The sequence below is a fragment of the Pleurodeles waltl genome, chromosome 4_2 (assembly GCF_031143425.1).
Source record: "Pleurodeles waltl isolate 20211129_DDA chromosome 4_2, aPleWal1.hap1.20221129, whole genome shotgun sequence".
Lineage (NCBI taxonomy): Eukaryota > Metazoa > Chordata > Amphibia > Caudata > Salamandridae > Pleurodeles > Pleurodeles waltl.
Window position 1 is genome coordinate 616,954,913 of NC_090443.1, and position 72,089 is coordinate 617,027,001.

Consider the following 72,089-nt stretch of genomic DNA (forward strand, 5'->3'; position numbering starts at 1 on the left):
TGCATTTGACACTCCCAGGTAAGGTCAAAACATAGATTGGAGTTACTGTCACTCCAAAGGTTACACTTGATACATGGATTGGAGTCAGGGACACTCCAAATCCATACTGGAAAGAAGATTGCTCTCTGTACATAGGTTGGAACTTAAACAAACTCTCAGGTTATGCTAGAAACAAGGTTACACTCAGAAGTAGGTACAGTCAGTACATAGATTAGAGTTACTAACACTCCTAAGGTTACAATCAGTACATAGGTTACTCTCAGAACGAGGTAGAGCTCGGAACAAGATTATAATCAAAGCAAGATTGCTCTTAGAACGAGGTTATGCACAGAACAAAGTTAATCTCAAAACAGGGTTGTACTCTGCACAAGGTTGGAGATATTAGGCACTCTTAAGGTTGTTCCTGAAACATGGGTTTGGAGTCGGGGACACTCCCAAGATATACTAAAAACAAGTTTACACTCAATACATAGGTTGTAGTCGGGAAGACTCCCAAGGTGTGTTGGAAAACAAGGTTACAATCGGTACATGAGTTTAAGTTAAATTCAGTCTCTTGTCAAGACAGTCTGAACATCAAGGTTCTTGAGTTTAAGTGACACGGTTTATTTGGAATTAAGACTCTAGTCCATGAGCAGCACAGTTCGAACACCAAGGTTTGGCGAGGTAGTCTGATGCAAGGACAAGCAACAAATGTTGAAATAAAAGTATGTAGAAGGAACCGGAGCAAAGTCTATAGTCTAGAAAAGGAAGGTAGACCTGCCTGCTACTACTATAATGAATTATTGTGCACTAACCTGAGGGGAAAGGACTTAGCCTTGTGTAGTACTTTAACTGTAATGTGAAGACAGAAGGATGCTCATTGCAAGAAGCTCAAGAGGAGGCAAAATTGTAGCTCAAGGAAGGGAGACACTGGAAGTGTCATAGATACAGGATACCAGGCGCATCAGGAAGGCTTTGAAGAGTGGAGTACTGGGAGTTCTAGGTGACTCAGATTGTCAATGAAGGGACAAAGTTTGCATCGGGCTGGAACACTGAGAATCTGGGTGACTCCGAAGATGAGTACAGAGATATAGTTTGCACATGGCTGGACTGCTGAATATCTAGGTGACTCAGGAGCTGAGTGCAGGGACACTGCTTATGCAGGATGGGTAAGAGGCCAAGTGCTGATGCTGGTTCAGAGGGGGTATTTATTCAGAAAGCAGAGAGTGTTTCGGAAGAACATGTGCCCTATGTTGAAGTGTGTATGCTTCCAATGAACCTGGGGAAAATCATGTGTTACACACAATGGATATGAGGACTAGCAGGCAAAAGATGCAAACGGCAAATGACAACAAACAAGTACAATGGAACCCAAATTCATGATGGTACAATGAAAGGGTTCACAGTGGAAAAGTGATTATCTTACACATGTGATATATGCAGGTGGAAACTAGACTAAACTTGCATAGCAACAGAACAGGAAGGTTATTGACTCAGGTTTTCTGGGAGGGGGAGCCATTGAGTTCTAGTGACAGAACAGCACCACAGGGGAAGGAATGGCATGAGGCCGGCAAGTAATACTCAACACACATAGGGCAGTAGATAGAATTGTGACACCATGGGTGTTTAAACTCACATTGTGTTTTTTGATGTAGATGACATCTTGGTATATTTTAAAGGCACCCACAAGGATGTTTTGGTGGTGAATCTAATTCTTAGCACATTTAAGCCAGCCTCTGGCCTGGTGTAAACCAGATAAAATGTTGGCCTTTCCTATTGAGTCCTGACCTGGCTACTCCTTTCAGATCAGGATCTACCACTCAAACTGTATATGAGGGGAGCCCTAATACTATCCTATGAAAGGAGCAGGCCTCACAACAGTGTAAAAATGAACTTAGGGGTTTTACACTGCCAGGACATATAGAACACACATGTTAATTTCCTGCCTTTTACCTACATAGCATCCTGCCCTATGGGCTACCTAGGGCCTACCTTAAGGGTAACTCATATGTAGAAAAAGGGGAGTTTAAGGCTTGGCAAGTAATTTTAAATGTCAAGGCAAAGTGGTAGTGAAACCTCACACACAGGCACTGCAGATGCAGGCCTGAGACAATGGTTAGGGGGCTACTTATGTGGGTGGCACAACCAGTGCTGCAGCCCACTAGTAGCATTTAATTTACAGGCCCTGGGCACATGTAGTTCACTTGACTAGGGACTTACAAATAAATGAAATAAGCCAATTGGGTATGAGCCAATGTCACCATGTTTTAAGGAAAGATCATATGCCCTTTAACACTGATTAGCAGTGGTAAAGTGTGCAGAGGTCAAAGGCCAGCAAAAATGAGGTCAGAAAAAGAGAAGGAGGAAAGCAAAAAAGTTGAGGGGTTACCCTGCAGAAAGGCGATTTCCAAGAAGAGCTATGGGAAAAATAATTGATTATATTCTGTATCCAAACAGAAATGAAGTTCAGTATCTAGCAAATAAATGTGATGACCTTGAAGGTGTAAAACAGATAGCAAGATCTGTTGTATGTTTCTTGTTTGTGAAAACTTATATGTACGTAGAAACAAATTTCCAATATCTCTAGCGTATGGTGTAACAATACATAAATGTCGATTCATCATTTGTTATATTGGTAGCACTGTGTTTAAGGAAGGTATGTCTTATGTAGCATTGATCACGCATTAGAACTTTGGTTTGTATCTGATAGAGTCTGATGACAGTAAAGTAAATGTTGATTCCAGTTGTGTACAGGAGTATAACCATTTGGGGAAGCCTGTATGCTCCACATTTAAAATAATATTTAGTTTACCAAAAGCCCACTATCTTAACAAAATGAAAAATTTCAAAGGATCTGACTGATGTTCCTGAGAAAAAGATGAAAAAAGGAAGACATATCAGAGAAAAAGAATAGAAAAACTCATGGTGAAATTGCAGTGTTACCAGTTATCAGATATATCTGGAGTCACCTGCTACGCTAATGTAGTTCTTAATGCACTGTTCTGTTTACCTTCTGTGGTCCATGAACTTAAGCAGAGAAACGATTATGCTCTGCAATGTTGAGCTTGTTATAATGGTTGTGCAGTGATAGAACAAAAACATACTCTGCATCTTCTTTTAAAGATCTTGCATATATGAGCACTGGATCTGTACACTTCTCACAAAATACTCAAGAAGATGCACAAGAATTTTTGATGGTTCTACTAACGCAGTGTTAATGAGGAACTGTAAAAATCACAAACACCTATCATCACCAAGGAAAAATGGTGCTAACTCTGATTTGCATCAACATTTTAAAATGACGCACAGCCATAAGTATAGAAGGAAAACTCAGCAAAGGAACTTTGGCAAACAACAAGGCAATATCAGCCTGTTACTGCCACAGCTCGGTGCCCAGAGACAACAACAGAGATGACATCAAGAGCCAACAGCACCACTGCAGTACCCTCAACCACCACCACAGCAGCCACAAAGGCAGCGCAGAAGGAGAGAATATTTTGCCAATGGTCATTCATCCTTGGCCTCAGGAAACAAGAGGTCATCAGAAACTACATTCCCAAGTGGAAATCCATAGTAAGCCTGCTACAACACATTGCTCTCGAGATCAAGACAAGAGTGGAAAGCACAACAACCATACCACCCATGACTATGCTCCTGGCTGTGCTCCTCATGCTGGCCTTAGGCTAATTTCAGACCACTGCAGCACAAGTGAGTGGTTTTTTTCAACCATCCTTTTCTGCCTTCCTCCCTATCGTACTGAATGCCATCATCCACCTCACTCCCAACTGCATCCTTTTCTAGAACACCCGGCAAAAACACCCATACTACCAGATCGCTGGGTTCCTGCATGTACTGGGTGCAATGGAATGCACACATGTCCAACTTGTCCCTCCTGCTGCAATTGAACACCTTTTTAGAAACAGGAAATATTCACACTCCATAAATTAGCAGGCCATTGTGGACCATTGCAGGATATTCACCAACATCCTTGCAAAATATTCTGGCAGTGTGCTTGATGCCTACATATTCAGGCACTCAATAATAAACCAACACTTCCAGCATGGTCATTGTGGCAATGGCCTACTCATAGGTAAGCAAACAGATGCTACATAACACATAAAACACACAAAACATGTGGGGCAAGCAACAGACACCACACTCCATACACATGGGCAGAGAAGCATGGATGACTGCAGAGCAACACGTGTACAATGTGCATCACTCCACACATGCAATGTACATCACCCTCACATACAGCCACATGTACAAGCCCCTAGCACCACTGGACTGTCGCTATTAATGATGCTCCAGTGGGAATGCCCGCTCTGTTTTAAAAAGGTGATGTTAAGCTGCTACTTGTGTCTTAACACTGCCTTGAAAATACAACCCCTTCACACCCATCACTTAGTGTGGAAGTGGTCTGCAATTGGTCTTGCAGTGGGCATGCCACCATAGCACACCTTGCATATTGGCACTGCCCTAAATTTTCAAAAACCTGTAAACCTGAGGTAGTACCAACAAATAATGGCACCCTACAGGTAGCATTAACATTGTCCAATGAGGAAAAATACTTGATACTTCCACTGTGTAGACTTCTCCCATGTGTGGTGCATACTGCAGCAAACAGAGGGCCAGATGTATAAAGATAATTAAGAGGTCGCAAATTACGAGTTGCAAACCAAATGCACAAGGCAGTCGCAAATTTCTACTAGTCGCAAAAAGCCCGTTTTGCACACACGGATTAGCACTGATTCCAAACAGGTGGTAACAAGAACCAAAGTATAAAAGGAGACCCAGAAGTTATCTGGGTTTCTCAAAATGGCTACACTATACGTGATACCATGGAGGAGGAGAGTCCAGGCTGCCCAGCAGAGGAGGAGGAAGCAGAGACGGGAGAGGATATACCGAACTAGGCAGACACAATTTCAACAAACTGAGGACGAGATTTATGATAAATACAGACTGAGCAACACAGTTATCCTAGAGATCATTGAACTGCTGAAACTTCAGCTAGAATGCCAGACAATGCGCAGCTGCTCCATCCCCACACATGTGCAAGTGCTCTGCTCACTGCACCTCTTGGCCTAGGGTAGATATCAGGGGGTGATTGCTGTGTGGCAGGTGGGTTATCTCAAAATGCCTTCTCACAATTCTTCAGACGTTTCCTAGATGCCATACTGGTACACATGTCCAGATATATATACCTTCCCAGGAATGAGGCGGAAATTAACAGCACCAAGTTGGACTTCTACAGAATTGCCAACTTCCCCCATGTAATAGGGTGTGTGGACGGGACACATATGCCAATTTGCCCACCATCAAATCTGGAATATGTGTTCCGCAATAGGAAATAAACCCACTCACTAAACATCCAGGTGGTATGTGATGCCCATAATGTCATTACTTACATTGTGGTTAAATATCCAGGGAGTACACATGATGCATACATATTCAGGCACAGTGGGATATACCAATGCCTAGAAAGTGGAGAGTTTGGCAAAGGATATTTATTAGGTACTGTCTAGTACACTGTGATGTCTTAAATACATGTCACTGCGTAACCCTGTAATGCCCTGCTAATTTTTTCTCTTTTGTCACACAGGTGACAGTGCATATGCCCTGAGACCATGGATACGCACCCCATACCTAACACCTGGCAATCAGAATGAGAGGCGATACAACATAGGACATCAGCAGACCAGAGCTGTCATTGAGAGGACATTCGGCTTGTTGAAGTCACATTTCCGATGCCTGCACAAAAGTGGAGGGGCACTCCAGTATGCCCCCGAAACTGCATGCAAGATCGTTGTAACTTGTGCCATCCTCCACAACATTGCTACCAGACGTGGGCTATATCTCACCCTCGACGACACAGATTTGGAGGATGATGAGCAAGAGCTACCACACCAACAGCCTGGGGATGGTAGCATCGCAATGGAGGGCAGACAGAGACGGAACCACATTGCAACCCACTACTTTGGCAGGTACGGGGCAACCGTGACAACACTCACAAATGTAAGACACACATAGCCAGGTTGTGTAGTACAACAAATAATCCCTTTAATGTCAGGAATATGATGAAGAATTTTTTTCAACTCAACTGCAAGAAAAAAGCAAAACGTAATGTCTGACACATTAAGGGGCATATTTATACTCTGTTTGCGCCGAATGTGTGTCAAAATTTTTGACGCACATTCGGCGCAAACCCTGCCCCATATTTATACTTTGACGTCCGATGCAGCGGGCGTCAAAGTTCCACCATGTGCGCCATTTTTTGGAAGGGGGAACCAGCCTTGCGTTAATTATATGCAAGGTAGGCGTTCCCTTAAAAAAAATGACTTTAAGGCCTGTGCTCCATATTTATACTGTGACGTCATTTTGATGCACAGGAGGGGGCAGGCCTTAAAAAACGGCGCCCAGCCTGATGGGCGTCGTTTTTTAACGCCTGGGTCAGGGCAGGCGTTAAGGGACCTGTGGGCTCAGAAGGAGCCCAGAGGTGCCCTCCCATGCCCCCAGGGACACCCCCTGCCACCCTTGCCCACCCCAGGAGGACACCCAAGGATGGAGGGACCCATCCCAGAGAAGTTGAGGTAAGTTCAGGTAAGTATTTATTTTTTTTTTTTTGTGGCATAGGGGGGCCTGATTTGTGCCCCCCTACATGCCACTATGCCCAATGACCATGCCCAGGGGACATAGGTCCCCTGGGCATGGCCATTGGACAAGGGGGCATGACTCCTGTCTTTGCTAAGACAGGAGTCATTTCAATGGGGGTTGGGCGTAAAAAAAAATGGCGCAAATCGGGTTGAGGCCAAAATTTTGCCTCAGACCTGACTTGCCCCATTTTTTGACGCCCAAGCTCCATTTTCCCCTACGCCGGCGCTGCCTGGTGTGAGTCATTTTTTTTGACGCACACCAGTCCACAGCGCCGGCTAACGTCATTCAATAAATAAGGCGCCCGCATGGCACTTTGGAATGGCGTTAACCGGCGTTAAACTTTTTGACGCACAACTGCGTTGGCGCAGTTGTGGGTCAAAAAGTATAAATATGGGCTTAAGTTCGTATCCTTCAGTCAAAACACAGATTAGGTAGCTCACAGCCTCCTGCGACTAAGGCCACCATGGCCCAATCCAGGTTGGTCCCCTGATCATTGTCGGGCACTGCTTCTCCGCAGGATCCGTGCATCTGAGGCAGATACACTGCTGACGCTGGAGATCTCCTAGCTATCCTGAGGGATATCGCCAATGCTCCTTGCTGCCTGGCTGGTCTCTATTAGGTCCACTGCATGGCTGATGTGCCCTAGTCCCCTTGACACATCACCAGCAAAATGGCCAAGTTCTACCTGCAGCTTTACGGTGAGCTTTGACAGGCAGGTAGTTGTGGTTGCAAGGCGCCCAATTGATTGACTCAGTCGGTCCAAACGTGCAGCAGTGTTGCGCTCTCTGCGCCTTGCATGGGCCCTATCTGCCACCATTTCCCTGACCAAGTCGTTGATGGAGCTTGTGAGGTTTGCCATGTTGTTGTTCATGGCAGTGAATTGGTTGTCCACATTGGCAAAACCCCGGGAGAGGGTCTGTTGCAGTCTGTGCAGGTTCCTATTCATAACCTGCATGTGTTTATTTTGCAGCCGGTGACTTCGCAGTAAGGATGCCTCCAGTCCTACAAATTGTTCACCGGTCACATCCTCCTCACTGGCTGACTGTATTGACGTTGCCGTCTCCGCACAGACCCAGCTGACCTATGTGGCCGACTCCCACTCATCAGTGGCCCCGGTGTCATGTTGCCTGCCTCAAGATCCAGATCAGTCTTGGCGGTGGTCTCTCGTGCATGTTGGACGAATGGTGTAGTCATGCACTCCCCTGCAGTTACCATGCCTGCCTCTTCTGCTGTGCTATGCTGTGCTTTGTTGGTGGCCGGTTCTTCTCCCTGCACAGTAGGGTTGTTGGTGGGTCCTTTTGGGAGACCTGTGGGACACAAGAGATACAATGTCAGTGCCTCACATATGTTTGGTCTCTCAGAATAAATATTTCTCAAAAGTTGGACTTCTGTACTACATTGCCCATAATGCATTGTTCTGTAGGTTGCAATGTAGGCCTGGAGCAAATCTGGAGGATGCATGCTTATGTGTACTGTGGTTGTGTGCATGGTGCATTGAGTGGTGTAAATAAGTGATTTTTGGTACTTACTTTTGGATGTTCCCGGAGCAGAACTGTCCAGGTCTCCAATTCCTAATACAGCCTCCAGCTCGAGAGTGGTCTCCACCATGGTCTCTATGGCTGTAGGGGGTGATACTGTTGATGGTCCTCCTCCAGGTCTGTGCATCTCCCTCATCTGCTCGGCCACCCTTTCCTTGGTCCTGGACCGGAGGTCGTACCACCTTTAGTGGACCTCATCAATGGTGCGATGGCTGACTCCGATAGCATTTATCTTAGTAAGGATGTCCTGCCAGATTTTCGTTTTTTTGGGTGTCAGGAACACTCATTGATGCCTTACCAAACAAGACATCATGGTGCAGGCAGCACTCCTCTGTTAGGACCTCCAGAAAACTTCAGTTTCCTCTTCCCCCCAGCAGTGGGTGTCTCTTGTCCTGAGCTGGCATGGCTGTAGTTGCTCCTCTCTGCTGGGTGTGCCTCTGCTGTTTGTGCTGGGTAGGCTCCTCCCTGTTCCATGGGGGTACTTCCTGGTTCTGATGTCATCACTCAGAACCAGGAAGTGTGTTTTTACCTATTTTTTGACACCTGCATGTGATTTGCGAGCCAGTCGCAATTTACGACTCCGGACCACACCCTTGTGCAATTTGCGACCTCACAAATTGCGACCTCACAAATAGCGATTTCGCAAATTGCGAGTTCGCACATTGCGGTGCAACTCCGCACCGAATCGCAATTTGGTTTTGCGATTTATGTCTGCATCTCGTTTTGCAAGTCGGAAATAGCGATTCGCAAGGAGTCGCTATTTCGACTCGCAATTCTTTTGCTTCATACATCTGGCCCATAGAAAGAGAAATTGCCATCATTAATTGTAATGTGCAGGAAGGGACACCTTCCTGCACATAAACAACCAACCTCACAAAGCTGTCATCTTTATACCATTCTAGGGGGGCCTACATCGGAGTTTGGCAGATGGTCTTCTGCTAGTGCACTGGTAGAGGTAAAAAATGCACCATATCTATGAAATATGGTACATTGCTGGCTTTTACTGATGGTGCAGGGTAGTACTGAAAAATACCTCATGTCCTGTGCCACAGGGGTCTGTAAAGTAGTCACATACATGGCAATACATCTCAAGCTACTATGCCACTCTTTGCATTATCTCTACATACACACATGCATGGTAGCAAGGAAATATCAATAAGAGCTCTGTGTGCAAGGGAGGTGTAGCTTTGTCCATGGAGGGGGTTCCACATGCAGCACACAGGGCACAAAACCAGTCTCATGGCACACACCACACAACATAGGTACAATCTCACACAACATGGCTCTTTTGCAGGTGAAAAGTTATTGGACAAATGTACAATGATTTGCAACATCACACATATCCAGCATGAGTGAACTGTCATGCCAGACAATTCCTACAATCATCATGCCCCCAAGGCTCAACCCTTGACTGGAAAGTGCACTACTCATAAATACAATCATGCATGCAAACAGAAACCCACACAGAGGCAGATGCTAGTCAGATTCTCCACTCCAATTATATAAAGTGCCAGGCCAGTTAGAAAGAAACACAAATGCAAGTCTGACACTGTTTCTCACCTTCTATTGAAGCAGACCAAGGTTAGGCATCACTGTGTCATGCATGTCACAGTTATGTACCAAACCATGATGGCACAACTGAGGCCTACTCCACACACTGCCGGAAAAGGTGTAGGGCACATTTATTTTGCAGCATCAAGGCATGATATGTGCATAAAATGCCAGCTGCCTGTCCTGCATCACTAGACAGGTGGAAGTTACCTAAGTCTACCGGCGTATGTCATCATGGCGGTAGGCAGTCACAACTACCGTGCAACTTCTCATTGGGTAGCATTGCTGCCTATAGGGGTCTGGGGCCAACGGCGATCACCGGCCGCCCGCGGTAATGGTGCTGTATGCGCCAGCCATGACTGCCATTTTCTACAGCCTTGCTCACTTGACTCCTGACACTCGAGCAAGCAAGACCTTCACAAGCTGAGCTGCTGAAGATAGGGCCCCTGCCTTCACCCAAGAAGAGCTGGAGAAGCTGGAAGAAGGGGTCTAACTCCTGTATGGAGCTGTATTGGGCACCAGAGGAGCAGGTGAGTCCAATGCCATAGTCATGTGTGATAGGGGTGTGTGTGATGGGAAATGGCGTATGTGTACTGGTCAGGGAGTACTTGCATGCATGGGCATGGAGTTTAGGCATGTGAACTGTGAGATGGGTATGTGTGGGCATTTGATGGTATGCTGCCAGTAGGGTGCGAGTGTAAATGATTTTCTCCTTCTGTCTGTGTCACCCATGCAGGTCATCGCCCATCAGATGAAGGGGATCTAGCATGCCATCACCAAACAAGTGCGGACCCCGGGGTTCCATGCCTGGCAGAGCACCCATTGTCGCAAGCAGTGGGAGGATCTAGGGTGCAGGGCCCAGAAGACTGCAGAAAGCCAGCTCGGATGTCCTCCCAATGACAGAGGGGTGCCCGTCACACCCTGACCCCCCTAAAGGCCCATCGTGTTGGTGGTGGCCTACCCTAAGGTGGATGGGCATTTCAGGGCAGCACAGCAGCCACAAGGGGGTGAGTACTGACTGTATCCTGGGACTTGGCTACCCTTAATTGGGATTGGGTGCCACATTGCTGGCAAAGTGCAATTGTACTTACTGCTACTTGTGCATCAACATTTTGAAATTGGCAATAGGCACCCTTGCAGAGTTTATTTTGTAGATGTGTCCCTATGCTTTACTTTCAGTGGATTTTCATCTCACTGTTCCATACTTCTACAAATCAGTAATGTGGAGGTGCACTAATGACATAAGCACATGTCTGACTCCATCCTCGCCATACGATGGATGTGAGTGTCAGTAGCACCCTAAGCTTTGTGTATGAGCAGCTCCATCCATCTGCGTTGGTGGCTCTGAGGTGTCAGTCCACTGCTTTCTGTGTAACCTACCTGTATATGCGACTGTGACTCTCCTTTCATTACTGGGACTATGTAAATCATGTACTGTGTCTGGTATAGACAGATTGTGGGGCTGGCATTACAGTTCCACCACAGAACAGTCCTTCATGGGACAGGACTACTGGCCTGAGGACTGACTAGGCATATATAAGTGATCTTCTGACTATAGGGTAGGTGTAGGTAGGCCGCCTGAAATACTGATACATGTATATTTGATGAGGTCTGATTGCACCCATGTGGACTATGGATTGGTACTGGTGGTGGCAAGTGCCCTAGGAGATCCCTGATGTGTCACCATGGTACGTATATGGCATGTATTACAAAGCCCTAGTGTGTCCTCTGCTGCATTGCTGACTGACTGCCTACATCATGTCAACATGGATAGTTGGGGGCACTTCTGATGGCCTGCGACTCTTACAGCTTGACCTGGCTATTAGGTTGTGGCAGATTAGGAGTGGTTCGGATATTGCATCACACATGGTGCATTGATGTGATGGAAATGTTGCAATCAGTCTCCTCGGGCTGCTTATATGGGAGTGGGATGTTTCTTAGGTGTACTGGCAGTGATGTTTGTCCATGTGTGCCTAATGTATGCAAATATTTACCACTTGAGATGTGTGTCCTCTGGCCACAGTGACAGGTTTAGCCAATTGTTGTATGGTGTGTGTGAGGGTGGAGTTGTCATGGTGCATAGGCCAACTGGTGTAACAGCATGTGTGGTGGCATGGGAACTGGTCCATGATGTGGCATGTCTGTTTCAGAGGCACATCTGTTGTGACACTGCACTCAGTGGATGTTGTAGTATTTTTAACATGTGGGGCATGGCCCATTGCAGATGTACTTAGCAGTATGCTGAGTAGTGATACATGCATTTTGTGTCAGTAGCTCTAGCTCTGTGATGGGGTCTGACTACTCACATGGTTAAACCACACATTCACATAATACACAACTGATGTGAAGTGTTTGGGTGTCTGACTGGCATTGGCTAAATCTGAGTTGTCCTCCAAAATGGCATCATTGAACTGAGTGGCCAGCCATGTGTAAAGACAAGTAGACCTCAGTGAGTGGAGTTGTCTTCACTGTAATGGACATATTTCAGAGGACTTGGACTAACCGGGTGTTGTCACCGTAGAGGCATGCAGTGTTTTGTTGTGTCAGCTGCACATCCAATGGGTGAGAGGGGAATGGAGTGGTAAGATGTGTATTCAGGCATACTATAGATAGTGTGTGAAAGAACTGGGCTGATTGCAGAGGCCCCCTAACCTTTTGCCCCCATTTTCCACTTTTTGCTGGTGTTTTCCTGGCTCTGATTGTGCCCTGGGTACTGCTAACAAGACCCAGGGCCTGTGTTCTGTGTAAAATCAGTATGCAGATTAGGCTAATTATAATTGGCTAAGTCAACCTACCTATAAGTCCCTAGTATATGGTAGGGTATGGAGGTTTGGTGACCCCAGCATGGGTAGTTCCCCCATAGGTGCACTGCTGAGTTGCCCAGTGTCATTTTAAAGGCATGCCTGCCTTGCTGGCTGCTTTTAAACTAAAGTTATATGCAAATTCAACTTTGGAATTAAAAGTGGTTCCAAAGTCTTAAACTACCTTATTTTTACATGTAAGTCACCCCTAAGGTGTGCCCTATGTGCCGCTAAGGCTGGTTGCCATGTAACTATAAGCAGGGACCTTATAAAAATAGTTTTATAAGCCCTGGTGAGGTAAAAACAGCCACATTTGTTTTTCCCTCATTGTAGTGAATGGCCTCTGTCTTATCTAGTTGACTGATTGACACTTGATCCGTACAATATAAGTCAATAAGGACGCTCAATGGAGAACCACACGCCAATTATAAACACAATTTAGTTTTACTAGAATTTCAGGTAGATGTATGCATTTGGCACATCAACGTGGTAGAATAAAAATAGCAATAAAGAGCATCTACTTATATATTAGTACACTACAAAAAGCATCTATGTATATATGAGCAAAGAGTTCATTAACAGATATAAGCTTTGATACTAAGATGTGTCATACTACGATGTTCAGGAAGCAAAATATAAACACGCTGAGTGCTTCAGATAAGCTTTGATTAACTGCATACCAAAATGCATGTTTCAATTACTGCAGCAAGCTCACACTACGATGTTCAGTAAGCAAAATATAAACAAGCTGAATACTTCAGATTAGAAACACAGTGCAAGCATCCTAATCAATCATAATAATAGAGTAGAGAAAAAAAGGCCTTTCATCCTTGGGTGGAACTTAACTTAGTCCACGAAATGCTGGGAAGCCCTCTACCGCCCGCTTGGACCTCTCTCTCCCTCAAGCGTCACGGTCTCTGAACAACAAACAGGGAGGCAGCGCTGTGGGACTGGCGATGGCAGCTTTCACAACCCCATCTGTGAGCCTCAAATCCCTCACCTGCACTTCCAGTGCTTAAATAACTTGAAGCTTGGATTCTATCCCTTTCTGGCATTTTCTAGCTATGTTATCAGCACTTGTCTCTTGGCTGCTCTGCCATTCCCTAGCCATTGTTTTCATTCCATCATCTCCCTGTATTCTCGTTCTCAAGGTTGAGACGGAGTCTCCTACACATCCTGTTTCTTACACATGCAGCTGCGAATACATTTATCAATGGAATGTTGGGAAACAAGCTTGAAAACAACATTGTGAACTTTTCCACATTGTTCTGGTTTCAGCAGGCATCACGCTCATCTACACTGCTCAAGCTCATTAACCCTTCGCGTCACAATGTCTTCCGCACCTTTCCCTATACTGATCAGCCTCCATAGGCAAGAAGGGGGAGACTTTATTTTAATTTTTAAAGTCCCCTTAAGCAACAGATACCAGACGTTTGGTGTCAAATTAATTGTTATAATAAATCCCACAACTTTCAGTTGTGGGATTTAATTTAACTTGTTCAGGTAAAGAGTTTTAAACTTTACCTGAAAAGTTGCCAACTTCTGCCCTGCAGTATTTTTGCTGCTGTGCTCTGATTGGCCAGCCTCTGGCAGCCTGGCCAGACTGCCTTGATGAGGTGTGAAGTGGCCTGGCTCCACACAAAGAGATGTGTCTGTGTGAGGAGATCTCCCCTCAGGAGATGGTGAAGCAGGAAGGGGGGGCTGCCAAACTGGTCTTCAAAGGCAGAGAAGGACATTTGGAGCAACCCAGCAACACACTCACATCCTGCAAACCCAGACAATTAGGTGCCCCCTTGATTAGATTAGGAGAGGGCAGGAGAGGGGTGTGTTTATGTTTAGGATTTTTAGCCACACCAGTGGGTGGGCTCAGCCAGATGTAACCTCTAGAAATCACTTTCAGCCATGATGGATTTTTGAGAAATGTTGCTTCCTGGGATTGATTGTTGCCACACTTCCCAGGAAGTGGTCATCACAGGGGTAAGGACCTGCCCCTGATTTGAGACCCAGGCCCCCCCTGTTTTTCACCCAGGAGCAAGGATAAAACTGGCTGACCTGCACCCACACCTCAGATCCCCATCAGATTCCAACAAGGAAGAACTACAGTAGAAGAAGGACTGCCCTGCTGGACCCCTGGCCTGCACCTGGACCCTGCACTCTGAAGGACTGCACCAGCTGCACACTTGGGCTTCAGCACAAGAAGGACTTTACCTGGCTTCAACTGGTTCAAGGAGGGACTACCTGTTTGCTACTGGTGGAAACTTGCTAACCAGAGTCGCCTGCACCAACTCCTGAAGAAACCAACCAGCTGACCACTGTCCAGTGACCAAAAAGGAGTTTGTGACAGGTGCATTCTGGGAGTTGTAGTACACACCCCAAGGAGCATCTCGGAGCTTCTGGAACCTTGGAGTGAGCTGTGGACCCAAAAAGAATCTTCAAAGAACATCTGGAAGAAGATCCAGAAGTTTAAAGAACTTTGGAGAACTTTTGGAAAAAAGCTCCATAGACGGACCGACCCGCTGCTGCAAATCTAGTCGGCTTGCATCAACTGCGACCGGGCCTGACTTGCAGGTTCGTCCCTGTGAAGAAAATCTCCAAAAAAGAGACTAAGGCGGTCATTCTGACCCTGGCGGTTGAGAACCGCCAGGGCAGAGGGCCGCGGAAGCACCGCCAACAGGCTGGCGGTGCTTCATGGGCAATTCTGACCGCGGCGGTAAAGGCACGGTCAGAAAAGGGCAACCGGCGGTTTCCCGCCGGTTTACCCATGCCCCAAAGAATCCTCCATGGCGGCGCTGCTCGCAGCACCGCCATGGGGATTCCGACCCCCTTCCCGCCATCCTGGTCCTGGCGGTTTTGGATGGCAGGAACGGGACTCGTGGGGCCCCTGGGGGCCAGTGCAGGGGCCCCCTCACAGGGCCCCATAATGATTTTCAGTGTCTGCCGTGCAGACACTGAAAATCGCGACGGGTGCCGCTGCACCCGTCGCACCCCAGCAACTCCGCCGGCTCCATTCGGAGCCGGCTTCATCGTTGCTGGGTCTTTCCCGTTGGGCCGGCGGCCGGCCTTTTGGCGGTCGCCCGCCGGCCCAGCGGGAAAGCCAGAATGGCCGCCGTGGTCTTTTGACCGCGGTCATTCGGCGGTAACCGCATGGCGGGCGGCGACCGCCGCCCGCCGCGGTTGGAATGACCGCCTAAGTCCGAATGTAGAAAGTTGACCAGGACCTCCCAGCTAGCGTATCTGAGGAGGGCTCAGATCCAGGTTTGCCCCAGTTGAAGGATTTTCACCTAGAAAAAAACCACTAAGTCTGAAGGTAAAAATCCTCACCTAGGGCTCCCGCGACGCGTATCCGAGGAAGAGTTCCAGGAGGTCAGATTGGACTGGCAGGTTCGTCCCGCTGAAGAAAATCTTCAGAAAAACAACTAAGTCCTAAGGTAAACTTTTGACCGAGGCCTCCCGTGGGCTGTAGCTGAGCCGGGCTCCATCGCGGTTGGCCTTAAACTTTGACTTTGCCCCAGTAGAGGTGCGACCATATGACCAGATTGGCGCTTTTTGTTTCTATTTGCTAGAAAGCAATAATTCTTTAAAAATTCATATCTCCGGTTCCCCTTATCCGATTTTATTCATTTTTGTAATCTATTGTTATAAATTGATTTTGGAATTTTAAACAGTTTCCTGTGTTTTATTTAATTAGTGTTTTGTGATAATTTAATGCTTCAGACTCTGTCTCCTAATTTAAGCCTTGTCGCTCGTTGCCAAGCTACCAAGGGTTGAGCTTGGTTTAATTTACGGAGTCCTAACTGGACCTAAGTCGAGGTTAGTGCCCTATTGATAAGTGTAGGTACTTACCTGCCCTTACCAATAACCCATTTTCCAACATAGTTCTGGGGCTTGCTGTGCCAGCTTAAGAGAGCATTGGTTGGCATCATGTTGATGAGTCTAGTACTGTAGTCCTACAGATTTTTTGCGGTAGGTGTGAGGGGTGGCAAACAGGTGTGGGTAGTAGTGACATTACATGTCATGATGTAGGTAATCTGTCTTTGCAAGTGAGATTGCCGAGCCATGATATGTATTGTGACACATGCACATGTTTAGCTGTGTCAATGGGAGGTGAATGTTTTCCATTTTGCTCCTATCTCGTTCTCTCCCTCCTGCTCTCTCTCTCGCATTGTTTGCATCAGCATTGTCTGATGAAGGAGCAGGGGTACAGGTGAGTGGGGAAGCAACAGCTCATGGGACCCAAAAAGGTGGCACCACTAACACAGAGGTGCCCAGTGGGCCAGAGGGCCAGGGGAGTGCCACGGCAGAGACCGGATACAACCCCTCATGTTTGGAATCATCCTCCAGTGGACAATCTCTGTTGGTGGAGGACTCATCTGGGACCACCCCAGCACCATCTTTTTCACCACTCCCCTTACTACCACCATCCTCCCTGTAGCTACCCACCCAGTTGCCCGTGCCCGCTCACCCAGGAGGGTAGGTGTCTCCTCTGCCGCGGGCACCTCTGCCCCTGCCACAGTCAGCCATGCTGCCTTCTGTGAAGACGCTATGGACTTCCTGAGGTCAATCTCTGTGGGTCAGTCAACCATTGTGAATGCCATCCAGGGACTGGCAGCTCAAGTACAACAGAGCAATGCATTGAGTAGGGCATTCACAGTGCCTCTCTTCCTCTCTGATGGCAGCCAGTGCCTTGTTGTCTACCGTCCCCTCTCCAACTTCCTCTTCCCAAACCCCTCTCCCCATCCTCATCCAAAGCACATGTACACACAAGCATGTATCCACCTAAACAGACAAGGGTTCCAAAGACAAACATGAGAACCACAAGACACACCACTGGCATGGCACAAGCAACACCCATCTGCAGACACACCAACATCCACTCACTGCACTGGCTCTCCTACAACCCCCTCCCTCACTGACACTACATCAGACACACCTGTAGCCACCAGACCATCATTATTGGATGCAGCCGTCATTCCCATCTTACCCACAGTTAGCACAATATCAGACCCACAGACACCTACCCCAGTCACCACATCAGCAACCACCACAACCATCGACACCCCCACATGCAGCACATGTACCATACCTGCAGACACCACCCAATCTGACAGTTGCCCATCCACCATGGCATCTCCCAGTATCGCCTCCCCCTCTCAAAACACCTAAACGCCCACACTTACCCACCCAATATACACCCAGTATCCACAAGCATTCCATGCATGCACTTGCACCCATAACATCCAGACCAACACATCTGACAACCACTCCCTCTCCCTCCATTCCCAAACCCTTTTGCCATGACCACCCCGTGTGTGTAAAAAGGTGTTCCTCTCAGAGTTTTCCCTGTTCCTAACCCTCTCCCACCCCATGAGACACCAAGCGCTCTGTGTCCCTCGACAAGTCTAGCCCTTCCACCTCTAAGTCCTCCCCACACTGGTGCCCATAGCCCTCCCCCTGCCAACAGCCTACCCCTCCCAAGCCCAGGCCCAAGGAACCCCCTCCCAAGCCTGAGCCCAAGCCCAAGCCCAAGGACCTCCCTCCCATGCCCAACACCCCTCAATCCCTGAGGTGCCTGCCTGTCCCCTTGTTGCCCCTACCCTGTGGAAGACATTTTGCAGTCAGGAGTCAAGTAGGGTCACTGGTATGTGCCATTTATGCATTGGGCACCTGTGACTTTGGACTGGTCAATGGCTTTATGCATATTTGTACATAGTTCCTTATTTATTTGATAGCATAGTAATATAAGTAGACCGACCTGGTGTTGGCTTCGATGGTGACATCTTTGTCCTGCCTTTCTATCTACATGGGTGTTTAGTGTTTGTGGGCTTTGGTTTGTGTGTGTGACTTGTGTGTGTGTGTTGCTTGTGCTAGATGTTGTGCCTGACCTGCATGTATGTGTGTGTGGGCCTGCCATTGGTCCTGCTGTCATTGCTGTGCTTTGTGTGTTGGATGTGTTTGTTCCATACATGTGTGTAGCCAAATTGTTTGTATTGACATGCGTAATGTCAGCATTGTGTGCCCTTGTGTGGTTGTTGTGTGTGCGTACGTATGTGTTGTGGTGGCTATGTCCTATGCATTGTGTGTGGTGTGGATCTGGTGTGACAAATGGATCATTGTATGGCTGTGTGATAGTGTTGGTTGGTTGTGTGGTGTTGTTATGTGTTGTATGTATGTGTTGTCATGTGGAGGTGTGCAGTGAGAATGGTTGGCGAAGCATGTGTGTAGTAGCAGTTGTGATGTCGTTGTGTGAGTTGGTGGTATTGTGTATGATTGTGCTAGCCAGTGGTGGTGCTGTGTTTGTGGGTTGGTGTGTGTATGGCACATGTGTGTTGGCCATGGTGTGTATAGTTTATGTGTGCGTGTGTGTAGTATGTGTGTGTGTGTGTTCATATGGGTGTGTGGTTATGTGTGTGTGTTCCGTCACATGGCATCCCGGCTGCATGTGTTGTGTGTGGGTGTGTACTGATACCTCTCCCTCCAGTGTGTGCTAGGTGGGTGTACTTATGGTTGTTGTCTTTGTCGCTGGTTCCGGATTTGTTGTATGAGCAGGAGCAGTGTGAGAACTTCAAGTTTAGGTTCCATGGAGGCTCCTGGCAGGTCTGTGTTCCAGAAGGTGGGTGTTTCCTTTTGTAGAGTTGGTTTCTACCAGGGTTTTGGTAGCGGTGCAACTGTGGTGGAAAGTCTGGTGGTGTGCAGCCTCATAATATGTCCGGCGGAAACATGGTCCCTACTGGTCTGAAGGTGCCTACCGCCATCCGCAGCAGCCTGGCCGCACTGGCGGTACTGGTGGTGTAGTGGCTGTAGACTCTTGGGAAGACCGGCATGGTGATAATTTGGTGGTCTTCTCCACCAGGTCATTGGCGGTGTGGCCACCAACATGGCAGTCCGGGTATCGGCAAACTCGTAATGAGGGCCAAAGTGTATGTGCAAACAATATTGACACAAAGCTCATCCTAAATGTGCCACAGGCTTGGTCTGGACTGCAACTTTGCACATGGACAGATAAAAAGTTGCAACAAATGCCATGGTGTATGTGAAAAAACAACTCTGAACATTTAGATACAATACACATGTATCAACAGTGGGTAACATGTTTGACACTGATGTTGTCAAAAATGTTTGCTCTGATGGTGGTCAATTAGTCATGAAAGATTCAAATGTTTGTAGGAGTAACATCCTTAAACACACCACTATGGTAGGCATTACTGATCACTCATGAAGAACATATCCCACTCACTCGCATGTCACACATAAACCAACCATGATGCGTGTCAGTCCACCATATCCAACAACATTCATGCATGGGGAACTGTCATTTACATGTGTTGCATTGCATCATTATGTCTTAGGACACACCACAGTTTGTCACACATGCACTTACATAAGTCTGAGTTAGCTAACAACATACCAGGCCAAGTCAACAGCATCCTGTATACAGTTGTCAAGAGTATTATGTGCGTGAACCTGTTTCACACATGGGCCAGCTAACCTAAGCTGTGTGGCTAAACAAATAGAGGAAATGTAAAAAATGCATAGTGTACAACCAACAATGCAACTCTCTGAACATGTGTACAGTCACAGTATACATTGTACACATGTGAAGACATGGATGTGGAAAAAGTATCATATACATGCACACTTGCAGTCCATATCACTCTTCCCATGCATCCTACAGACCAACATATAAAATGAAAAACATTTCAACCTGTGCGGCAAAAAAAACAGCGCATACGGGCATTTTCTGCCATTGTATTCTCAGAAAATGATGCACGCACATGCATGTAAAAAAAAAAACATTGTGCCATCCTTGGTTATAAGATGGAGGAACGGAAGAAGCAGTGGGGCAATGTCCACTACCAGCTCACCCGCATATTTGATGTGGAGCCCACAGATCACCAGTGGAAGCACCGGTGGACAGACCTAATTGACTGAGAAAAGGATCTTCTGGACCACCTTTGCATGTCTGTTGGCCAGACGGGTTGCTTTAATATGTCACAACAAAGGCAAGGACTGCGAATAGTGTGTCTGCCCCAATGTGCATCCATGACAAAGGCAGCAATGCGTCGTCAGTCAGACAAATGGCATATATCTGTCTTTGTCCCCTTTGTTTAGCCAAAAGCTTTGAAAGTGCACCAAAGCCAAAATACATGTGCCATGGTGTAAGGGTACATGGTAACCAGGGACAAATGTCCTCGTCCATCAAGGGCCTGATCACTGTAGTATGTTGCATGGCCATGTACATGTGATGTCACAAATGACACAGGAGTATAGGCAGTAGGCCTGGACGGAGTTCACAGACTTGTGCTATGTGGAGCGCTGCGAAGTGCCCAAAAAACTCCACCATGCTACGCGGAGTTCCGCAAGTGGTGGGGTGCATTAGGTTGTGCTTTTTGCGCTGTTTTTTAGCACCACGTGTATATCCCACATTGAAAAATCAGCGCAAATGGCTCACTGTGAAGCGCAAAAGGGTGCTGCTTCTTTTCTGACGCTCGAGTTGATTTTCTGTTCGGGTGGCAGCTACCTCAAAGCGAACGGAAGGTTTCTCGATGCGAGTGGTCGCAGCCATCTGTGACCGCTTGGATTGAGAAATCTTGCTGGGTGGTGGTCTTGAGTAAGATTTTCCTTGCTCAGGCTCGTCAACTCACTGTTGACCAGTGCTAGCAAGGAAAAAACTCCACTCCGATCCACTACGCTGAGTTTTTTCAGAACTCTGCATTCAGCGGAGCACAGAGTGGGGAAACTCCGCAAACTATGTGAGCGGAGTTCACCGGCCACCCCTAATAGGCAGTCATTGATGAGTCTGTTTCAGGAGTCGTGTATGTGTGGAGGGACACAACAATGTGCCATGCGTGCAAAAAATTGCCAGCAGAATGTCCTGTACAAAACGTGACCAATGTAGCTGAGACATATATATATGTGGTGTAAGTTAGCAGACCAATGGCTGTCGCAGAGACATGTTGAGGACTCACCTGAATATTTCTTAATCTAACTCTTCTATGTCCATCAGCAAAAAATGGGTAATATGTAACATTTGTCCATGATGTTAATTATTCATCACTCACAGTGCTATGTCTCATGTCATGTCTTGCAGGTGGACACACCTCCTACACTATTGGAGAGGTGGCAAGCTTTGAAGACCCTGATGCTATGACTAAGTGTTATCCTGTATGTCTAAGGTGTAGTGCAAGGGTTCTGTGTGATGTTGTATGATGTGTTCAGTGCTATTTTAACATTGAATGTATGTCAATTTGGACACCTTTATCCAACCATCGATATGGACAGTACGTCAAATGTTATGTCCAGGATGTGGATTACAACAAAGTGATGCACTGGTGGCAACGTGTCCTGAAAGGGCCTTGTGATTGTTGGATAAGGTATTTACGGGGACAAACACAGTAATGACAGTCAAGACATGTGCCAGAAGTTATGAGTTCAAAACATGTTTGCAGAGTGGCAATATTTGGTCACAGGACATGTTACTTCTCTGTGTATCACAGGTAGCTCACACTCAGGGAATAGTAGGATTAAGGACCATGTGAATAGGTCACTAAGGGGGTTAATATTAAGCCCCTTGCACTGCAAGTGCTTCACCTTTTGCACTATGAAAAATTACACTCCAGCAGTGCAAGTGGCTCTTAAACAAATACCTCAAATAGGCAGGACATAGCTCTATATACCACACAAGAAAACTGAGGCCCTCACTTTGACCCTGGCAGTCTTCTGACTGTCAGGGCCACGGTGGCGGTTTCACCACCAACAGGCTGCCGGTGAAGACCACCACTTTATAAGTGTGGCGGGTTGGCCTCTGCAAACCCGCCACATCCCCACTCATACTGCCAGGGCAGTTGGACCTGCTGGGCCGGAGATGAGCATCTCTGACCAGGCGGTCCACAGAAGATCACTGGCGGTATTTTGAGCCAGATTTCCACCAGGGTTTCCTTGGCGGTAGAACCACCACGAAAACCCTGGCGGAAAGACCACTGATGACAGAGAATGTCTTCCCTGTCACTGGCAGATGACTCCCCCATCCCCCCAGCAAGCACAATACCCCCACTCCCTCTACCCCCAACAGGTATAGCACCCCCCACCCCTCCTCCAGGTACTGCACCCCCTCCCCTCAACCCCTATCCCCCACCATTTACAGCGCCCTCTCCTCCTACCCCCACTTCCCTCCCCGCATACATGCACACTCACACAGACACCCACACACACCTTGCATACACTCATTCACCAACACTGACAGACACGCATTCACTCACATGAGTCCATACACGCATTCACTGCAACACTCATATAGGAGTGGATTCATGCATCTCTGTATTATATGAGTGAGTATTCCACTATTCATTCTCACATATAATACCTGTCACATGTAGATTTAATATTGCTGTGTGTCTAGACATCTGTCCTTGCCAAATCAGGGACATAGGTGGTCATTATGATGCTGGCGGTCTTCCGACTGCCAAGGATAATGTGGCGGTATCACCACCAACAGGCTGGTGGTGAGGACTGCCACATTATGAGTGTGGAGAGTTGGCTGCTGCCAACCCTTCACATCTCCACTCATACTGCTATGATGGTATGAACTGCCGGCAGCATTAGTAGTCGGCACACCACCATGGTTTCCCCAGCAGTAGCACCACCATGAAAACCATGGCAGTAGGACTACCAGTGATAGGGAATTCCTTCCCTGTCACCAGTAGACGGCTCCCCCCAAGCAAGCAATTGACCCCCCTCCTACAGTCAAAGTGCCCCCACCCCCTTACTCACATAGTGACCCTACCCCCCTTACTCACATGGCACCCCTCACCACCCCTATTCACATAGCGCCCCACCCCCTACTCACATGGTGCCACATTCATGCACACAGACACCCACACACCACACATACACCCACTCACCTACAATTCCGGAAACACATCCACTCACACTCATCCATTCAAGTATTCACTCACACACATCCATTCACGCATTCACTTACACATACTCACACGCATTCAGGCAAGCATATACACAAACAACCAAACATGCATCCTCACACGCATACACACTGACATGCAAAACGTACTCACTTCAACATTCATACACACATTCACTCACACGCATACAACCATACATAAGCCGAAGCTGCGCATTTGCACACTGAATGTATGTTGTTAATCCAGATGCTTATGTTTTAAATAGTGCTAATGTACTTTTAGGAGTCAATATTTTTATACTGTGAGCTTAGTGCTTTTAGATATAATAAGTGATCCCAGATTCTTTTTATCGGTTCTTCCCCATACCGCATTCTAGCCGGTGTTTTAGAGCTAGTTATTGGCTGAGGGGGACGTGTTTGAAATTGCCACCATTTTCCTTTGGGATCGAGTTCTCCTTGTGAGCGCCAATTTTGGGGTTAGCGCTCCAGTCCTTTTTGCTTCTGGGCTATTTTAAGCCCGCGACGCGCAGCAGAAGGTAATCAGAAAGGTTCTGATCTGCTACCTATGCTCGCTGCACTTGGTAGTTCATTGTCTAAACTGCATGAATCTGATCTCGTTTCTGCACACTGCTCATTTTGCACATTGAATATATGTTTTTACCGAAGCTGTGCATTTGCACACTGAATGTATGTTGTTAATCCAGATGCTTATGTTTTAAATAGTGGTAATGTCCTTTTTGCTTCTGGGCTATTTTAAGCCCTATTGCCCGCGACGCGCAGCGGAAGGTAGTCAGAAAGGTTCTGATCTGCTACCTATGCTCGCTGCACGTGGTAGTTCATTGTCTAAACTGCATGAATCTGATCACGTTTCTGCACACTGCTCATTTTGTACATTGAATATATGTTTTTTACCGAAGCTGCGCATTTGCACACTGAATGTATGTTGTTAATCCAGATGCTTATGTTTTAAATAGTGGTAATGTACTTTTAGGAGTCAATATTTTTATACTGTGAGCTTAGTGCTCTTAGATATAATAAGTAATCCCAGATGCTTTTTATCAGTTCTTCCCCCATACCTCATTCTAGCCGGTGTTTTAGAGCTAGTTAGTGGCGGAGTGGGACGTGTTTGAAATTGCCACCATTTTCCTTTGGGATCGAGTTCTCCTTGTGAGCGCCATTTTTGGGGTTAGCGCTCTAGTAATTTTTGCCTCTGGGCTATTTGGAGCCCTATTGCCCGCGACGCGCAGCGGACGTGCGCAGGGGGCGTGCCGCTGGTACGCCGAAGGCACGCCTAAAGCAAGCCAGTCTGTGCCCATTCGTGCCAGACGGTGCCCAGAGCCCAGAAATTATTAATTAAACATCGCTGAGAAGGTAATAACTAAATACACCAAGGATGTATTGTTTGCGCTGCATAATACGTCTCAGAGCTTGTGTGCTCAGATTATGGATCCAAGATGTAGGGCATATAGGTGCCCTGCATGTGGTTGGTCCCCTCAACTTTGTGTTGACTCACAGGAAACTAAGGAGTGTTATAAACTACCTATTCTTTTAGCCAACTGTCGCTCTTTAGGAGCTCATAAAACAGACATCCACCTTCTTTTGGAACAAATAAAACCGATGGCTTTATTTTTAACGGAAACATGGCTGGATGAATGTTCTGCACCAGACATTGTGATGGCATTACCTACTGGTTATGAACTTAGTAGAATTGACAGGCCTGCTAGAGGTGGTGTTATTGCATTTGTCTATAGAGATACATGCATGGTCACAACATCCGCTACATGGATTAACAGTTGCGAAAGCATGTCTTTCTCTATTAGTGCGAACCCTCATCATACTCTGTCTGGTGTTCTGGTCTACCGGCCACCTGGCTCTATAGGAGACTTCCTGTCTTCATTGGCAGAGAATATCTCTCAACTAGCATGCACTAAATCTAATTTTATACTGCTTGGGGATTTTAACTAACATGCTGAAGATGTTGATAATGTCTCTGCAAAGCTGCTAATAGCAGACATGAAGGCATGTGACCTAACACAGTTAATTCAAGGCCCTACTCATAACAAAGGTCACACAATCGACCTTGTATTCTCTAACATTCCAGGGTTAGAATTTTATCAGCTCGCCCTCTGGAATGGTCTTATCACTTGTTGTTAGAACTAGAACCAACTATTCCTTGGCATAAGACCACAAGCACTAAGGCCCCACTGCACAAAAGAAAATGATACAAATTAAATGCCCCTGATTTTATCAACGTACTGCAAAAAAATAGACCAGAAACTATAAATAATAATAATAGAACAGACCTGACACATTCCTTTAATGAATGGATTAGTGATAGTCTGGATGAATTTATACACTTCTCTGACGCTAGACATCGGCCTCGGAAGAGGTCATCCCCATGGTTTACTTTAAGCCTACTTGAGAAAAAAAGAGAATGTAGGAAGCAAGAGAGGAAATTGAGGCAAATACAAGATGACTCCTTGAAAAAGAATATAGGGATTCGATTCGAGCCCATCATGCTGAAATTAAAAACGCACAGGCTAAATATTATTCCTCAAAGATAGAAGCAGCAGCTAACGCTCCTAAAGAGATCTTTAAGGCTCTTAAAGATCTTATTCACCCTTCTGAGGAGTCTGAATTTATGGACTCCCCGCAGCAGCATGTTGATAATCTTGCAATTTTTTTTCAGGAAAAGATTCAGGATATTTATGTATCCTTTTCTAATACTCCAAGAGGAGACTACTCAGTTTGGGATCAGGAGGTAAGGGAAGAGATAATTCTAGCGAACTTCACTCCTATTAGTATGGACAGTGCAACAAAATTACTGGGATCCATTAAATCAGGTTCTCCTTTGGACCCTGCAACACCTCAGATTCTCCTCATGGGAGTGCCAGTGTTAGGTTCGGTAATCGTTAACCTTACTAATGTTTCACTATCCTCTGGAGTAGTGCCAGACCTATGGAAGAAGGCCATTGTTAAGCCTATTTTAAAAAAACCTAACCTGGATCCAAAGTTGTTTAAAAATTACCGACCAATTTCACTGCTACAGATAATGGCTAAATTAGCAGAAAAGCATGTACAGGCTCAGCTCTCTGTTCTTTTGGAAGAAAGAAAGATCTTACACCCCACACAGATGGGTTTTGGGCAATTGCATGGGACAGAGACTCCACTGATTGCTATTATGGATGAAGCAATAAAAGGATGGATAAAGGGATTGAAACAGCCATTATCCTCCTAGATCTGAGCGCGGCATTCAACACGGTAGACCTACACATTTAAAAAAATAGAATGCAGGGGATTGGAATCTCTGGCGTAGCCTTAGATTGGATCTTCTCATTTATTTATGGAAGATTCTTCCAGGTGCTAGCGAGATCATGTACATCTAAACATACCATGGGCAGTTGTGGAATTCCACAGGGCTCTGCCCTGAGCCCTCTGCTATTTAATATCTATATGCTGCCATTAGCAGAGATTGTTAAGTAATTTGGCCTGAATTTAGTATCATATGCAGATGATACTCAACTTATTGTCTCCTTCTCCAATACACAATCGGATCTTGGGACAGCACTAGGACCCTGCTTACAAGAAGTTGCTGCCTGGATGGCGGAAAGTAAATTGAAGTTCAATGATTGAAAAACTGAGGTCATGTTTTTTGGGCAACCAAGAAACTCCCAGGCAAATTCAACCATAACAACAGGAGTTGCCACTCTCCCGCCCCCTAAATACCTTATTAAAAGTCTCAGAGTATGGTTGGACCCCCAACTCTCAATGTCGAAACATGCCAACAGAGTAGCTGGAACTTCTTTTGCCTTGCTCAGGACCCTGAGGAAGGTTCTGGCAATTCTGCCTTTTCTCACCAGAAGACTGGCCTTGATAGGATCTCGCCTTGATTATGGTAATGCTCTATTTATTGATTCACAGAGATACATAATACAAAGACTACAGAGGGTTCAAAATGCAGCTGTACGAGTGCTTTAAAAATACCCAAGCAACAATCCATACGGACGGGAATTTCCTCTCTACATCGGCTCCCAGTAGCCAAGAAGATTAAATTCAAGGCATTCTGCCATATTCATAGAGCATTACACAATCAAGGTCCTGAAATGCTCAGAACATTGGCCTCTTTCTATGCACCAGGCAGACTTCTTAGATCCTCCTCAGCCATGCTAATCACAGTTCCAACAGTGAAAAGAGCAAGATGGGGAGGACGGTTGCTGTCCTATCAAGGTGCTATACTCTGGAATTGTCTTCCTCATAATATTAGATTAAGTTCTCAAGAGGTTTCCTTCAGGAAGGCCCTAAAAGCATGGTTATTTAGAGTGTGATTTCTTATGCGGTTATGGACAATGGTGATTCTACGTTGCAGTATAATCGCTACGAGGCTCCCGGGCAGTTTAAGCACTATATAAGCAATTATAACATAACATAACAACGCTCACAGTCGCATTCGCACACGTGCACACACACACACACACACACATACATACACACATGAAGACACCACATACTCAGACATGCTCACAAAACACCCCCCACACTCCCACACCCCTACCCTGGCAGACACCTGACTTACATTGTCCGATGAGAAGTCCATCTGGCGGGGAACAGGAAGGGGAGCTGACACTGCCAGCAGCGCCTTGTCAGCAGGACACCGCCAGGCCGTATTAATGGTCTTAATACAGCTGCAGTGTCCTACTGGCAGGGCGTAGCAGGTGGTAGCAATGCCAGTGCACAACTGCCCGCCAGCATGGCTACTGACGGATATCTGCACAAAGTGTGGCGGAAATCGGGCAGTACCCATTATATGCAGGTGGTCTTCTGGCACCTGTGGCTTCGGTGGTCTCACTCCGAGACCACCAAAGTCATAATGAGGGCCAGAGTTTAGTTATAACTTGCAGACCTTGTTCTGATGAGTGTGGTACATGTTAGCAGTTCTAATGTAAATGGCATATGCTGAGGGACCACATGAGCTATCCAGAAAGATGAGTGTAACCTACAATGGTCACCTAACTCATATATAGGATGAGTACGGTGAGTACCTAGAAGATGTTACAAACTTGTACAGTGGTATTGTGCAATATTGGTTAGCTTTGATACCTTGGACATGAAGAATATGCAGAAGGTTGTTGTGGTACAAATGTGTATTAACCTTGGCCTTGAAGTTGTTTTTGTGAGCTGTGGTGGCGAACATGTGTAATCTGATTATGCTGTTTATATTGCATGCTTGTTTATTCCCAGACCAATGCACATTTTGATGACATGTTAAATCCATGTTTCAGTAGCCAACATGTCATCAGCACAGAAGTGTGCATTTGAGAAACATGCTTAATGGTACTGGTGCATTTGTGCTGTGGAAAAAGGATTCCGGAGGATGGGACACCAGACACAAAGCATCAGGGTCCTAGCAGGCTTAGGCCCATGGAGGACCATCCAAACACCCAGAAACTAGCACCCACACACCAGGGAAGTCTAAAGAAAAGGACAGGTGTGGCTCTGCAGGTTTCACATCCTCTACCTCAATACAGCCAACAGCTGCACCACCATGTTACCAGCCAGGACCTCCACCCATGGCACAAACATTCGAGCAAGGAAAGCACAAAGGTATGGCTGACCTGAAGATGAAAATGGGGTTTTAGATTGTTAGGATTAGTTTAGTTAGTGTACTGTAGATTTGTTTTAGGACATAGGGGGTCATTATGACCCTGGGGGGCAGTGTAATAGTGGAAGGATTACCGCCAACAGGCTGGCGGTACATACCTCCACTATTATGACCTTGGGGGTTTGGCCAAAGCCAAACGGGCAAGTTAACACACCGACCACCATGACGATAATTACCGACAGGCTGGAGACTACAGTCTCCAGCCCGGCGCCCATCACTATGCCGCCCATGGCATTTTGAACCTGCCCACCGCCATGGTTTCCGCGGTTTCTGTACCGCCACGAAAACCATGGAGGTAGGCACTATCAGTGCCAGGGAATTCCTTCCCGGGCACTGATAGGGGTCACCCTGCCCACCTGCCCCTCCCCAGAATCCTCCCCCACCCTCCCCCTGCCTCTCCCACCCCCCCACATATACACAAATAGTCTGTACGACCAGATATATACCTTAAATAACATTGTCTCTTCTGGAATAGACATCATATGAACAGATATGTCTTCATTACACCATGGACAAAGGGTTGAACACTTCAAACACTGAAGCAGGTTGTGTGCCCTGGCAACACATCAGCACAAGGGAAATGTTTTCTACTTTTAATCTAACACGACAACAACAACTAATGGCTAAGAAAGAAGGAACTTATGTCATGCTAAGCATCGAAAAGTTGCCTTTTACTGTGGCCGAAATGCCATCTGCCAAGTTGTTAAGACAAGGGGTCATTAATCTGCCTATTTCCACACTTCAATTCACCTCCTATTTAAAACACATTCCGGTAGGCAGATTTGAAAGGCTGGGAGATAGTTACATTCATGAGGTGTAGGAGCTACCCTTCTCGTACAAATGTCTCAGTGGCATGAAAGAAGTCTTTCTTAGCGGTAGTGAATGCGAGACTTCTGTCAGCCATTCGACGGTTTGTAAACAGCTGTCCTTGCTTGGGGTGTGTAATGCGACTGCAGTGAACATGGATTGTTATCTGAAGGGAGTTCCAGTCCCCTTGATTAGACCTACATTCCAGGTGTTTTCAAATGGCAGCTAAGTTCTCCTCAATGGAGAAGACTGTTGTGGGATGGCAGCCGGAATAGTTTATGTTGTTTCGGTCTCTAAGATTGTTACATGCTGCAGGAACTTACTTTTTCCTCCTACTAAAATAAAAGAGGTAGCACACATTTGGCCTCATATTGCTACTTCTAATGTGAATTTTGACAAGCTGAGCAGACTTAAGGCCTATTTGTTTCAAAAACATGTGGCTCTCACATCTGCATGTGAGGCCTATACACTTCAGGTGGCAAGGTCATCAGCAGAGATACATTCCCTTTTAAGTACCAACTTTCCAAGGTACTTTGTTGAACTTGTTGGACTGATATCTAATGCATTCAGCACTACTGGAATCACATTTTTTTTTAAGGCTGTTGGTTCTAGTTTCATTTACACCATCTCCTCCATATTTGGTCTAATACCACCAGCCATCTACTCAATTTTCTCTAGTATTTTCAGGGGATTTCTAATAACTTTGGCTGTAATAGTTGGCATTTTTCTGTTGCTATTTTTTATACGCAATGGCTTTCCCACCACAGCGAGGAGGAATGAAAGTGCTCCCACCACCACAGCTGTGTCATGAATGCATGATGCAGTATTTTAGAATAAAACTTCTGGAGCAATTGGAGTGTGTTTGGTCTCTGTCATTCAGACCGGTTTTAAATTGTGTGTACCCCATGTTTTGGTGCCGCTGGTGCTTTTTCGAACATGCACTGATGTTTGTCTTTCTACGCAGTGCTTGCTTTCATTGGAGGCTGATCTGTTGATGTTCTCACTGAGGGCTCATTACCAGACATGCACATTGAGGGTACGTTTGCTATGGGAACCTGCTTATGAGTTGCCCTTCCTGGAGGATGCAGCTTTTAAATTATTATTGGGCACACCACGGAATGCCACCTTGGCTGAGGGTCAGGCTATGGAACACAACTGCTCCTTGGTCTTTCTCAGTGATGCCCTCTCCAACTTTAACTCCTGCTGAAGTGGAAGATTTGCTGTACTCCATTGCCCCGGAACAGATTGGAAATTCTAAACAACACTCTGACTCTTAAAATTCGGACCATTTTTATGCCACATGTTAACAAGTTTTAAATTGTCCTTTTATGCACTCATGTGTCCTTTTAACTTGTCATTATTGCCATTTCTTACATATATATCTTAGGTTGAATTTTATAAGCTTTTATGTATATTTAGGCTTTGAACCAACTTCAACCAACAAGGGGAGGGTGTTGTGTAGCCTTTTTAGTTATAGCTCCTTGCACGTTATTTTAGCATACTAGGCCTGCTGCTGTGCACTTTACCTAGATATATTTTATTCGGCTTTATTTATTATTGCTACAATAGCCACTTTCACGGTCTTGATGTATTCATTTCTATCAGACTGTTTTTGCCTAGGCCAGCACTCTGTTCTCCAACAAGACATTCTTGCTCACTCTGTGCTTCTTCCAAGGCTACAGTAAGATAGGTTGCCGGTGAACATGTATAAAGTTTTGTCTCTGACATTCATAGAAAGCACACATCTTTACGTAGGGATATTTTCTCAGAATATCAGCTGTTTTATTATAAAAACACTTCCCTGTCCCTTACACGATAGAGGGAAATTCCAGCCAGAGAACCACAACCGTATGCTGATTGCTGAAAGCTTCTGACAGCTGCTTATGCAGACTTCAGGCCTTTGCTAAAGTATGGGGGATGATGTTTTCCCAGGGGAACCTGAAGGGAAGAATTTGAGCTTAACTTGCTGTGCTCTATTATAGCCTAGGTAGGAATTAGTCTATTGACTCTAGTGACAAGATGGTAGCATTATTTGTATGTTTTACTCTCCTAGTCACCATTTTAATCTTGTCATGCTGTATCATTCTGGTTGTTGCAGCCCATGCTTTGCTATCTAAGATGCAGTTGCTTCATTCAAATATTATTGAAACGTATACTGCCTCTGTTTGTCATTGTGTATGTGAAGCTAATGTAACTGAGAGAAACGAATGAGACCTGAGAGACCACGGTTTCCCTGAGAAATCAATTATGTCATGCACTCGGCTGCCCAATCATTCCTGTCCTTGGGTAGAGATGAGGCACTGCTTGTTAGCCAGAGCAAAACCCGGATTGGAGCGATAGGTGTCACCTGTAGTGGGTCAGACTCAGTTTCCCACAGCGCAGGTGATTCTGCCGCTCAAAATCCAGTACTCTCATTAGAATAATGAGGAACTACACAACACTGTCAAACACATGGTGTCAGTCCTCGAATCTCTTCTGCATGTGCAGCTCAGTGCTACTGCCAACTGACAGCTTTAAGATGGCCCAAAAATGGTGGTGCCAAGAAAATGGCTAGCTAGAAGAAGCGGCTTTTTGCCATTGGCTTGCTGACCACAACCTTTTTCAGGAGAGGTGTGCCTGCTGCACAAGCCTCTGGGAAGGTACATGGGAGCAGCAGTACTGCATTAAAAGTGCCACCCCAACTTAAGCCCAAGCCCATGTCTGCCAGCAAGTCAGTCCTTGCAATCATGTTGAGGACGATGAGCAGTGATGTTGAATTGCATTTGTCCCTGACTCAGTGGAGTTTGTTGAGTTCCACTACATGGAATTCTATGGAGTGGCCACAAAAACTCAGTGAGCTCCGCCTATCTCTGCGAAGGAGCAGAGTTGTACATGCCTGCACGTTTGTGCTGATTGGCGTACTCTGATTTGCCAAACAAGCGTGAACAAAAACACACGGTCCCCCCCGTGTGCAGTTCATCTTGTTTTTCCTAATTTGTGCATGGTGGTGGGACTACTTTTCAATCTAATCTATATCTTTGCAATCCTTACTTTATCCAACTTATTCTCCACTGTTTTACATTTATTTTTATATTTAGTATGTGTATTTGTGTTCGTGTATTTTATGTTTTTGCCTCTTTTTTCAATTTTCTGTAACTTTTTGTCCCTTTTTCATGTTTCCCTAACTTTTTAATTTCTTCTTCTCTGTTCTTTCTCTTTCCTCCTGTCTTTTTTTTTTATTTCCACCCAATGCGCCAGTGCAGTGGGTCCAGCGAACTGCACACCCTGTGGGCACAGGGCAAGCTTTTCACCATTTTCACTGAGGAGGAGGCGGCTGTTTTTTTTTTTTTGTGCAGCACTAACTGCCCCTCATGCTGGCAGTACACGACAGGCCCAGGATTGGGTGTGGTCTGCAGCAGCATCAGCTGCTATGGGGGAGAGTGCTTCATTACATTTGCAGCCAAACTGTGGTTCTGTGCACCCAACATCAGCTGATACACTACTGGGCCAACATCCAAGGCTGGGAGCAGAACCTTCTCACCTTACTGGGCATCCAGGTTTCAGGGTTTGGTGAGTAGTTATTATTACTCACTTTGTTGTGTCATACAATGCTAATCTTTTTTTTTCAAATAGCATACTGCTAACACTCAAAAGTAAGATAAGTTCACATAACGTTACAAACATCATATGATTCATCCAATTTGAGCGAGCCAGGTGCTCAGTTCTACTTTGTTCTGGTCATTGATGTAGGAGCCCACTTGACCAGATTATTTACGAAGTCATGCTAACTCTGTTGTCCTCCTGTCACTAAGATAGTGGTGCTGTGGTAGTAGCAGTAATGTGTTATTAGTAAGTTGGCCTTCTTTCTGTCTAGCTCCTACAGTCCTAGACAATTTCCCAGTGATGTGTAGTATGCACCTATGCATTGAAAAGGGAAACTGATTGAGTTGGCCCAAAGAGGGTTGGGATTTGTGAAGCAAGATCATTAATTGCAGTGCATTAGTATTTCCAAATGTAGTTTAGGAAATTTGGAATACGGGGTTGGTAAGGTTTTGGAAATTAGTAATAGGTCAACTCGATAATATAGGCAATCTGATTTAGAAAAATACATGTCAATTTGTTACTGCATTTGCCTTTGCCTGTTAAAATATTTTCTGGAAGGTTAACTGTAGCACTAATACATTTGTGATATCCTCTTTATTTCTAACATCAGCACCCAAGGGCAAGAAGAGGGAAGCAGAGGGTCAGACTGAAGAGGGTGACACCACCATTGCTGTGGCAGGTGGAAATACCACTGCCACCCCCAGCACCGCAGCTGACAACTCTGTAACCCAGTTACAGTAGAGTTAGAGTTAATATTATTCATTACTCTAACTTTTACATTCCCCCATGGTACTAATTTTTCCTCCTTTCTCTTATACTCACTTTTTTCCAATTCCTCTCTGTTCTATTTAATGTTTGTTCTTGTTATCCTGCCCTACATTATCGTTTTTTCTATATTTCTTGTTTCTGTAGCTGACTTGTCTGTACTAATCTATAGCTTAAGCTTTCTTCTGCTTTGTTATTAAGAGTTCCCTCTCCTCTAATTTATATACCTTGAAGACTGGTATTGTAAGACTAGGTAGACTACTGTGAACATTGCATAGTTTGGAGACGTAAGCAAGCTATTCTTTTCATGTTTGTTGAGAAGCCTTTTTTTTTCTTGCTTATGGCCATGGTTATGGTGACTCCCCCTAATGTTATGTTGCATTTTATGGATTATTCCATACCATAACAGTTTTTATAGCAGTGCAGCTTGGCAGGAAAATAGTATAAGGATGGTCCCATTGCTTTTTCTGAACAAAATAATATGTGTTTCATTGGCCAATTTGTTCTGCCCATTCATTGCACTTAAAATGACTCACAGTCATCATCATATCTCTGCCCCTTCATTATGATTGGCTTGACTACTGGCTTCACTAACATTGTCAACCACAAAATGCCCAAAGTGATATTTTACCTGGGAGAAAAGATACTGCAAACTGAACTGTAGTAATTTATTGTGGTTGTATTTTGTTATATAAATGGAAGATGTACCTGGCATCTAAAATGTGTAATGTTTTTATAGCCACAGACACCATCAGTGTTGGGACCAAGACCAGTGCTCCAGCTAACACAGCAGCAGCTGAAGGGGGAGTCTCTGTGGTGGCAAGGACATTGCTTGGCAATTGATAATCACTAGTACACCCACTATATTTGTTAAGTGAGATCTCACCCATCATCATCCATGACCTTCCTACCCATTGCAAGTCTCATTAATGTAGGCATTTACAAAGCTTTCAGTGGATTGTAAACCAAAACAAAAACAAGGTGTCTTTCCCTTCCCTTCCAGTGCCCACTCATTCACCTCCTAGTACCGCACTCCTTTATTCCATTCTAAGTTCTATCCCAGCCTTCCAAAAACATTGAAAAAAAATGTTGACATGTGCCACATGTTATGGGACAAGTGGTTCACAATATGGCTTCCATAATGGATTTATACCTGGTCATATTGTTCCCTTTTTTATGTTCATCAACTTTCAGTTTAAACTACAGTGACTGACTAAGCCTAAGCTTAACCATATCACTGATGACTCCCCCAATATTATTTAGCAGAACCTCTATAGTACCTACCCAGCATTTTCCCTGTACAATACCCGGATGCTGCAGACTAAGTCAAGTTTTCTTCCCTTACTGCTAAGAAAATGTGTTTGCAGATGGGATACTCTGTGATATACCTATCCAATAAAATCTATATATCCCGTTCCTCGTACTGTACTTCAGTGCATAGTTTTCCCCACAGTCTACTTACAGCAGAGGGGACATCTCTTATTTACATGTTACATGATGAATGTGACAAGAGAAGGGAAGGGTCATTGGAATCAAAGATAATTTTTTGTCCATCGCAGCTACCTCAGCTTCAAACTGTAGACAGTTAGCACGCCTCTAGTCACTTAGCAGATCAAGAAGAGAATAAGGGGGTCATTACAACATTGGCGGTAAAAGCCACTTATCGCCGTGCAGAAGACCGCCAACACACCGCCGCGGCCACGGAAATCCGCCACAGCTCAGAATCCGCCGAAATTCAGACACTCACACAAGTCCGCCACACCAAAGGTCAGTGATAAACTGACGATAACAAAACCACAGAAACACACCCATTGCTATCACGACCCATGAATCCATGTGGCGGTCTTTCAAACGCGGTATTCCATTGGCGGTACACACCGCCGCACTCAAAATACACACACATCTCCAAAACACCGCCACATTGGACAATTCGAAATACACACACCTGATACACATACAAACACCACTCCCACACAATCAATACTATATAAAACACACAATCACATCACCCACAAACCCCTACGACCAAAAATGTAGACGAAGGCCAGAGAGACAGCACAGCATAGACAACCCCATCACACAGAGGCACACAACACCATCACCCACACTACATCCATGCACAAAAAAACACACACCACTACACATCACCACACTCATCACCACCCCAAACATCACCTACACCACCCCATGGCACGGCAAAGACACCCCAGGTTCTCGGAGGAGGAGCTCAGGGTCATGGTGGAGGGAATCGTACGGGTAGAGCCACAGCTATTTGGATCACAGGTGCAGCACACCTCCATAGCTAGGAAGATGGAGCTATGGCAAAGAACAGTCGACAGGGTCAACGCAGTGGGACAGCACCCAAGAAATCGGGACGACATCAGGAAGAGGTGGAACGACCTACGGGGGAAGGTGCGTTCCGTGGTCCCCAGGCACAACATCGCGGTACAGTGAACTAGCGGCGGACCCCCACCTCCTCTCCCACAACTAACAACATGGGAGGAGCAGGTCTTGACCATTATGCATCCTGAGGGCCTTGGAGGAGTCGGTGGAGGAATGGACTCCGGTAAGTCAAATCTTAACTATCATATCCCCCACCCTACCTGCATGCTATCACAGACCCCCACCCTCACCCCCTCCCCTATCACTCCAACTCCTCACATATGTACTACTAACACAAACCACACATCCCAACACCAAGCCCTGCATGACACAACAAAGCATGGACTTCCCTCACTAAAGCATGCCCAATGCACATACCCATAACTCCCCCCCAACCATCATCACACAAGTCCCCACATAGGAATGTTACCACTGGGGTACACGGTCACCCACCCATTGCAGACCATGACACACACAGATGCAATAATCATGCTTTTACACCCCTGCAGGACCACTACCCAACGTCACCAGACAGGAGGCTCCAGACATCTCCACCCCACCCACAGAAGAGGCCCACAGTGATGACTGCAGCTCTGGCCAACTGGATCCAGATAACCAGCCCGGACCATTGTGGGCCTCGGGACAGTCGGTTCCCCACACACAGTCACAGGCCATCACAGACCTTACACCCTCTGGTAACACCAGCACAGCACCCACCCAGCGGGCCCATACCTCCGTACCCAGGGCACGTCAATCAGCTGTGTGTCCACCACTACAGGGAACCCAGGATAACCCACCACCCCAACAACAACAGGGACCTGGGGGCAGTGGGAGTGGGCACACGGCCCAGGGGTCGGAGGCCCAGGAACACAGGGGAACTGGGAGGGCTGCTGTGCGACAGGGGGCGGTCAGGCCAAGGGAACCCACTCTCCACGAGGCCCTCTCCTCCATCATGGGAGCCTACCACCACTCCCAGGAGACGATGGCTACGGTCCTGGCCAAGTTTCAGGAGACCCAGCGCCTGCAGGAGGAACAGTATTTGGGCTTCAGGGAGGAACTCAGTACCATCAGCTCCGCCCTGGGCACCATCGTAGGGGTAATACTGAACACCAGGAGGGACACTGTGGCACTCCAAGGGGCCCCTGACACAAGCATGGACGATGATCTGCCCACCACCTCCGCCGGCTCTAGTGGACAGGACGCCCCGCCACAGGACCACCACACCAGAACCCCACCCCCTGAAGACAGAGAACCACCCTGCAAGCGGTCCCTGAGATCCAGGAACAGGACAGAGCACGATGGCAAGACCCCCACCAAGTAATGAGACCACCCTGATTGTCATCCCACTGTCCCACTTTGTAACCCTGTCCATATTGGAACTGCCCCAGCTCCACTTCCTATGCCCATATGGGCAGTGCACCTGTGAGACTAATAGACTGGACTCTGCCATGGACATTCCTCCACCATCACCCCTCACCATTTTACCACCCCCCTCCAATATTTAGCACTGCAATAAACACCCTTGAAGCACAAAACAATCTGGAGTCAGTCTGTGATTTTGAAAGTATGTGTTAGCAATGACAGTGACAAAATGCGTTTTCAAATGTCAACATACCTATGTCACACATCTCAAGTCCATGAGGAATCTAAGCAGATGACACACGTTGGTAACCACACCTGTGAAACCGTAATGGAAATGTACAACTCAGTTACCATATACTGCTTGAAATCGACAGACAGGATAGAGGTAGAAGTGGGAAAGTACTGATAGTAGGCAGGAAGGTGTTCTCACCTGTGTGTCACTGGGAAATATTGCTGGATAACTGAGTCCCTGTTGTCAATGTCTTCTTCCTCTGCTTCCTCCTCATCACTGTCCACAGGCTCCACAGCTGCCACAACACCGTCATCTGGACCATCCTCCTGCAGAAAAGGCACCTGGCGTCGCAAAGCCAGATTGTGAAGCATACAGCAGGCGATGATGATCTGGCACACCTTCCTTGGTGAGTAGAATAGGGAACCACCTGTCATATGGAGGCACCTGAACCTGGCCTTCAGGAGGCCGAATGTGCGTTCAATCACCCTCCTAGTCCGCCCATGGGCCTCATTGTAGCGTTCCTCTGCCCTGGTCCTGGGATTCCTCACTGGGGTCAGTAGCCATGACAGGTTGGGGTAACCAGAGTCCCCTAATAGCCACACACGGTGCCTCTGGAGTTGACCCATCACATAATGGATGTTGCTATTCCGCAGGATGTAGGTGTCATGCACTGAGCCAGGGAACATAGCATTTACCTGGGAGATGTACTGGTCTGCCAAACATACTATCTGTACATTCATCAAATGATAACTCTTTCGGTTCCTGTACACCTGTTCACTACTGTGGGTGGGGGACTAGAGCTACAAGGGTCCCATCAATGGCACCTATGATGTTAGGGATATGTCCAAGGGCATAGAAGTCACCTTTCACTGTAGCCAAATCCTCCACCTGAGGGAAAACGATGTAGCTCTGCATGTGTTTCAGCAGGGCAGACAACACTCTGGACAACACGTTGGAAAACATAGGTTGGGACATCCCTGATGCCATGGCCACTGTTGTTTGAAAAGACCCACTTGCAAGGAAATGTAGCACTGATAGCACCTGCACTTCAGGGGGGATCCCTGTGGGATGGCGGATAGCTGACATCAGGTCAGGCTCCAACTGGGTACACAGTTCCTGGATTGTGGCACGGTCAAACCTGTAGGTGATGATTAAATGTCGCTCCATCATTGTCAACAGGTCCACCAGCGGTCGGTACACCGGAGGATTCCGCCATCTTTTCACATGTCCCAGCTGACGGTGCCTAGGAAGGACAACAGCGACCACACAGTCAAACAACTCAGAGGTATGTACCCACAGTCTACACAGAACACAAAAAATTATCCAAAATGTTGTCTGTATGTGTGTTGAGTCCAGGCATAAGGTATGTGTGACGCAGTTGAAAATGAAGCCATGTGGGCCCCTGAAATGGCAGCTGCCTGACCTCTAACCTGGGACAATGGGATGTGAGGTAACTGCGCTGGCGTTGTACACCGTCGCGGTAGGCGGCCGAAGACCGCGGCGCAATGCTGCATTGGTTAACATTGGACCCTATGGGTCCCAGGAGCTAATGACGAAGTGCGCCGGCGGTGATGATACGCACCGCTGCGGACGTCACCGCCGCGGACGTAACCGCCATTTTCTATCTGTTGAATCACTCGATACCTGATCTTTGACAGGAGAGGACCTACACTGCAAGTGCTGCTGTGACCTCGGTCTGGAAGAGACAATGGCTCGTGCATCTGGGGAAAAGGCCCCAGCCTTCACTGCACAGGAGTTGGAGAAGCTCGTGGACGGGGTCCTCCCCCAGTACACGCTACTTTACGGTCCTCCAGACCAACAGGTGAGTACACAGGGAGCTAGTTGTATGGGCTATGCCTGTGTGGAGAGGGCTGGTTGTAAGAAGGAAGGGGGCACAGCTCTGCGTGCATGAAGGACTGTGAATGCATGTGCCACATGGCAAGGGTAGGAATGCGGGCCACTCACTGTGACGGTGCAGTTGGTAATGACTTCTCTTCTTCCCCTGTACATGTCATGTAGGTCAGCGCCCACCAGAAGAAGGATATTTTGCGTGCCATCGCCAAGGACGTCCGGACCCTGGGGGTCCACCAGAGACGGAGCACCCACTGCCGTAAAAGATAGGAGGACATTCGCCGCTGGAGCAAGAAGACGGCGGAGGCTCAGCTGGGGATGGCCTCCCAACGTGGGAGGAGTGCCCGTCACACCATGACCCCCCTGATGTTCCTAGTCCTGGCGGTGCCCTACCCTGAGTTGGATGGGCGCTTGAGGGCATCACAGCAGACACAAGGGGGTGAGTACAACATCATTCAGCGGACTTTGCGCGCAGTGAAGGTGTCTGGGTGGGGGAGGAGGGCTGTGGGTTTCCCTAGGCCAGGGCGAGTTCTGTAGGCTAGGCCCCTCCATAATGCAGGCCATGTGACACTCCACCCCACCTCTGTTGAGTGCCAAGTACAGCTATACATGCCCCTGTGTCATCTATGTGTGCTCATGTCCACCATAGCCATGTAGGCCATATCCCAGGAACTGCATCTGTAGAGCCCAACAGCGTGGCGTAGTGCAGGGGGCTGCTGTGTCTGTATTTTCCGCCAACGGTAGCGGTAAGCCATGCACTCAACCTGTCTTTCTTCTGTAGTCCCCAACTTTTAGAGCTCTCACTGTTTTTGTGTGCATCAGCATCATCAGGCGGGGGTACAGTGGCACCGGAGCACAAGGGAGCTGCATCCCACATGGCCATGGAGGGCCACACCACGGACTCTGAATACACCAGTGGGACGGAGGGCGAGGGGATCTCCATGGCAGTCACAGGATCAGCAACCAGCGACACAGACTCGTCCTCCGATGGGAGCTCCCTTGTGGTGGTGGCAAAATCTGTGCCCCCCACTTCTACAGGTACAGCCGCCACCCCCCCTACCAGCACTGCCCTCGCAGCAGCCCCTCAGCCTTCGCCCCGTGCCCGCTCACCCAGGAGGGTGGGCATCACCTTGGCCCCAGGCACCTCAGCCCCTGCCCCTGTCACCTCTGCTGCCCTCAGTGAGGAGGCCATTGACCTCCTCAGGTCACTCACTGTTGGGCAGTCTACCATTTTGAATGCCATCCAGGGTGTAGAAAGGGAATTGCAACACACAAATGCATTCCTGGAGGGCATTCATTCTGGTCTGGCTGCCCTTCATCGAACCCTGCAATCTCTGGCCTCAGCACTGATGGCAGCCATTGTCCCTGTCTCTAGCCTCCCCCAGACCCAATCCCTGTACCTCTGCCTATCCCAAGCACACCATCAGACCAGCCTGCACACACCTCAACACACAAGGGAAGCTCAGGCAAACATAAGCCCCACACATCCCACAGGCACTCACGCAAGCATTACACACACATACAGACACACCAACATCCACTGCCTCCACTGTGTCCCCCTCCTCGTCGTCTCCCTCCTCCCTCCCAGTGTTGTCTACACTCTCACCTGCATGCACTACCACTACAGCCACTAGGTCCCGCACCAGCACACCCACCACCACACCCCACTCAACTGCACTTACCACCCCCACTACCATTTACACGTCCCCTGTGTCCTCTCCCAGTGTGCCTGTGACGCCCCCCCCAAAGTACACAAACGCAGGCACACACCCACCCAACAGCCATCCACCTCACGACAGCCTCCAGTGCATGCACCTGCACCCAAAGCCACAAACGTTACACCTCCTACAACCACCTCCTCTTCCTCCACTCCCAAACCCCCTCCAGCTACCCATCCCAGTGTTCCTAAGAAACTTTTCCTGAGCAAGCTTGACCTCTTTCCCACCACCCCCCCTCCAATTCATACGTCCCGTACTAGCACCTCAGCCAAAAAATCGCCGGTACCGGTGGTGCCTGTTAGAGGTATGTGGAGTGCACCGGGCACCAGGGCAGCCAGTTTGACACGGAGCCACCGCACAGCCACTCCCCCCCCGTGAAGCACCAGAAGTTGGACAGTGCCCGGCGGGAATGGGGGAAGGCTCCAGCCAGCAAAGCCGCTCACAAGGGTCTCGGGGGAAGTGTCCACTCAGCTGTGACTCCTCCCAAGGTGGGGAAGGGGCAGAAGAAATCGCCAAAGTCTGGGAAGAGCAGCACAGCGGAGAAGACCGCCATCATAACCGCTGCCCAGGAGCCCACCGCCAGCCCCATCGTCACTGGCCAGGATGCCACCTCCAGAGTCAGTGCCCAGGAGGGCAACACCATCGTCACTGGCCAGGAGGCCACCGCCAGAGTCAGTGCCCAGGAGGGCAGCCCCATCGTCACTGGCTAGGAGGTCACCACCAGAGGCAGTGCCCAGGAGGGCAGCCCCATCGTCACTGGCCAGGAGGCCATCGTCAGAGTCAGGGCCCAGGAGGGCAGCCCCATCGTCACTGGCCAGGAGGCCACCGCCAGAGTCAGTGCCCAGGAGGGCCCTGGCAGCCAAAGCCCCGCTGGGCAATGAAGGACCGCCAGCCTCAGCCCAGCTGGGCAATGAAGGACAGCCATGGCAAGCACCGCTGAACAGGTCAGAAACTGCAAAGTCAAGCACCACTGAACAGGTCAGAAACTGCAAAGGCAAGCACCACTGAACAGGTCAGAAACTGCAAAGTCAAGCACCGCTGAACAGGTCAGAAACTGCAAAGTCAAGCATCGCTGAACAGGTCAGAAACTGCAAAGTCAAGCACCGCTGAACAGGGCAAGCACCGCTGAACAGGGCAAAGACTGCCATGGCAAGCACTGCTGAACAGGGCAAGCACCGCTGAACAGGGCAAAGACCGCCATGGCAAGCACCGCTGAACAGGGCAAGCACCGCTGAACAGGGCAAAGACCGCCATGGCATGCACCGCTGAACAGGTCAGAAACTGCAAAGTCAAGCACTGCTGAACAGGACAGAAACTGCAAAGTCAAGCACCACTGAACATGTCAGAAACTGCAAAGTCAAGCACCGCTGAACAGGGCAAGCACCGCTGAACAGGGCAAAGACTGCCATGGCATGCACCGCTGAACAGGTCAGAAACTGCAAAGTCAAGCACTGCTGAACAGGTCAGAAACTGCAAAGTCAAGCACCGCTGAACAGGGCAAGCACCGCTGAACAGGGCAAAGACTGCTGAACAGGGCAAGCACCGCTGAACAGCGCAAAGACCGCCATGGCATGCACCGCTGAACAGGTCAGAAACTGCAAAGTCAAGCACCGCTGAACTGGGCAAGCACCGCTGAACAGGGCAAAGACAGCCATGGCAAGCACCGCTGAACAGGGCAAGCACCGCTGAACAGGGCAAAGACCGCCATGGCAAGCACCGCTGAACAGGGCGAGCACCGCTGAACAGGGCAAGGACCGCCATGGCATGCACCGCTGAACAGGTCAGAAACTTCAAAGTCAAGCACCGCTGAACAGGGCAAAGACCGCTAAACAGGGCAAAGACCGCCAACCCAAGCACCGCTAGCCCATGTGCGACAACTGAGACCGTCACGGGGAGAGTGATGCACTCTGGGCACCAGTCCCCCTCCAGAACCAGTGGAGAACAGCATCCACTACCTCTGTCCTGGCAGGATGAAGCACTCTGGGCACGAGTCCCCCTCCAGAACCAGTGGAGAACAGCATCCACTACCTCTGTCCTGGCAGGATGAAGCACTCTGGGCACCAGTCCCCCTCCAGAACCAGTGGTGAACAGCATCCACTACCTCTGTTCTTGGCAGGATGAAGCACTCTGGGCACCAGAACCAGTGGAGAACAGCATCCACTACCTCTGTCCTGGCAGGATGAAGCACTCTGGGCACCAGTCCCCCTCCAGAACCAGTGGAGAACAGCATCCACTACCTCTGTCCTGGCAGGATGAAGCACTCTGGGCACCAGTCCCCCTCCAGAACCAGTGGAGAACAGTATCTACTACCTCAGTCCTTGGCAGGATGAAGCACTCTGGGCACCAGTCCCCCTCCAGAATCAGTGGAGAACAGCATCCACTACCTCTGTCCTGGCAGAATGAAGCACTCTGGGCACCAGTCCCCCTCCTGAACCAGTGGAGAACAGCATCCACTACCTCTGTCTTGGCAGGATGAAGCACTCTGGGCACCAGTCCCCCTCCAGAACCAGTGGAGAACAGCATCCACTACCTCAGTCCTTGGCAGGATGAAGCACTCTGGGCACAAAGCCCCCTCTAGAACCAGTGGAGACTATTATCGACTTGAGAGACTGTGGCTTTGCACTCCCCAGGATTGAACAGTGGGCAACCCACCCACTGTAGAGACTTAAGAGACTGTGGCTTTGCACTCCCCAGGATTGAACAGTGGGCAAACCGCCCACTGAAGAGACTTGAGAGACTGTGGCTTTGCACTCCCCAGGATGGTACAGTGGGCAACCCACCCACTGTAGAGACTTGAGAGACTGTGGCTTTGCACTCCCCAGGATGGTACAGTGGGCAACCCACCCACTGTAGAGACTTGAGAGACTGTGGCTTTGCACTCCCCAGGATACATCTATGGGCATGGAGCCCCCTCGTGGGTTTGGTGTGGTGCACTCATCCGGCTGAGGTGCCCCCCCTTCCCTTCCCCCTGAGGTGCCTGTTGTATTTCTATCTGATGCCCCGGCAGTATTCTCTCCGTTTTGATCAGGTATCTGATGTGGGCCTCGTCCCTGCATTTTGGGCCCAGTGGTCCACGGACATTGAATGGTGCATTACCTGCACTACTAATCGTGATGTAAATTTTGTTGAATGTGTATATTTATCTGTATATATTTGGTTACTGTATTTTGATATATTACAATGGTTGCACTCATTTCCTTTTGTCTTTGCATTCTTCCGGGGGGTTTGGGGGTTGTTACTGTAATGTTTGGATATGCATTGGTGTGTGTGTTGTAGTGGGTGAGGGTCGGGGTGGGGGTGGGGGTGTGGGTGTGTGTGTCCCTGACTTTTGCCTCCCCCTCCCCTATGTCGTAGGTGCAGTACTCACCGTTGTCTTCGGCGCCGGCGTTCATGATGATCGTACAGGAGCAGGAAGACTATCGCAGGGAGTATTTGGAGTTCCGGTTCCATGGTGTCCTCCTTCCTCGTGGAGTGTGTAGAGGTGAGCGTTTTCCCTTTGAAACGGCTGTTTCTGCCTGTCTGTTGGCGGTGACCGCCGCGCTGTTTGTCTGTACCGCCGTGGCGGTCGGAGTGTTAAAGTGTCTGTCTTTGTTGGCGGTTTCCACCAAGGTCATAATTCCCATTTTTTTACCTGTTTTGCCTGTTTGCGGTCTTACCGCCGCTTTAACACCGTCCACCAGGGTTGTAATGCCCCCCTAAATGTACTCCATAGTGGATGATGCCATACTCACTAATCAGAGGTATTTTTTATTTTTTCCACACAAAGTATCTGTGTAGTTTACTTTCTTTTAGGAAATCCTTTACAAGAAAAAAACACTCTTTTTTTAATCAAATGCTGCCTCCATTTAGCCAGTCAGTGCTTTTATGTGAGGCATGTGTTGATGAAATCATGTCTCTGTGACCTTTCTAATCACATCAAATTCCAATGGCTATGGAATACCAGCATTGTACGTATACTGTGCAACTATATAATTTTAAAAAGCAAGGATGTGCACAGAACATTCTTTACAATTTGTCTTTTATTTTCCTGATATAGCTACTCCTGCTTGTCCTACCACCCAACCTGTAGTAGATAGATGCTCAGCTCTGGCGGCTAAGGCTAGTGGCCACCAAGGCCCAGTACCAGCAGCTGATGGATGAGGAGAGCCTGGTACATGCCCCTGCCCTGGGGCCGGGCCCCACCAGCTAACCAACCTGACCTCCAGGCCATGCCAGTGCCACTGGCAGCTTGGAGCTGCCCATCCCTGACCCCGTACCACTATTGCCACCCCCTTTCAAATGGGCTACACTATCATTGAGTGGTGCTCAATCTGGTGCACTTGGGCCATAGATGGCATGCCTTGAGGCCCAGAACACCCTGGACCATCATTGAGAATGCCCTCTTGCAGCCCTTTTTTAATTTTTTTGTGTTGGTGGGAGGGAGTTTTGTTGTGGGTGGAGAGGGTGGGAATTTGGGTAGGGATTTTATTTACTTTTTGGACATTTTTTATTTTTATTTTGGACATTGGTTAAGGATGGGAGAAATCTGGGAGAAGTGTGGGCCTGTTTTGGGTGGAGAGAGCAGGTTTAGTTTTATGTTAGTAAAGGGAAAATCTTTCTATTCTACTGTATGTCAGACTATTATTTTGTGTTTTACTTGCACCTTGCACTGATGTGTTTTCACGAAGCCTGTGTTTTTTAATTTACTTCTCAAAGTATAAGCCAGTTAAGAGGGTATGCTACCCTTTACTATATTGCCTACAGAAACCTAGATACAAAATACTGATCTGAAACATACTAACTAAAGTAGTTCATTTCACCCCATAGTTCTCTCACATGAATAGATGAAGTGATGCCTGGAGGCTGCTCCCTCTGTCAATCTTCCAATACCTTACTGGAGGGTTTCCCAAGGTACCTTTTTATGGTAGTGTGCTAATAGGGAAGGCATCACAAGCGAGATCCCACTCCGACCTGGGAGATCTCCAACTGTAGGATTAATCAAAATGATTATCCATCACAGCAACTAAACTGAAAAACACAGAGAATTAATGGGTTATTTATATTAGCACTTTAGAATGACTGTGGATAGACTACCAGCACCACGGCACATCAAAGAATACCACATATTATACTTAAAACAAAAACAAGAAATAAGAAACTATTCTGAGCAATGGTGAGTATGAAATCAAAAGTATGAAATCCTCAAGTCAGGAAAAGTATGCTCAAAGTCTGTACTCTATAGTCAGCAAAGTTTGTTGATGTAAGCCTAGTTCACACTGTGGTAGAGGAATTCAAACAACCCATATGAAACAAATCATGAAAACCGGTGAAAGGAGAAACCTAAGAAAATTGCTGAAAATGGTGTTGGTAGAGGAGAGACGATAAACATCAGCTACAATCCTGGTGGCAAGTCCTGAGGAAGAAGAGGTTAACACCTTTATGCAAAGCAGCCCTCTCTACAGTAGTGCCCTGTCCCCAGCATCACCTGCCTCAGCGACCTCAAAATAGCACAAGACTCAGAGTCAGATGGAAATGCCACAGCATGCACTGGCTCCCCAAAGCCACACATTGAGTATGCCACCACTTAATTCTTGGAAATAGCCTGTGTCAGTGGCCCAAGAAAAGAAGTAAATCCAGGCTACCATTACGGGTATGTTTGAGCAGGAGAGGACCTATGACCTCAACCACTTAACAGCAAATTTGTACAATGAGAAGCTGGCAATAATTTAAGCAGTGGACCTCCTTCCCCCCTTTTCTTTTGTGGAAGGAGTGGGATTTTTATAATTTGTGGTGACCATTTGCTTGAAATGGAAGGTTCCAAGTTGGACCTATTTTGCCAGATATGCTGTTCCAGTGCTGCATCATGATGTGCTGCAATTCGTTGGACAAGCTTTGTAGCAAAGTGCTGTTCACACTATTCACTTGGCGATAGACATGTGCACCAGTTGTCATGCGACTGATTACATGTGCATTACTACACCCTGGATTTCTCTTGTGGAGGCAAAGCAACAGTTATCTACAGGTCTTAGCCATGAATAAAGTTTTCAGAGCTTTCAGTGGCATTCAAAAGTAGCCATCTTCACTTTGAGAAATAAGATACAGCTGCAAACATCTTGGATGAATTTGACTTTAGGTGTCTGATTTGCTGTGACCCAGAGGTCCCAGAATTGTATTTGTTGCCACAGACAATGGCAGTAATAAAGTCAAGGCCATGGCAAATGGTGGCTATGTCAGGGTCAATTATTTGGCATATTGCATCAACCTGGTTGTGCAGGAGTTTCTGAAAAAATAAGACATGTTAAGTAACATACTGACCACCTGCCGAAGAATCTGCACTCAGCCATCCTTTTAAAGCCTACACGCAGTTGCAGATTATTCAGCGTGCTAATAGAGTACCAATTAAAGCCCTCCTACAGGAGGTGTCAATATGTTGGACCTTGACCTATTACATGTTGGAATGTCTGTTTGAGCAGTACTGACAGATCAATGACTATGGGGGTTATTATGACCCCGGCTGACCCCGGCAGTCAGCATTAATCTCCAGCCCAGCGGTCGCCATTGTTCCGCCATGGTGGTTGGCCATACAAGTGACAGGGGATGCCTTCCCTGTCACTGATAGGGGTCTCTCCCCTTCCCCCACCTCCCACCAACATTCTCACCCCCTTCACACACACACACACACCCATTCCCACATGCTTACACGCATGCATACATCCACACACACTTTCAAATATACACGCAGACATGCATTCACATAACACAACATACAAACACTCACAACTCAATACATGCACACGCATTCAACAAGCAACACACACCTGCATCCACGCACACACAAACATTCACACACCACCCCACACACACAACACCCCCCCTGCCCCCTCCCCTGTCAGAGACCCAACTTACCTGGCTCCAGGGGGTCCTCCAGCAGGGAACTAGACTGCCAGCAGCGCCCACCAGCAGAACACCGCCAGGCCGTATTATTGGTCATAATATGGCTGGCGGCGGTCTATTGGCGTGGCGCTGCTGGTGTCAGACTGGCTACGTTACCTTGTAGCTGTGGCGACTGTCTTTTGGCGGCCGTCACCGTGGCGGTAGGCAGTTTTTACCGCCAAGGTTACAATGAGGGCCTATGTCTTTCAAAGAGGAGGGTATACAATTGGGAAAGCTATAATCATGGATGCAGACAAAAGGGGACTAGTCAAATGCCTGACACAGGTGCTACTCGCTTTTGAGGTTTTCATACGGGAAGTTAGCAAGGATGACATAACGATGGGCCAAGGTAGTGGATTGTTGCATCTGCTACAGGACCAGGTTCAGAAGGTGTCTGAACGGTTTACAGTCACAGGTGCAAATGAAAACCCAGAAGCACATGCCTTGGTTGAGACTTTAACAATTTGCTTGGTATGTAATACAAGGCTGTAAAATGACATCATTTTGTCCAAAGAGTACATATGTGCCACAATACTTGATCCATGGTATAAAAAAGTCTACCCACTTTAATTCCTTCTTCTGAAGGGGCTGTATCAAAATGCAAGAAGTGAATGCTGAGCAAGCCAAAGACCTGGAAGAAGAATGGGTGAAACTTAGAGTCCCACTTTGAAATGCTGGGGTGCTGCCTTCAACTTCCAAAGAGAGGGCAGACTTGTTCACAGCAGCCAACACCAGCAACAAGAACACCGGCAACAACTGGAAAAGAAGAACTGACCCTAACCTCTTGATTGGCTTGGATTTAAGTGGCAGGTCTCACATTCAGCATAGAGGCGAAGGCAAGAGAGCAAGTGGCAGCACCAATTACCATTCAGAGGATGTTCCAGGAGTATCTGGATGATCCAAAAGAGGTCTATGTGGATCCAAACCAATTGAATATTAGTATGGGAAGATGGACCAATGGCAAGAGCTCAGCAGGGTGGCAATAATTATCTGGTTTGTCCTGTAGTCAAAGTGTCTGCTGAGTGTCCGCTTAGTGCAGCTGGCACAGTTGTCATGGTGAGGATCAGTCTGTTGTCTTAAAATGTGGAGAGATTGACCACAATCAAAATGAACCAGCATTTCATACCAAACGGTAACACCTTTCTTGAAACAGCACAGGAGAAAGAGAAGTATGATTGGTCAGAATGAGGGGGCAGATTTACCAAACTGCCTGGCAATGCAGTGCAGCAGCCAAAATGCTGTACTGCGTTTCATGGTGGGAGGGAGCAGGAGAGCACCATATCAACAGATATATGATTTTCTTCTCCCCTCTTCCTAGTGCCGGCTCTCATTTCAGCTGTCATGCACCATGCACACACCTAAGCTCCATAGGTTTCTCTTCCAGTACAAAATACTATGGCCCTGATTCTGAAATTGGCGGACGGCGGAGGCCGTCCGCCAAGGTACCGCCGACAAATGACCGCACCGTGGTCAAAAGACCGCGGCGGCCATTCTTACATTTCCGCTGGGCCGGCGGGCGCTCTCCAAAAGAGCGCCCGCCGGCCCAGCGGAAATGCCCCTGCAACGAGGACGCCGGCTCAGAATTGAGCCGGCGTAGTTGCAGGGGTGCGACGGGTGCAGTTGCACCCGTCGCGTATTTCAAAGCAGACACTGAAATACTTTGTGGGGCCCTCTTACGGGGGCCCCGCGGCACCCCCTACCGCCATCCTGTTCATGGCGGTAGGGGGTGTCTGAATCCCCATGGCGGCGGAGCGCGCTCCGCCGCCATGGAGGATTCAATGGGGCAGCGGTAAACCGGCGGGAGACCGCCGGTTTACCCTTTCTGACTGCAGCTGAACCGCCGCGGTCAGAATGCCCTTGGGAGCACCGCCAGCCTGTTGGCGGTGCTCCCGTGGTCGGTGACACTGGCGGTCACCGACTGCCAGGGTCAGAATGACCCCCTATGTCTAAACAACATTTAAAACTTTTCCTGCTTTAGAAGTGTGCTGCACAGTGCAGCACCAATGCAAAGTAGGAAAAGAAAAGAGAAATTACAACATTATTCCTTTCAATGCCTGGTTTTAAAAGGCATCATTTTTTGATGCAAAACCATGTCTCACGTTTTTGGCAGATAGGGTTTAGCATTAAAAAGGGTAGATGGTTGTAATGCCCCCTTGACAATAAGTAATGCAAAGCAGAGCCTCATGATAATTTGCTTTACTTTGAGTAATTTTCCAGGCCAAACATGTTTTTGCACTGGTTTGTGTCACTTTCATGATGCTAGCCCAGGCACAATGTTACTAAATCACCTCCCAAGTGTGTTAGCTGACCAAATTCTAGGCAAACCACCTGAGTTTGAGGACATACTCTGTTTCCCTGATGAAGTATGCCACCTTAGAACTTTTAATTATTTATAATGGAACTTCTTTCTCTAGCCTCAAAATATATAGCTGGTGGAACATAATGTTTGTGTCTGATTGCCCCCCACCTTTTTCAGTCACGTGTATGACTGGATTGAAGTTGAATAAGTGTGCCATGAAGATGCCTCACAATTTCTTGATGACATTGGATACACTGCCTGCCTCCCTCACATGCCTATCCTTTTTTTGCATCACCAAGCAGGATTGTTCTAGAAGATCATTGATTTACAAGACTGCCAATGCTAAACTCCAATGCCATGTTTGCATTAAAGAGGAGATACAATTGTGTACCTACCACCGTGCTTGGATTGGAAGAGGTACCAGCAACTACTGCACTTATGAGTGATGATATATTTCTGAGTGATTGTGAGTGATGATTTGTGATTTTTGTGGTGGCAGACAGTGTGGAGGGTGTTCAACTGATTAGTATAATTGATTTCAATTAATTGCAATGTTTGGTGTCTGATGGGTGATCATTTTTCCTGAAGGGTATAGGTCCTTTTAAACATAATGAAAATATACCTGTATGTCCACTCCTTTTTCCTGGTTCTACAAAGACCAGTACAGTCACTTTAGTTAACAAAAACAAATCTGCACAAAATACTCAAATTATGTTTCTCTACTTCAACTGCAGTGCACTACAAGTCTATCTAGCTCTGGTCAGGACTGGGGCAGAGACACTCAGAGTCAGGAGGAGGATGGAAGGACTCAAGGCAGGACTACCTCAACAGCTAGAAGAAGGAAGTTATCAACTTCAAAGGGAAACCATGATGATGAGGACTCTGAAGCTGAGCACTCAGCTATGTGGAATGTGGAAAGGTACGTTGATTTTGGGAATGCTTCCGAGTGTGTGTGCTACATTACTGGCAAACTTGAAAATCCTCTTGATTTTGCTCTGCCTCTGAGTCTTTTGGTACATTCATGAAGCTTACCTTCCTTCTGTCCTTCTCCTTGACTCTACAATATAGTTTCTGTTTTACAATCTGCAGGCCTTTTCTATTCCTGCTTCATCGAAAGGTGACACCTGAGCTCAATACTGCTCCTTACCTACCAGATGGGTACAGCCAGGCACTCAGTTTGATAGACGTTCCCGAGGAGAATACAGTTGCACTGTACAATTTGTCAATACAGTATAATTTTTATTTTGCCAATCATATTTTTTAGAACTGGGTGGGTTCAATTTAACCCTTCATAATCTGATTTTTTTAAACCTAGATGACAGAGCATTTAGATATCTAATTACTTTAGTCTCGGGGTCAGAATGACTGTTGGCAAGGCATTTAACTGAATACTTATCATTTCCTCCCACAACCGATTGATGATGATGTACAGCTCATTGCCCTGATTAATATTGCTCTTGTGTTGTGTTTTTCTTTATCACACCTTTCCCTAAATATATTTTCCTATCCATTCATCAGACCACTAACTCTCTTCCCTAGTCTGTGTGATGTATTGACATATGACTTATTTTACACCAAACGGATCTTACACTTGGTGGGGCAGATATGGTTAAATGCAACACCAATTCACTATGGAATCTTCCATTACCTGAGAAACAGCCCACACCAGCTCCACTTACCCACCCACACATAAAATAACACAATTTGTCAATGTCAACATCCTCATTCAGGCCTTTGTTAAGTGTAAATGTGTAACCTTGCTGAGTACAAACTTTGAGTACACTTTTCCTATATTGAGGATTTCGTAACTTCAAATTCCATGCTCTCCATTGCTCAGAATAATTTACTATTTCTGTTTAAAAAAATAATAATATCTAGTCTTCTTTAACGTGTCATGGTGTTAATAGCCAAGCTTCCGTCCTTCTAAAGCTATAGCATACATGTACATATATATATATATATATATATATATATATATATATATATATATATATATATATATATATGTATAACCGACTAACTGTGTTTTATTTCAATTTAGTTGCATGTGATGGATAATTCTTTTGATTAATCCTACAGTTGGAGATCACCTAAGTGGGACCCTGTTAGCACACTACCACTACCATTAAGAAGATACCTTGGGAAACCCTCTAGTAAGGGGTTGGAAGATTAAGAGAGGGAACAGTCATCACTTCATCTATTCAGGTAAGAGAACTATAGGGTAAATAAACTAGTTTAGTTATTACGCAACTAACTTCTGCTGCAGATGAGATAAGCAATTGTTTATTTAGGTTTCTATAGGCAATATAGAGAATCGTAGCATACCCTCCTAATGTTGAATATCATAACAAAGGGTAGGACAGCAAGGGTATAATTAACTATAAATAGCTGGCATACACTTTGGGAAGCAGATGAAAAAGACAAAATGCATCAGAGCAAAGTAAAACACAAACGAAATGCAGACATAAAGTAGAATAGAAAATGTTCCTTTACTGAAAACAAAATGTCAAAAACTGACCACATTGTTTATACCCACATCAGGCCCACCCCTCTACCACATCAATATCTCACCATCCTCAACTAATGTCTGAAATGAAAATTAATATCAAACAGTCAAAGATGCCCTACTTCATTTTTACCCTTTCCATCTACAACAAAAGTTCCTCCCACTAAAACAAAAAACTATAAAAGGGCTTAGAAGAGGGCATTCTGGAGCAGGGTCTACGGGTCTTGCAGCTAGGACTCAAAGCATGTCATCCAACCGCCCAAGTGCACCATCTCATGCAGCACTCAGCAATGTAGTAGCCTGTCTAAATGGGTGGCGGTAAAGGTGGAATGGGCATGGACAGCTCCAAGCTGCCGGTGGCACTGGCAAGGATGCTGTCTGGAGGCTAGAGGTGCAGGAAGTTAGCTGGGGGAACTAGATCCAAGGACAAGGGAATCTCCCTCACCCTCCTTCTTCATCAGACTTTGCTAGTGTGCCCGGATGGTCTCCAACCTCTGCAATTGGACCCAGGCCTCTATCTCCTTCTAGGTGGGTGGTGATGGTGGACCAGCAGGAGTAGCTATATTAAGAGGGAAAAAGATAAACTAAGCATATTATAAAGAATGTTCTGTGCAAACACGTGTTTAAAATTATATAGTGGCCCAGTAGCAGTACATTGGTGGTCCCTTTGGGCTGTTGGAATTTTTTATTTGATTAGGAGAGTCACAGGGACATGATTTTACCAACACATAATAGCACTTACTGGCTACTAGGAGGCAGCATAACCCCATATTTAAAAGACAGAGGAATTTTTTCTTTTAGGTAAAGGATTTTCCCAAAAAAAGTCAACCAAACAGACACTTTGGCCCTCATTAGGACCCTGGCTGTCTTCTGACCGCTAGGCCCACGGTGGCGGTTTCACAGCCAACTGGCTGACAGTGAAGACCGCAACATTATGAATATGGCTGGTTGGCCTTTGCGAGTATTGTGTATTTGCTGAGGGAGCGTTACTATGTTTGTGGATATGGATGGCTTAAGGTGGTTGCTGGTGAATGGCAAAAAGGGCAGCATTTCTGCCCTAGGCCCAACCTGGTGTAAACAGGCAACTGCCCTTGTCCACCCCTCCCTTCGTTCTGATGCTCGGGCTGAGGCGCCCTGAAACCTAGGCTGAAATAGCCCTATTGGCCAATGGGAACCCTAGTCATAACGAATCAAAACCCTAAATCTAAACCATAGAACCGATAGAAAACCTGACCCTATTAACCAAGTACAGCCCTAGCCCTATGAACCATTCGAAACCCAAACCATAAGCCCTAAATCCAATAAGAATCATAGAACCAATCAGAATCCTAACCCTAACAGCCAATCAAAACTCAAACCCTGAGCCCTCAGCCCTTTGGAAACCCTAGCTCAAGCAACCAGGCAGAACCCTAGCCATAACAGCCAATCAGAACTCAAACCCCATGCCTTTCTTCGGTCCAGTAGAAACCCGAACGCTAGCAGCCAATAAGAACCCTGGCCCTAAAAGCCAGTCAGAACTCAAACCCTAAGCCTTTAGTCCAATTGCAGTACTAGCCCTAGCAATCAATCAGAACTCAAACCCTATGCCCATAGCCCAATAGAAACCCTAGCCCTAGCAGTTAATCAGACCACATCAGCAACAACCATAAAAAACTTTTATAAGAGGCATGTGACCTTAAACACAGGAAGATAGTACTTCTGAATTCAGAATCTCCTTGTTGGTATCCTCATTTCTGCTCCTGGAATTCACAGTTGTGCATGTCCTCTGGGCCCTTTGAATCTAATAGTAGCAGCTTGGAACAGTGCCGCTTGTCATTGAGCTGAATCCAGAAATTGAAAAACAGACAGCACTTGATAAACAGACTCTAATTCAACAAGTGGTAAAATGTGCAGTGCTTACAAAAACAATACTTATCTAACTGTTGGGCACTAGTGCAATGCACAGGGGATTGGAAGTCCTCACTTATTCACATCCTGTTAAGACAAAAGAAAGCAGAGACTGTATTAATAGCGTAGTGCTAACCATGCTCTCTCAAAGCTTTGTAATGGACTCTCACGTAAGAGACTGATACATTTGTCTATGTTATAACGCAAAAGTTATTGGCATGATGCAATGCTTACCCAGTGCTGTGTGGGATGCTGTTCATGTTTACCCCTGCGTTAGTCGACTTGATTTCTCCATTTTCTTTTCCTCATTTGCACGTTGTAGTAGTCTTGATCTTCTTCTGTTGTAAGTTACCCCACAAACTAGTCTCCTGTTCCTTTGCGTGTCTTCATGGACACAAGTAGGTGTGCAGAACTTAGGCACATGTATATATGTATATAAATGTATATCAACTAGAGAAATAGTAGGGTAGTGTTCTTGTTGTTTTTGTATTTTAAGTTGTGCCGTCAGTTCTAGATGTCTTCTCTCCTCCCCTTTTCGGGTAGGGTAGTTTGTATGGTTCTTTACTTAAAGCTACCTGCAAGAACTGGTCCATGTCAGGTAAGGATTGTTCGTACATGACTCCTTTTCTCTTATAGAAAAATATTCAAAGGCATTTCCCATTGCAGACACACTTCAGGGAGAATATTGAAATCAAACCTGTGTTTATCCATTCCCTTCTTTCCTGTTAGTCTGGTGAGGGTTTGTCTATTGTTTAGCCCATTAGGCTGGTGAGGAAGTTGGGAAATAGCATAGCTCCCGCTTCTTACTCCAGCTGAAATCCAGGTGAGACTTGATATTGACAATGAGGAGCTGGAGGGGGCACTATCAGAGGAGGAGGAGAGGGAGTGCCTGGATCCAGGCAGCAGTTCTATGGAAAGCCCAACTCAACCCCAGCAGATGACATGGATGCCCCTGTTGCTCAGGATGGAGTGGGGTGCGGTGGGTCTGTCTGAACCCTGGCAGACAGGATGGAAGTGAAAGGGGACCTTGTACACTTCTAAGCCACTCTTTGAAGTCTCCCCCACTTCAAGGGCACATTTGGGTATCTAAGCAGGGACTCTGACCCTACCAATTCAGACACTTCTGAGGTAGACACTTCTACTTCACAGACACTTCCTGGAGAAGAAACCCTGAACCAGAACCTGCAACCTGCCAAGAAGAACTGCCTGGCTGCCCAAAGGACTCACCTGACTGCTTTTCTGCAAAGGACTGCTGCCCTGTTGTTGCCCTGGTGCCTTGCTGCTCTCTGGTTGTGCTGAGAAGTGCTCTTCAAGGGCTTGGATAGAGCTTGCCTCCTGTTCCCTAAAGTCTCAGGGCCAAAAAGACTTCATTCCTGCAAAAGAAGTCCTTGGGAGGCAAGAATCGATGCACAGCCTGCTAGAAATGACACACAGCCCGACGTCACAAAGAGAAGACCAATGCACACCAGCGATGCAACCAGAAATTCGATGCACAGCCCACTGGATCGACGCAAAGCCGAGCCGGAATGACGCAGTCCGACTTCCTGAGAAGAATCGATTCAGCACCTGCCGTGCAAAGAAAATTCCATGCATCGCCCACCGGATTGACGCAGCCCCTGTGACTTCATCCTGCACGCCCAGGATTTTGGTGCATCATCCCTGGGGCGTCCAAAAAAAACACAACCCAAAGAGGATCCCAGTCTCTGCACCAGAAATCAACGCAAAGCCTGCCCTGTGTGAAAACTCAATTACTCATCATCTGTATGTGCTGGAAAAATCAACGCACACCTCCCAGTTTTCCACGCATCTCCTCCTCTGTGGTCCCTTATGGACAATTTGAATGCAAACCAGGTATGTTGTGCTTCCAAAAGACACTTGTTGCTTTTTAAAAGACTAAAGACACTTTAGTTGTCATTACAACCCTGGCGGACGGTGTTAAAACGGCGGTAAGACCGCCAACAGGCCGGCGGAATTTTTTTTGCAATTATGACTGTGGCGGAAACCGCCAACAAAGACAGCCACTTTAACACTCCGACCGTCACGGCGGTACAAACAAACAGCGCAGCGGTCACCGCCAACAGACAGGCGGGAGACAATGTACCGCCCACACTATTATGACAGGCCAATCTGCCACCTTTTCCGGGGCGGATTCACCGCGGATAAAAACACGGCGGAAACAGGAATTTCGAAAGGAAAACGCTCACCTCTACACACCCCATGGGGAACGAGGACACCATGGACCCGGAACTCCGCATTCTACCTGCGATAGTCTTCCTGCTCCACTACCAGGAGCACGAACGCCGGCGGCGAAGACCACAGTGAGTACTGCACCTACGACACAGGGGAGGGGGGATGGAAAAAACAGGGACATACACACGCAACACCCCCACCCCCACCCTCACCCACTACAATACACACAAATGCATATTAATACATCACAGTTACACCCCCCAAACCCCCGGAAGAATGCAAAGACAACAGAAAATGAGTGTAACCATTGTAATATATTAAAATCAAATAGGCAAAAATATATATGCTCACCATTTACAAAATATATACCAAGCATAGTAGTCCAGGTAGTGCTCCAATTAAGTCCGTGGAACACTGGGCCCACACGGTATGGGCGAGGCCCACACAAGATCCCCGACCATGACGGAGAAAACGCTGCAGGGGCATCAGAGAGCAATTAAACAGGCACCTCAGGGGGACGGAAAGGGGGGGCACCTCAGCCGGTTGAGTGCACAATGCAAATCCACGAGGGGGCCACATGCCAACTGTTCAATCCTGGGGAGTGCAAAACCACAGTTTCTCAAGTCTCTACAGTGGGTGGTTTGCCCACTGTCTAATCCTGGGGAGTGCAAAGCCACAGTCTCCCAAGTCTCTACAGTGGTTGGACTGCCCACTGTTCAATCCTGGGGAGTGCAAAGCCACAGTCTCTCAAGTCTCTACAGTGGGTGGTCTGCCCACTGTTCAATCCTGGGGAGTGAAAAGCCACAGTCTCTCAAGTGGATAACAGTCTCCACTGGTTCTGGAGGGGGCCTTGTGCCCAGAGTGCTTCATCCTGCTAAGGACAGAGGTAGTGGATGTATCTCTTCACTGGTTCTGGAGGGGGCTTTGTGCCCAGAGTGCTTCATCCTGCTAAGGACAGAGGTAGTGGATGTATCTCTCCACTCGTTCTGGAGGAGGCCTTGTGCCCAGAGTGCTTCATCCTGCCAAGGACAGAGGTAGTGGATGTATCTCTCCACTCGTTCTGGAGGGGGCCTTGTACCCCGAGTGCTTCATCCTGCTAAGGACAGAGGGAGTGGATGTATCTCTCCACTCGTTCTGGAGGGGGCCTTGTGCCCAGAGTGCTTCATTCTGCCTGTGACGGACTCAGTGGCGTCAGTGCCCTTTGCGCTCATGGGCCAGCAGTGCTTGAGGCGGCGGTGTCCTGTTCATCGGTGCTTGAGGAGGCGGTGCCCTCTTCAGCGGTGCTTGAGACGGCAGTGCCCTGTTCAGCGGTGCTTGAGACGGCGGTGCCCTGTTCAGCGGTGCTTTAGACGGTGGTGCCCTGTTCAGCGGTGCTTGAGGTGGCGGTGCTCTGTTCAGCGGTGCTTGAGACGGCAGTGCCCAGGTGGTGTCTGGAGACCACGGAAAGCACCTTCCACTGTAGGTTCTTCCACCTCTTCCTGATGTCCTCCCGATTTCTTGGGTGTTGTCCCACTGCGTTGACCCAGTCCACTATTGTTCGCCATAGCTCCATCTTCCTAGCTTGGCACCCACCCATCGGGCCCATACCTCCGTACACAGGACACGTCATTCAGCAGTTTGTCCACCACTACATGGAACCCAGGCTACCCCACCACCCCAACAACAGGTACCTGGGGGCAGTGGTAGTGGGCACACGATCCAGGGGACGGAGGCCCAGGAACACAGGGGAACTGGGAGGGCTGCTGTGCAACAGGGGGAGGACAGGCCAAGGAAACCCACTCTCCAAGAGGCCCTCTCCAACATCATGGGAGCCTACCACCACTCCCAGGAGACAATGGCAACGGTACTGGCCAAGTTTCAGGAGACCGAGCGCCTGCAGGAGGAATAGTATTTGGGCTTCAGGGAGGAACTCAGAGCCATCAATTCCACCCTGGGCACCATCGTAGGAGTGCTGAAGGAAGAACACAACACCAGGAGGGACACTGTGGCACTACAAGGGACCCCTGACACTAGCATGGATGATGAGCTGCCCACCACCTCTGCCGGCGCTAGTGAACAGGAGGCAACACCACAGGACCACCACACCAGCACCCCACCCCCTGCAGAGGGAGAACCACCTCACAAATGGTCCCTGAGATCCAGGACAAAGACAGAGAACGATGCCAAGACCCCCGCCAAGAAACAAGACCGCCCTGAATGTCATCTTTCTGTCCCACTTTGTCAGCCTGTCCATCCTTAAGCTGCCCCAGCTCCACTTCCTATGCACATTTGGGCAATGCACCTGTGAGACTAATAGACTGGACTCTGCAATGGACATTCTTCCGCCATCACCCTCACCATTTTGCTACCCCCTCCAATATTGAGCAGTAAAATAAACACCCTTAAAGCACAAAACAATCTGGAGGCAGGCTGTGATTCAAAATAGTGTATTAGCAATTACTGTGGCAAAAAGCTCTTTCATTTGTAATGTCAACATACCTATGTCACACAGCTCTAGTCCATGAGGAAACAAAGCAGATGTCACACATTGGGACCCACATCTGTGAAATCGTAAGGGAAAGTGGCAACTCAGTGACCATACACTGGGTGAAAACGACAGACAGTAGAGAGGTAGTAGTGTTTAAGTACATGTAGTAGGCAGGTTTGTATTCTTACCTGTGTTTCACTGGAAATATTGCTGGATCACTGAGTCCCTGTTGTTCATGTCTTCTTCCTCGTCTTCATTGTCCACAGGCTCCACAGCTGCAACAACACCGCCATCTGGACCATCCTCCTGCAGAAAAGGCACCTGTCGTTGCAAAGCCAAGTTGTGAAGCATACAGCAGGCCACGATGACTTGGCACACCTTCTTTAGTGAGTAGAATAGGGAGCCACCTGTCATATTGAGGCACCGGAACCTGGCCTTCAGGAGGCCGAAGGTCCGTTTGATCACCCTCCTAGTTCGCCCATGGGCCTCATTGTAGCGTTCCTCTGCCCTTGTCCTGGGATTCCTCACTGGGGTCAGTAGCCATGACAGGTTGGGGTAATCAGAGTCACCTGCAAATGGCGAGGGACAACAGTTAGAAACACACTAACCTGTGGGGATAACCCCAGACACAGACTACCATCCCCACTGTCTTGCTTCCAGGTGCTCACCTAATAGCCACACACGGTGCCTCTGGAGTTGACCCATCACATAAGGGATGCTGCTATTCCGCAGGATGTAGGCGTCATGCACTGAGCCAGGGAACTTGGCATTCACATGGGAGATGTACTGGTCGGCCAAACATACCATCTGTTCATTCATCGAATGATAACTCTTCTGGTTTCTGTACACCTGTTCACTCCTGTGGGGGGGACCAAAGCCACATGGGTCCCATCAATGGCACCTATGATGTTGGTGATATGTCCCAGGGCACAGAAATCACCTTTCACTGTAGGCAAATCCTCCACCTGAGGGAAAACGATGTAGCTCTGCATGTGTTTCAGCAGGGCAGACAACACTCTGGACAACACGTTGGAAGACATGGGCTGGGACATCCCTGGAGCACTGACAGCACCTACACTTGAGGGAGGATTCCTGTGGGATGGCGGATAGCTGACATCAGGTCTGGCTCCAGCTGGGTACACAGTTCCTGGATTGTGGCACGGTCAGGCCTGTAGGTGATGATCACATGTCTTTCCTCCATTGTCGACAGGTCCACCAACGGTCGGTACACCGGAGAATGCCGTCATCTCCTCACATGTCCCAGCGGACGGTGCCTATGAAGGACAACAGTGAGCACAGAGTCAAACAACTCAGAGGTAGGTACCCACAGCTTACACAGAACACCAATCATAATCCAAAAAGTGGCCTGTATGTGTGTTGAGTCTAGGCCTAGGTATGTGTGAAGCAGTTAAAAATTAAGCCATGTGGGCCCCTGAAATGGTGGCTGCCTGACCTGTAAAGTGGGACAATAGGATGTGAGGTAACTGCGCTGGCGTTCTACACCGTTGCGGTAGGCGGTCGAAGATTGCGGCGCAATGCTGCATTGGTTAACATTGGACCCTATGGGTCCCAGGAGCCAATGACGATGTACGCCGGCAGTGACGGTAAGCACCGCCACGGACGTGACCGCTATTTTCTATCTGTTCAATCACTCAATACCTGATCTTCGACAGGAGAGGACCTACACTGCAAGTGCTGCTGTGACCTCGGTCTGGAAGAGACAATGGCTCGAGTGTCTGGAGAAATGGCCCCTGCCTTCACATTGGAGGAGCTGGAGAAACTCGTGGATGGGGTCCTCCCCCAGTCCACGCTACTCTACAGTCCTCCAGACGAACAGGTAAGTACTCTGGGAGCATGCTGTATGGGCTACGACGGTGTGGAGAGGGGTGGCTGTAAGAAGGAAGGGGGTAGAGTGCGGCGTGCATGAAACGATGGTGAGTGCATGTGCCACATGGCAAGGGTAGGGATGGGGGCCAATAATTGTGACGGTGCAGTTGGTAATAAGTTTCTATTCCTCCTGTACAAATCATGTAGGTCAGTGCCCCCCAGAAAAAAGATATTTGGCGTGCCATCGCCAAGGACGGCCAGACCCTGGGGGCCTACCACAGATGGAGCACCCACTGCTGGAAAAGATGGGAGGACATTCGCCGCTGGAGCAAGAAGACGGCGGATGCTCATCTGGGGATGGCCTCCCAACGTGGGAGGGGTGCCCGTCGCACCATGACCCCCCTGATGTTCAGGATCCTGGCAGTGGGGTACCCGGAGTTGGATGGGCGCTTGAGGACATCACAGCAGCCACAAGGGGGTGAGTACACTCTCATTCTGCTGATTTAGCGAGCAGTGGAGGTGTCTGGGTGGGGGAGGTGGGCTGTGGGTTTCCCTAGGCCAGGGCGAGTTTAGTCCGCAAGGTCCCTCCGTAAGGCAGGCCATGTGGCACCCCACCTCTGTAGAGTGCCAAGTACACCTAGTCATGCCCCTGTGTCATCCATGTGTGCAGATGTCACCCATAGCCTAGTAGGCCATTTCCCTGGAATTGAACAGTGGAGCCCAAGAGCGCGGCGTAGTGCAGGGGGCTTCTGTGTCTGTCGTGTCCGCCAGCGGTAGTGGTAATGCATGCACTCAACATGTCTTTCTTCTTTCGTCGTCCCCTTTTTGTGGTCTCACTGTTCTTGTGAGCATTAGCATCATCAGGAGGAGGAGCAGTGGCACCGAAGCACGAGGGAGCTGCATCCCACATGGCCCTGGAGGGTGAAACTACAAACTTGAATTTCACCAGTGGGACGGAGAGCGAGGGGAGCTCCACGGCGGGGACAGGAGCTGACACCAGTGACACGGACTCGTCCTCTGATGGGTGCTCCCTTGTGGTGGCGGCAATATCTGGGCCCCCTGCATCTACAGGTACAACCGCCACCCCCCCTACCAGCAACACCCTCCCAGCAGCCCCTCAGCCTTTGCCCCGTGCCCGCTCACCCAGGAGGGTGGGCATCACCTTCGCCCCAGGCACCTCAGGCCCTGCCCCAGTCACCCCTGTTTCCCTCAGTGAGGAGGCCATTGACCTCCTCAGGTCCCTCACTGTTGGGCAGTCTACCATTTTGAATGCCATCCAGGGTGTAGAAAGGCAGTTGCAACAAACAAATGCATTCCTGGAAGGCATTCATTCTGGTCAGGTGGCCCTTCAGTGAGCTTTTCAGACTCTGTCCTCAGCACTGATGGCAGCCATTGTCACTGTTTCTAGCCTCCCCCCTCCAACTTCCTCCACCCAGACCCAATCTCCTGTACCCCAGCCTATCCCAAGCACACCTTCAGACCAGCATGCACACACGTCAACACACAAGGGAAGCTCAGGCAGACATAAGCACCACACATCCCACAGGGACTCACGCAAGCATCACACGCATGCAGACACACCAACATCCACTGCCTCCACTGTGTCTCCCTCCTCCCTCCCAGTCTCTTCTCCACTCACACCTGCATGCACTACATCAACAGCCACTACTGCCATCACCAGCACACACACAATCACACCCCGCTCACGTGCAGTCACCACCCCCACTACCATTCACACGTCCCCTGTGTCCTCTCCCAGTGTGACTGTGATGCCCCCTCTGAAGATACACAAATGGAGGCACACACCCACCCAACAGCCATCTACCTCACAACAGCCTCCAGCGCATGCACCTTCACCCAAAGTCAGCAAACGTACACCTCCTACAACCACAACCTCTTCCTCTACTCCCAAACCCCCTCCAGCTACCAGTCCCAGTGTCTCCCAAAAACATTTCTTGTCCAACCTTGACCTCTTTCCCAAACCTCCCCCACCCCATCCGTCTTCTAGGTCCTGAACTAGCACCTCAGCCACAACATCTCTGGGACCAGTGGTGCCTGTAGTCACCGGAATCTGGAGTGCACCGGCCACCAGGGCAGACAGTGTGGCACGGAGCCACAGCACGGACAGTCTCCCACCTGTGAAGCATCAAAGGTTGGCCAGTGCCCGGCGGGAGAGGGGGAAGACTCCAGCCACCAAAGCCGCTCCCAGGGGTCCTGGTGGGAGTGTGAAGTCAGCTGCAACACCTTCCAAGGTGGGGAAGGGACACAAGAAACCAGGAAAGTCTGGTAAGAGCAGCACGGCGGAGGAGACCACCATCATCCCCGCTGCCCAGGAGGCCACAGCTGTCATCCCCGCTGGCCAGGAGGCCACAGCCATCATCCCCGCTGGCCAGGAGGCCACAGCCATCATCCCAGCTGCCCAGGAGGCCACCACCATCATCCCCGCTGGGCCAGAGGTGACCGCCAGCACAAGCCCCGCTGGGACAGAGAGGACCGCCATCACAAGCCCCGCTGGGACAGAGAGGACCGCCAGCACAAGCCCCGCTGGGCTAGAGAGGACCGCCAACACAAGCCCCGCTGGGACAGAGAGGACCGCCAGCACAAGCCCCGCTGGGCTAGAGAGGACCACCAGCACAAACCCCGCTGGGCTAGAGAGGACCGTCAGCACAAGCCCCGCTTGGACAGAGAGGATCGCCAGCACAAGCCCTGCTGGGCTAGAGAGGATCGCCAGCACAATTCCCGCTGGGCTAGAGAGGACCGCCAGCATAAGCCCCGCTAGGCTAGAGAGGACCGCCAGCACAAGTAAGAGGACCGCCAGCACAAGCCCTGCTGGGCTAGAGAGGACCGCCAGCACAAGCCCCGCTGGGACAGAGAGGACCGCCAGCAGCTGAGTCATTGCAAAGGAGCCCGCCGCTCCAAGCACCGCTGAACAGGGCACCGCCGCCTCAAGCACCGCTGAACAGGGCGCCGCCGCTCTAAGCACCGCTGAAAAGGGCACTGCCACTCCAAGCACCACAGAACAGGGCACCGCCACCTCAACCACCGCTGAAAAGGGCACTGCCGCTCCAAGCACCGCTGAACAAGGCACCGCCGCCTCAAGCACCGCTGAACAGGGCACCGCCGCCCCAAGCACCGCTGTTAAGGGCACCGCCGCTCCAAGCACTGCTGAACAGGGCAACGCCGCATCAAGCACAGCTGAACAGGGCACCGCCGCCCTAAGCACCGCTGAAAAGGGCACCGCCGCTCCAAGCAACGCTGAACAGGGCACCACCGCCTCAAGCACCACTGAACAGGGCACCGCCGCTCCAAGCACCGCTGAAAAGGACACCGCCGCTCCAAGCACCGCTGAACAGAGCACTGCCGCTCCAAGCACTGATGAACAGGGCACCGCCGCTTCAAGCACCGCTGGCCCATGAGTGCCAAGGGCACTGACGCTACTGAGTTCGTCATGAGCAGGATGAAGCACTCTGGGCACAAAGCCCCCTCCAGAACCAGTGGAGAGAGACATCCACTACCTCTGTCCTTAGCAGGATGAAGCACTCTGGGCACAAAGCCCCCTCCAGAACCAGTGGAGAGATACATCCACTATCTCTGTCTCTAGCAGGATGAAGCACTCTGGGCACCAGGCCCCCTCCAGAACCAGTGGAGAGATACATCCACTACCTCTGTCCTTATCAGGATGAAGCACTCTGGGCACCATGCCTCCTCCAGAACCAGTGGAGACTGTTATCCACTTGAGAGACTGTGGCTTTGCACTCCCCAGGATTGAACAGTGGGCAACCCACCCACTGTAGAGTCTTGAGGGACTGTGGCTTTGCACTCCCCAGGATTGTACAGTGGGCAACCCACCCACTGTAGAGACTTGAGAGACTGTGGCTTTAAACTCCACAGGATTGAACAGTGGGCAACCCACCCACTGTAGAGACTTTGGAGACTGTGGCTTTGCACTCCCCAGGATTGTACAGTGGGCAAACCACCCACTGTAGAGACTTGAGAGACTGTGGCTTTGCACTCCCCAGGATGGAACAGTGGGCAAACCACCCACTGAGGAGACTTGAGAGACTGTGGCTTTGCACTCCCCATGATTGAACAGTGGGCAACCCACCCACTGTAGAGACTTGAGAGACCGTGGCTTTGTACTCCCCAGGATTGTACAGTGGGCAAGCCACCCACTGTAGAGACTTGAGAGACTGTGGCTTTGCACTCCCCAGGATTGAACAGTGGGCATGTGGCCCTCTCGTGGATTTGGCGTCGTGCACTCAACCGGCTGAGGTGCCCCCCCTTTTCCTCCCCCTGAGGTGCCTGTTTTATTATTATCTGATGCCCCTTCAGTGTTCTCTCCGTCATGGTCGGGGATCGTGTGTAGGCCTCACCCATACCGTGTGGGCCCAGTGTTCCACGGACTTAATTGGAGCACTACCTGGACTACTATGCTTGGTGTATATTTTGTTTATGGTGTATATATATATATATTTTTGCCTACTTGATGTTAATATATTACAATGGTTCCACTAATTTCCTTTTGTCTTTGCATTCTTCCGGGGGGGTTAGGGGGTGTGACTATCATGTATTAATATGTATTAGTGTGTGTGTTGTAGTGGGTGAGGGTGGGGGTGGGGGTGTTGCGTGTGTGTGTGTCCCTGTTTTTTCCCTCCCCCCTCCCCTGTGTCGTAGGTGCAGTACTCACTGTGGTCTTCGCCGCCAGTGTTCGTGCTCCTGGTAGAGGAGCAGGAAGACTATTGCAGGGAGAATTTGGAGTTCCAGCTCCATGGTGTCCTAGTTCCTCGTGGGGTGTGTAGAGGTGAGTGTTTTCCCTTCGGAATCCTGTTTCAGACGTGTTTTTATCCGCGGTGAATCTGCCCCAGAAAAGGTGGCGGATTGGCCTGTTGTGATACTGTGGGCTGTACTTTGTCTTCCGCCTGTCTGTTGGCGGTGACTGCCAAGCTGTTTGTTTGTACTGCCGTGGCAGTTGGAGTGTAAAGTGGCTGTCTTTGTTGGCGGTTTCCGCCACTGTCGTAATTGCAAATTTTTTACTGCCGGCCTGTTGGTGGTCTTACCGCCGCTTTAACACCGACCGCCAGGGTTGTAATGACCACCTAAATCTGTTCTTCCAGACTGTGCTTACTACCCTCCATTTTAACTGAATTTCATTTTAAACCATCCACATTCACTTGCAGTCTTCTCCTGGGAACTAGTCCAAATTACATCCAAGATGTTTAGAGTGCGGATTGCGTGACACAGCTTTGTGTTTTGGGCTAGAGAGAGTGCCAAAGAAAATGGTATTGACAGGGACCTAGGTTTATCTAATGTGGATATTACTTGGATTAGTCAGAGAGGGTTGAAGTGGCATCAATTACTTTCTTTGGTTGAAACCATTAAGGGTTGCCAACATTCAGAACTTATGATTGTGTACTGTGGTGACAATGACCTGGGCACAGTTACAGGGGTTGGTTTGAAAATCCTAATGAAGGATACCTTCGGAAAATTAATGACACTCTTCCCGTATACTGTCTTGGTTTTTTCAAAGGCAGAAGTATAAATGGTCACTGCAATTGTGTCCACAAATAGTCAAATCCAGGAGACATGTTAATAAAACTGTTTCTGCATTCCTCAGCGGCCATAACATGGGTTCAATATACCACAACAACTTATGATTTGATATGGATGGTAGATACAGAAATTCTGGCATTTACCTAACAGACAAAGGCAACAAGGTGTTCCTGCAAAACTTGGGAGACTGCATCCTCTATCATGTATAGTAATCACCTACACATCGTAAATACAAAGGTTCGTCTCACAGCCAATCCATTACCCAAATACATATAGATCTATTTTTATATACTGATTTTTTTTAAATGTCGTAAGGATTCATGGTTCCTTCCACAGATCTCATAAAGAAAAAAAAATAACATTCTGTACTCATTTTTTCAGTATGCCACATTTCTATAAGATTATGTGGCCAGGGGACACCTACCCTGACTCCTTTATGTGCATCACTGCACATATTGGCCCCGTGACCCTTTACTACTGACTGTTTCTATCTATATGTGCATGTATGTAAGAGTGTCTATCTGGCTGTGAAACGGTGTCTAAGAGTATGCCTTAGTGTGAAACTGTGTGCCTGAGTGTCAGCCTCAATTTAGGAGTGGGTGTACACGTCTCTATATTGAAATGATAATGGGTGTGACTCCGAGTGCAAGAATAAGCACTAGAGTTTTTCTGTGTTTTGCCATCAGAGCGTACATCACAGCATCTCACTAGCTGTGAGAGTGGATGTGAGAGAGTCTATCTTCCTATGACAGTGTCTGTGTGAGTGCCTGTCTGGGTGTGAGAGTCAGTGTCAGAGTGTGTCTCTGGGTGTGAAACTACGTGTGAGAGCATGTACGTTGGCGTGAGACTGAGCATGAGAGTCTCCTCTCTGTGTGGGAGGAAGTGTAACAGTGTCTGCCTGGTGACCAGGTGTGAGACCAGGTGTGAGAGTGTCTATTTGAGTGTGAGAGTGAGAGTGCCTGTGTGTGTTGCTATGAGAGTGGACATCATGGTGTCTCTCTAGCTGTGAGAGTGGGTGTGAGAGTGTCCATCTTGAGTGTCAGAGTGTGTCACTTGGTGTGAGACTATGTGGGGGAGGGTCTATGTTGGTGTGAGACTGAGCATGAGAGTCTCTGTCTGGGTGTGAGATGGAGTGTGACAGTGTCTGCCTGGCTGTGAGAGTGTCCCTCTGAAGTTGAGAGTGACTGTGAGAGTGTTTGTGTGTGTTGCTATGAGAGTCAACATCACAGCGTCTCTCTAGCTGTGAGAGTGGGTGTGAGAATGTCTATCTTGCTATGAAAGTGTGTGTGAGAGTGCCTGTCTGGGTGTGACAGTGAGTGTTAAAATATGTGTCTGGGTGTGAGACTACGTGTGAGAGCGTCTGTGTTAGCATGAGACTAAGCGTTAGAGTCTCTGTCTGGGTTTGAGAGGTACTGTGACAGTGTCTGGATGTGAGAGTGAGTCTGAGAGTGTCTTGATGAGTGTGAGAGTGCCTGTATGGTTTCTTAGGAGAGTGGATGTCACAGCATCCCCCTAGCTGTGAAAGTGGGTGTAAGAGTGTCTATCTTGATATAACAGTTTGTGTTAGACTGTCTGGGTGTGAGAATGAGCGTAAGAGTGTTTTTGTTGGTGTGACACTATGTGTGAGAGCATTTATATTGATGTGAGACTGAGTGTGAGTGCCTCTGTCTGGGTGTGAGAAGGAGTGTGACAGTGTCTGCCTGGATGTGAAAGTGGGTGTGAGAGTGTCTCTCTGAATGGGAACATAAGAGTATCTTTCTGGGTGTAAAAGTGGATGGGATAGCGTCTCTCTGAGTGTGAGAGTGGGTATCAGAGTGTCTATCGTACTGTGGCAGTGAGTGTGGGTGTGCCTGTCTGGGTGTGAGACTGAGTGTCAGTGTGTCCCTGTGTGCAAGACTATGTGTGGGAGCATCTATTTTGTTGTGACACTGAGTGTGAGAGTCTCTGGCTGGGTGTGAGACATATGTGACAGTGTCTTACTGGGTGTGTGAGGGGGTGTGAGAGTATTTCTCTTGGTGTGAGTGTGAGTGTGAAATTGTCAGTGTGGGTCTGACAGTGGATGTGAAAGCATCTCTGTAGGTGTGGGAGTGTGTGTGACATTCTCTGCCTGGATGTGAGAGTGGGTGTGAGAGTGTTTCTCTGTGTGTGAGAGTGTCTCTGTCAGAGTGGGAGTGGATGGAACTTTGTCTGTGTGTGTGTGACACTGTCGGCCTGGATGTCAGAGTGGGTGTAAAATAGTCTCTCTAAGTGTGAGAGTGAGTGTGAGGGTGTTTCTCTGAGTGTTTGAGTAGGTGTATGAATATAGTTTTTTTTTTTAATGTTTCCCAAGATCTGTGGTTCCACTTGTGGATTTACACAGGAAGTTGTGCTGAGGCCCCGGATAGGTCTGCGGATCTCACAAAACACAACAAAAAATTATTTTCAGGCATTGGAATCCCATTGTGTGCTGCCTTGTCGCAACTTTATCACCCCCGAGTGGCCAGGGAACTTCTACCCTGACCCCATCTTCTCCATGGCACCACACATTTTAGCCGGGAACCGTTTCCCAAAAAAACTCAAAATGCAACCATAACATTCCTCCCAGGTTGCGGCCAGCCAATCAGATTCTTCTTGTGGAGCATGGGTCTGGGGATCACCATGCGGTGGATCTGCAGAGGATCTGTGTCCCTATATATCTATAGATTTTGACTTAAATTACTCCAAAACTACTGAACGGATTCGCACCAAACAACAAGAAGCGTAATCTGTGGGACAGGATCTACCTTTGTGCCAAATTTGGTGTAATTGTTTTCAGCAGTTTGAGCTGTAGGTGTGTCTAAATGTCTTATGGAAAAATTAATGAGAAACATATGCTATTGGCAAAACAAAAAATTCTCCATCTATGAAAACTACCTAGTTTCTGTGTATCGTCAACCACAGACACTACTGATACCCATCTTGGGGCCTGGGGCTCGTTCAACAGAGTCACTGCCAAATATTCGATGCACAGTCTACCCAAAACCTTCAACCCAGATTGGATGGATATACTTAAGAAGCCACAGCTGCAGAGTGAGTTGTTGGCTTCTAAGCAAGTTGATTAGGCACAACACGTTTCGGCCACAGTTCGGCCTTGATCAAGCAATCCATCACCTGGGGAGGCGTAGCATTGTGACCCATACCACCAACGATAAAGATGGGAATGCCCTAAAATCCATGGGTGGATGTTGGGGAACACCCATAGTCCACACATGGAACACCTCCCTGGGTCAGAGTAACACAATTCAGTGACTTGCGATGCCTTGCATTACTCCATACTTACCAACCTATACAGGGCCACACAACATCGCCTCATGTGGCTTGGCAAATGTCTGTCTGGATTTTGTGTTGCGCTTGTGCCCCTCAGCGTGGCATAAGGACGTTGCAAAACCATGATAAATATGCCCCTTAACTTTTTGTGCGCCTGAAGCTCGGCGTATTCTAGTCACTAGGCATTACCATTTGAAGCTTTTTCATTTTATCTTGCTTCTTCTGCAAAGTTTGGTAGGTACAATATTTTCCGTTTTGGAAAAAAAAAAATCTAAAACATGCAACCAAACCTGTGTGGTGCTAGCATGTAAATATATTCCAAACAGCTGGTTTCCAATGAGGTCCAGTTAACCAACAAAGAACAAACATGACCTTTATTGATGTAGCAGTTTCCTAAGGGTTTTCTCTTCACAAGGATCAATAGGGCTTTTTAGAAACTGTGCAAACCGTTAGATAGCATCTCAAAAGAAGATTCTGTGATGCACTTTGAATCTCTCAGGACATCCATGCATGGAAGGATCACGTCTTGCATTAAAGGGCTCGATTATGTACTATCTATATTTCTTCTTTTATCTCCAAACCTGTCATTTTTATAGACAGAGTCGCCCAGAGGACCAGTATATGTTTCGTTGCTTCAAGATGCTCTGAAAGGCGAATTCTTCCAGCGTCAGATATAATTGTTTTCCTGCTACGTTTTATAGATTGGACCCATTTGCTCTTGCAATAATGTTGTTTAAATACCCGTGAGATGAACTGAGTTTCACTCGAATAGATAAATATATGCCTTTAGTTGAAGTTAAGGTGTAATTCCTATTTAAGTTGTGCCTCATTACATTTTATGCTATTTTTGTAACTGGAGTTTTGTATCTGGATAGGATACATTTTAAACGTTGCAGTGCATTAAAATTGAGGCTGAAGTTTCTCAGTAAAAGCAGACACATCCATGAGTACTTTCTATTTACGAAAAGCCCTTTAAATTTGCGGTTGTGAGCAAATCATTGAAATTCTGCTCAGTCGTTAAAACACCATTATAGACACGTTTACGTTGTGTTGTACAGCATGGGAAAAAAAACAGACCAAAAACCAAGCTAAGTCAATCCCGGACAAAGTTATATTTAATTATTAATTCGTGATCGCTCTTCCAGCACATGCCACGCGTGCATCGATTATGGGTGACAATAGGTGAGTTAGAGTGAACATAATAAAACAGAACAAACTAAACTCAAATAATAAGCAGTAACTTCGAGTCTGCTGTACAATGCCATGTCTCAATCCAGTCTGTGCTTATTACACAGATTGGCTAGTGGCGTGGGCTATATTTTGCACTGCACCTGTCCTACGAATAAGTTATACAGCAAAATGCCCAACCG